Source organism: Abramis brama, assembly GCF_963993115.1.
Source record: "Abramis brama genome assembly, chromosome: 19".
NCBI lineage: Eukaryota > Metazoa > Chordata > Actinopteri > Cypriniformes > Leuciscidae > Abramis > Abramis brama.
In genome coordinates, this window is record NC_139981.1 from 24,175,960 (window position 1) to 24,245,846 (window position 69,887).

The following is a 69,887-nucleotide window of genomic DNA, read 5'->3' on the forward strand; positions in this document are numbered from 1 at the left end:
TGTTCACGGGCGGCATTATGCAAATTTGTTGTTACATACCTATGCAACAGGAAGTGAGACTGGAATTGCTGACGACTCATTTCGGCAAGTTCAGAATCAATTCTTTCATTTAGGAGACAATAATTTTGTTGTGCACTTTGATCTTTAAAACTTTTTTACATTCACAAACAGCTATATTACACACTGCATGAAAGCTAATATTCAAAAAAGCAAAATAATGGCACTTTAAAATTCTAATGAAAACGGAAAATGTAAAACAAAAAAACTGATTCAAAATATTAATGAAAACAATAAAAAATCTCTCATCACTGGTTAATTTCTAAGTTAGGCTCAAGTAGACAGCAATTATGTTTTCTGTCGCTAATGCTGCTGAAATGACCAATTCATGCCACACCAATAACATACAGTAAAACATAAAAAAATATGACCAACGTACAACACAGTCTGAATTCACCTTATTGTATATTGTAATGAGCAGCAGCAATGAAGTGAATATCTTCATATGCATGGTTACAGTATCAATGTTCTGTACAGATCACCAACAATCTAAAATGTATAAAGCAAGTGCAATCATGTAAACATACAAACAATTATTGCATTCTTAATGCTGGATCGTATAAACACTAAAAATGAAATTAAAACAATATTAGCAATTACATAAGAGGAAAACTTATCTTCCACTTTACATGGTCCCCATAATTTCTTAAATGTAGAGGTTTAGCAATTATCTTTGGTCAAAAAAAATGTATATGAATTAAAATGTACACAAGTCATCCAAGTTATCTGCTTATATATCATACTGAAAAACAAACAACAATACAGATTCCACAAAGAGAACTCAGATAAGTGATTTAATCCAGATTGAGCTGTTTGGGTATCCCTAAAAAAAATAAAAAACACACCCGTAAAAGACAGGAGGGAGATACATGCTATAAAAAGTATAATATATACAGTATATGACATAATTTCAGCTTTCAAGCACAGTCTAATTTCAGCGGCTTTTCGGACAAACTAATTATTGAAGTTCTTCGAAAGACATTCAAAGGTTTGTATCAGACACCTATTAGGAGGTAAACTAGATTCCACAAATATAACTTTATAGCCATGCTGTTTTATGAAATAATCTGTAGGTACATTAATAATTTTAGATCCTGATTACAAAGTACACACAAAAACATGCCCCTAAAAGGCACATTAAAACAAAAGTAATTTGATGCTTTTAATTCCGGTCAAAAAGATATTTCCCGTGGTTTTTGGTCAGAATATGTTGCAAGCTGCTGGGTGTCACTTCACCCAAATAATCTCTGTAATTAAATTTTTTTAAATCCTTTTTAGAAAATCTAAAAGATTTTGTGGGTTTTGAAGATATCATTAATGTGAAATTCATTCTAACGGTAGCCACTGATAGTCATGGCGTTGTCAATAGATGACAGCCATGTTGTGTATTGCAACTATTAGTGTTAGTGTTAATGTCTAAAATGTTCCTGGGGGGAAAAAAATGAAAAAAATAAAAGAAATTGTCCTGTAAAACAAATACAGTATATTGTGCATTTTAATGGATGCACAATAAATCACGTGTCCTGGCCAGCATTAATAGTTCAGATGTTGGTTTGTGGGTAAACAGCTACAGTCCAGTCACAGTCGAGTCTAAAGAGATGGAACACAAAGACAGAGAGCCTTTTTCCCTTCTGTTGGAGACGTATATTAAAGTGATGCAACAAGAGAGTCCAATTCCTTCTGTGCCTCCTCGTCCTTTTGAGAAAGTGCAAAAATAATTCAGTTACTGACACAGAATTACAATGACAAGAGACTCAAACTATAAATCTGATTAATCCGAATAAGAAAAACACCTCTTTAGTCACAATGCTCATCGCAGAGGCAGCGTCACACATCTGTCGGGCACGACTCCTCTGACCCAAGTCTTTGTAACACTGACAGGAGAAAAGTGATATACAGTAGGCGCAGTTACAGTCAATCATTTCAATGTTCATCATTTTATTTTAAGGGTTTACTGGCTCAGTTAAAAAACCTAGTGAGCTGCCTATGTAGACGGCATGTGTGTGTTGCCTATGTAAAAGTTGTTTCAAAAAAAAAAAAAAAAAAATCATCTAAGATGGAGGAAGATATTGGAGAGATGTCAATTATCTACTATAATGTTCAAAAGTTTGGAGCCAGTATTATTTTTAAATGTTTTGGAAAAAAAATCTTATGCTCACCATTGCAGAACTTATCAAAAATACAGTAAAAACAACACTAATGTAAATTATAACCATTTAATGACTGTTTTCAATTTCTATTTTTTACGTATTCATGTGATGGCAAAGGTGAATTTTCCTCATCATTACTATAGTCTTCAGTGTCACATGATCCTTCAGAAATCATTCTAATATGCTGATTTGGTGCTTAAGAAACATTTCTTATTATTATCAGTTGAAAAGTTGTGCTAGTTAATATTTTTGTGGAAACTGTGATCGTTTATGAATAGAAAGTTCTTTGAGTTGTTCTTGGTCTGTTCTCGTCTTAGGGTGCGTTTACACGACAATGATGTTCTAAAAACTGAAAGTACAGACGAAAATGCTCTCAAAACCATCTCCGTTCACACGGATCTGCGAAAACGACTAAAAACGCTCTATTATGCTGCCATACCAGTAGTTGGCGATGTCACTTTGTAGAGAAAAACTACACGCCTATAATGTAACTACACGACTGAACATGTAATATGCATGCGCATGACGTCACCGTTTTCACAAATTCAATTTTTGTAGTTTACATGGAGATTATAACGGTCTCTTATCTATGCACTTTGAAACCCCAAAATGCCATTGCTGTGTAAATGAACTGGATGCTCAAAATTTATCATGTGAATGTACACAAGTAAGTTACACAGCTTATTGTACAGGTAAGTTAATTGCGTTCGAAACTGCTGCTGCATTACGCACACAACACACAGACAGTAGCGCGCATATCACGTTAAGATTGAGCGCACAGAATCATTCAGTAGCGCAGAAATGTATTGTAAACTCTGTTCTGTGATTTAACAATTAAATAGCTTAGAAACGGAAAGTTCTAGCATATATTTCTTAGTGACTAAAACCCACAGCTTCACTATTAGTAGAGAGTACGCTGCCAGGTGCAAGTAAAACGCAATCGCTCACTCTCACACTAATGCATTCATATAAATGTAATCTTTACTGTGCTACTTTATCTATATCTGATTTAGCATGAGCAGAAATATCACCCAAAGACAAAAGAACTGATAAAAATAAGCTGTTATGTAGGAGCGCTGTGTCATATGCCATAGCTGTGCACAACCCGCGTTCAGTCTCAGCTCGAGGTTCAGGCTTAATTTGTTCATCACTGACGTCATCAGCGACTAGTCAACGTCGACTCGAATTTCATCACATAAATGTCGGCTTTAAAAAATCTGAAGTCGTTATCTATATATGTGGTAAACAGCAAGACAGCTCACTAGGTTTGGAACAGAGCCAACAAAATACCTAATGTCATTAACTTAATATTGATCATAAATAGTCAAAACCTCAAACAAGAGAGTCATTACCTTGGCTAAAAACACATAGTTGAATTTCGAGTACTTGGGATTGATCTCCTCTGCCTGTAGAATCAAACACAGGACAAAGTAAGCAAACTTTTTTTCACTCCTTTTTTTTTTCTTTCTTTTCTTTTTTTTTTTTTTTTTGCATTTCAGGTGGAGTTACTTAAATGTGATCATGAACAACACAATCTCTTTAAAGAAGGCTTGCAATGCTGCCAGGCAAACGTCTAGGGCGAATTCTCCAACATTTTGCATGTTAAATGAGATATTAAACAATTACAATGGAAGGCTGTTAAGTGTAAACCAATACTCTATAATCAGAGCAATAAATAACACTGTCAAAATGTAAGAGACTTACACAATCAAAAAAAATATAAACACTGCACTAGCCACATATATGAGCTTATGTTTTCTACAAAAGTAAACTCCAGGGTTCATACACCTTTTGAGAAACAGTTTTTCATGATTTTAGATTACGTTTTAGTTGTTCATGATCATTATTATAATAATGTATGATTTTTTAACTATTTATTTGTATGATACAGCTGCAAATAAGTATTTGAACACCTGAGAAAATCAATGTTAATATTTGGTACAGTAGCCTTTGTTTGCAATTACAGAGGTCAAACGTTTCCTGTAGTTTTTCACCAGGTTTGCACACACTGCAGGAGGGATTTTGGCCCACTCCTCCACACAGATCTTCTCTAGATCAGTCAGGTTTCTGGGCTGTCGCTGAGAAACACGGAGTTTGAGCTCCCTCCAAAGATTCTCAATTGGGTTTAGGTCTGGAGACTGGCTAGGCCACACCAGAACCTTGATATGCTTCTTACAGAGCCACTCCTTGGTTATCCTGGCTGTGTGCTTCGGGTCATTGTCATGTTGACAATGACCTAATGTCATGGTGCAATGAGCAGAAACTGCTCTTTGTAAATAATTGGAATCTGTTTTGGGAGCGTCCTAGGCTTTACCGTGCTGATGGCTTACACCCAAGCAGATTCGGATCGGATCTTCTGTCAGATAACATCTCCAAAATGTTAAATACCTTTTGACTAGTAACCAAAAGTTCAAATCATAGTCTCTGCTGCACCAAATTAACTGATATAAATAGTGTAGAACATTGCATAGAAACTGTGTCTATTCCTCGTTTAGTGAGATCAAATAATAAATCTACTGCAGGATCTAGAAAAAATCTAATTGTTATTAAACCAGAAAATGTTGCTATTAGTAACCAAAAACAATTTCTAAAGCTAGGTCTTCTAAACATTAGATCACTCACACCTAAGGCAGTTATTGTAAATGAAATAGTCACAGATAATAGCTTCAATGTACTTTGCCTTACTGAAACTTGGCTTAAACCTAATGATTATTTCGGTCTAAATGAGTCTACTCCATCAGGATACTCCTATAAGCACGAACCCCGTCTGATTGGTCGTGGCGGCGGTGTTGCAGCGGTCTATAGAGATATTCTCAATGTTACTCAGAAAACGGGTTATAAGTTTATTTCGTTTGAAATACTTGTACTAAATGTTACGCTCTTAGATGTTAGAAAAAAATCCATATTATCTCTAGCCTTGGCTACCGTATATAGACCGCCTGGGCCTTACGCTGATTTCCTAAAAGAGTTTGCAGATTTTCTCTCAGATCTATTGGTCAATGTAGATAAAGCATTAATTGTTGGAGATTTTAACATACACGTAGATAATCCAAATGATGCGTTAGGGGCTGCGTTTATAGATTTATTAAATTCCTTTGGGGTCAAACAAAACGTCACCGAACCAACTCATCGTCTTAATCACACACTCGATTTAATTATATCATATGGAACCGATCCAACCGATATAGATATCATTCCACAAAGTGATGATGTCACTGACCATTACTTGGTAACTTGCATATTACGTACTGCTGTAATATGTCATGCGGCGCCGCGTTTTCGACCAGGCAGAACAATCCTTCCATCCACCATAGATAATTTCTCGAGTTGCTTATCTAATCTGTCTCAGCTGCTGCCTGAACCCAAACAAACAGATGAACTAGAAGAACTAACTAGCACTATGAGCACCATTCTCTCTAGAACATTGGATGTTGTTGCACCCGTTAGATTAAAAAAGGTCACAGAGAAAATTAAAGCACCATGGTACAATAATACTACGCATGTTCTAAAGAGAGAAACCCGTAATTTAGAGCGTAAATGGACACAAACTAATTTAGAGGTCTTTAGAATCGCGTGGAAAGACAGTATGTCACGTTATAAAAAGGCCCTAAAAGCGGCCAGGGCTGAGCATCTCCGCAAACTAATAGAAAACAACCAAAACAATCCTAGGTTTTTATTTAACACCGTGGCTAGACTAACAAATAAACAGACGTCACCCGAACAAAATATCCCGTTACAGTTTAGTAGTAATGATTTCATGAACTTCTTCACTGAGAAAATAGAAAACATCAGAACCACAATTGTAAACGTTCAATCCTCAATCGCACCTTATAATTCAGCCTCAATTTTCCCCCCGCAAGAACAATTACAGTGCTTTACAACTATAGAACAAAAAGAGTTAAATAAACTTATCACTTCATCTAAAACAACAACATGTTTATTAGATCCTATACCAACTAAACTACTGAAGGAAGTGTTACCTGTAGTGGAAGAGCCTCTCCTCAATATTATTAACTCATCTTTATCTTTAGGTCATGTTCCTAGAACATTTAAACTGGCAGTGATAAAACCTCTCATTAAGAAACCACAATTAGACCCGCATAATCTAGCAAATTATAGACCCATTTCAAATCTACCTTTTATGTCTAAAATACTAGAAAAAGTTGTGTCCACTCAACTGGGCTCTTTCTTGCAAGAAAATGATATCTATGAAAAGTTTCAGTCTGGATTCAGACCGCATCATAGCACTGAAACTGCGCTCATTAAAATCACAAATGATTTACTCTTAGCTTCTGACCAAGGCTGCATCTCAATACTAGTTTTACTTGATCTAAGTGCTGCGTTCGATACTATAGATCATACAATACTCTTAGATCGACTACAAAATTATACTGGTGTTCAAGGACAAGCATTAAGCTGGTTTAGATCATACTTATCAGACCGCTACCATTTTGTCTATTTAAATGGAGAAAAATCGATCATAATTCCAGTAAACTATGGAGTGCCGCAGGGATCTGTGTTGGGCCCTCTGTTATTCTCAATATATATGCTGCCACTTGGAAATATTATAAGGAAACATGGAATTAGTTTCCATTGTTATGCTGATGACACTCAAATATATATTTCATCACGGCCGGATGAAAACGCTAAATTATCCAAATTGACAGAGTGTGTTAAAGATATAAAAGATTGGATGACGCGTAATTTTCTATTATTAAATCCAGACAAGACAGAGGTAATACTTATCGGTTCAAAAAACCGCCCACAGAACCTCTCACAATACAACTTTGACATCGTAGGATGTCCTGTTACTTTATCCTCTACAGTAAAAGACCTGGGTGTTATACTCGATTGTAACCTGTCTTTTGAAAATCATATTTCGTATGTTACAAAAACAGCCTTTTTCCACCTTAGAAACATTGCTAAGCTACGTAATATGCTATCAGTTTCTGATGCTGAAAAGTTAGTTCATGCATTCATGACCTCGAGACTAGATTACTGTAATGCTTTATTAGCCGGTTGTCCTGCATCCTCAATAAACAAGCTACAGTTAGTCCAAAATGCAGCCGCTAGAGTTCTTACTAGATCAAGAAAATATGATCATATAACACCGATTTTATCATCACTACATTGGCTACCTATAAAGTTCCGTATTAATTACAAGGTATTGCTACTGACTTATAAAGCCCTAAACGGCTTAGCTCCAGTCTATTTAGCGGATCTTCTATCACCCTATAATCCATCGCGCTCTTTAAGATCAATAAATTCAAGGCTTTTGGTCATACCTAGGATATCCAGATCAACCAAAGGAGGGAGAGCATTTTCACATTTGGCTCCAAAACTCTGGAATAGCCTTCCTGATACTGTTCGTTGCTCGGACTCACTCTCCCAGTTTAAAACTAGATTAAAGACGCATCTTTTCAGCCAGGCATTCATATAATATTGTTAATCTCACAGTTTCAAACTACAATCCGGCCTCTAGTTCATAAATGCCAGAGGAGAACTGGCCCCCGACTGAGCCTGGGTTCTCCCAAGTTTTTTTTTTTCTCCATTAGGTCACCTGATGGAGTTTTTTCGGTTCCTTGCCACTGTTGCCTTTGGCTTGCTCAGTTGGGGATATTTTGGGGATATTTAATTTTATTCTATCAATCAATAAATTCCACTAGAAACAAACTTTGTTGTATTATTTTATTTTAATACTGTGAAGCTGCTTTGATACAATCTGTATTGTGAAAAGCGCTATACAAATATACTTGATTTGATTAGATTTGATTTGATGTTGGAAGACCCAGCCTCGACCCATCTTCAGTGCTCTAACTGAGGGAAGGAGGTTGTTCCCCAAAATCTCGCAATACATGGCCCCGGTCATCCTCTCCTTAATACAGTGCAGTCGCCCTGTCCCATGTGCAGAAAAACACCCCCAAAGCATGATGCTACCACCCCCATGCTTCATAGTAGCGATGGTGTTCTTGGGATGGTACTCATCATTCTTCTTCCTCCAAACACGTTTAGTGGAATTATTTTGGTCTCATCTGACCACATGACTTTCTCCCATGACTCCTCTGGATCATCCAAATGGTCATTGGCAAACTTAAGACTGGCCTTGACATGTGCTGGTTTAAGCAGGGGAACCTTCCGTGCCATGCATGATTTCAAACCATGACGTCTTAGTGTATTACCAACAGTAACCTTGGAAACGGTGGTCCCAGCTCTTTTCAGGTCATTGACCAGCTCCTCCCGTGTAGTTCTGGGCTGATTTCTCACCTTTCTTAGGATCATTGAGACCCCACGAGGTGAGATCTTGCATGGAGCCCCAGTCCGAGGGAGATTGACAGTCATGTTTAGCTTCTTCCATTTTCTAATGATTGCTCCAACAGTGGACCTTTTTTCACCAAGCTGCTTGGCAATTTCCCCGTAGCCCTTTCCAGCCTTGTGGAGGTGTACAATTTTGTCTCTAGTGTCTTTGGACAGCTCTTTGGTCTTGGCCATGTTAGTAGTTGGATTCTTACTGATTGTATGGGGTGGACAGGTGTCTTTATGCAGCTAACGACCTCAAACAGGTGCATCTAATTTAGGATAATAAATGGAGTGGAGGTGGACATTTTAAAGGCAGACTAACAGGTCTTTGAGGGTCAGAATTCTAGCTGATAGACAGGTGTTAAAATACTTATTTGCAGCTGTATCATACAAATAAATTGTTAAAAAATCATATATTGTGATTTCTGGATTTTTTTTTTTAGATTATGTCTCTCACAGTGGACATGCACCTACGATGACAATTTCAGACCCCTCCATGATTTCCAAGTGGGAGAACTTGCAAAATAGCAGGGTGTTCAAATACTTATTTTCCTCACTTTATATATATACTTTTCCAACATTTTAGGACTGTTAATTTCCATGATTCCCAGCGCTGGAAATTAAGTTTTCCTTAGTTTTAACCCACCATAGCAACAAACAAACACACAAAAAAAGACTTCCATTTTAACATGGACATCTTATATTTTACAACAGGGTTCATCTAGGACTGAAAACATTTTCTCAAAATCACAAACATGGCTATAAACAGCATGGCCAAAAGTCCATGGACAAAAGTGTGTGAAAGAAAATTGAGGTTGATAAGATATTTTAAATGTTTCTTAGAAGCCCACTAAGGCTGCATTTATTTGATCAAAAATACAGTTAAACAGTAATATTATGAAATATTTTTTAGAATTCAAAATAATTGTTTTCTATTTCAATATATTTCCAAATGTAATTTATTCCAGTGGTACATACTGTGATACATTTTCAGGATTATTTGATGAACAGAAAGTTCAAAAGAACAGCATTTATTTAAAATAGAAATCTTTTGTAACAATTTAAATGTCTTTACTGTCACTTTTGATCAATTTAATGCACACTTGCTGAATAAATGTATTAATTTCATTTAGGAAAAAAAGTATCTGACCGACCCCAACTTTTGCATGTTCTTGCTGAATCAATAGAATATTCAGGCTTTCCTCTAGAAGACATTTCTGTATGAAACTTGCTTTGTGAATTACCATGCGTTACCAGGTATCTTAATTTCAACTAAGGAGATGCACGGCTGTATCGATGCTTGATTGTATGCACACTCTGCACTAGTAATAATAGCTGTAGCTGAAACCCATAACTGTGAAGGGGATTTCCACATACTTTTGGCCATGTAGCATATAATGCTGTATTCTGAGATATCATGTTATTTGGACATACACAGCTGCTCCATTTTTTTTCTCTATAATTATTGGATTATTAATGATTAATGATGAAGAACGATATATTTCTCTCCTTTAAACCAGTCATGCTGTTGTATAACTCTCCAGAATGTTGGCTTGGCAGGGTGCAACAAGTCTAAGCACAGACCCCTTAAATAAGAAGTGATGGGTGAGATACAAAGGACAGGAAAACATCAGAGGAGAGAGCAACGTTATGTAAAAACGGTGAATGTAGGAACACAGGTCATGCTCTTTCATAAATTAACATGGTTTGTCACTTAAACTGTGACCCCTTTGCAGAACATACTAAGGCTACGTTCAGACTGCAGACAAAAGAGGCCCAAATCTAAAAAAAATAAATAAATAAAAAAATGCCGAAATTTTTTTCGACTTATGTCGAACAGGCGGAAAACTCCAAGTGGTTCATCATGGAGGTGTGTTAATAGAAAGACAATAGTAGAAATATCAACTATAAAGGAAGCTAGCACATAGCAATTAAAAACATAACCCATGCTGACAGTGTGATGGTATTTAATGGAAATCATTATAATATAAAAAGAAAATTAATATAGCATATGCAATAGTCTCAGTCAATTTGGTCTTATTTTCATTCACTTTCAGTGAATGAAAAAAAAAAAACTTTGTGACCGAGAAAAACTCCCATACATGACTTGGCACATTCATCTGCCTGTCCATATGCAAAGTTTAAAAGTCCATAAAAAAGGATGGGTACAGTGAAAATGTTTAAAAATATGGATTTTTGTTAGAGTATTACATCTTTAAAGGACCCTTGAATCTTCAACGCACCCTTGAGTGTCCCCGACATGACTGATGCGACTGCATTGGCCCATTCGGGAAATTCACTGGTCCATAAAAAAATGGTAAAAAAAAAAAAAAGAAAAAGTTATACAATTAGGCTGTGTATCAACTCCCAGGGCTTTAAATCTAGTTTTATGGGAACACTATTCAGACATGTTAAGGAAACGACAGTACTTAAATATTTAAGTAGCCTAGTGAATGAAGGCCATAAACGTTAGCCTATACTGATGCCCTTATTTATTTATTTATTTATTTATTTTTCATAAAATGCGTAATTATAGACATTTAACCTTATTGAAAGCTATAATTTTTTACATTGTGTAGGCATAAACTGCAAATTATAAATTATCAGATTGTTTTTATTTATCATTTATTAACAAATACAGAAAAAAAATGCCAAAAATGTTAATGTAAGTGAACTTAAAAAACAATGTTCACATAAACCCATTATAATAGGCTAAATGTCAAATCCTGGAGAATGACATATTGAGGGAATTCCCAGTTTTGCAGCACAGCACCGCAATATAAAGTTAAGAAAACTAAACAACCGAGAGAAATATGTCTACTGCCTCAGATTTAACGTTTTATCTGTACATCAGCATCGGGGAATGACATTATGATCTCGTTCACGGTAGAGAAAGCTGCTTACATGTGCAAAACTAACTTTGACTTAAATGTAAACACAGCTTTTGTGTCTTTATCAGCTTTTCCATATATATACTGGCCCTGATAATCATCACAAATACTTATGCTTGCTCCATTTCTGTAAATCCGTTTTTATGAATGAATGACTCTCTCACCCGTTGCTCTATAGTTTTCTTCGTCAACAGCCGCTTGCACCCCCTGCTGGTGAGGCTGACTAAAAGCTAATGCCGTGTATATTTTTTCCCAAGTAGTGCAATTCAACAAGCTTTTTTGTTTCAAAAACATTTGTCATTATTTTACTTCCATATGAATCTCTGAGCTGGTGTAAGTGAGTAGAGGCGGGGCTCATTTGCATATTCATAGAACCACGTATACTAAATGAGGCAAGAGTGTAGAGTTACAGTCAAGCTATTTTAAGGCATGGAGAATTTTTTTACAGAAAGGAACAAATGTTTAAATATATCATATATCAAAGATGAGTTTTAAGGGATAAAATTATTGACTACAGTGGGACTTTAAGTATCACGGTGAGTGACAGCTCTATACAAACAAAACTTGAGGGAAAACTATGAAAACTAGAAACAAATCCACTCTCTTTCTCATCATCCTCGTCTTTGTCTTCCCTATCGCTTGCGCATAAATTTGCGGGCTTCGACGGCACACTAGCTCATAAGCAAAAGCATAAATGCTGACTTCAGATACCTCTGTGTTTACCTTTTATCTTGTTATTGTTCTTTTGTGTATGCTTGTCAGTTCACACTCAAATCTCATATTGGCCACATTTAAAAAAAAATAATGTGAACAGCCAAACAAAACAAAAAATAAGATCTGAGCAACAAATCAGAATTGAGCATTAAGGCTTGCAGTGTGAAAGTCTATGGTGGGAAAATCTGGAAATTGGACTGGTTGATTTCATTGAAGAGATTGCTGGAGCTACAGAAGCAAGAGGTGAAAATCTGTCTACCTCAAAAATGTAATGGCATATTGGTAAAAATGTAACAAATGAATGAAATAAATACAAGAAAAATTGGCTACAATTGCTTAAATTTCTGGCATCCAGAAAATTATGACAATTTAAGAAAAACATATGTTTTTTAATCTTATTTCTTTGAGGACAGTCATACCAGCCATCTAAATATTAATGACATACTGTTGAATAGAGAGGCTTGTTACACAGTCAATCACCGGTGTGCGCAGGTGATCAGAGACACGTCTTACCTTGAGGAAGTTCTGCAGGGCGTCCTGGACGGTGGCACTGGGTGGCTCTCCAAAAAGAGTAGCAGCGATTTTCCTCTCAATCCACGTACATTGGGACACCTGCACACACAACATGTTAATAAGACAATCATAAATAAGAACTCAGCTTATCAATGTGCAGATGGAAAATAAGGCCTATTCACTGCAATAACAGCAACAAAAAATAGATATATTAAGATACACCTAATTCAAGAAATTCGATTTATTTGAAAAGCTAATTACATAAGGCAATTAATTATCTTATTATTAAGGATGATTAACAAAATATATATGCTGAATTAAAAATTATTTTTGCAGCACTTAGTCAGGGTTCACACATTTTTGATCATCAACTTCCAAGATTTTTCTCTCTACATATTTTTTTTTTTTTTTTTTTTTTACAGATTATACTCACTATAAAAATTGCTCAAAAGTTTTAGGTCAGCATGACACTTTTATTCAGCAAGGAAGCATTGAATTGATCAAAAAATTAGCAAAGACATTTATAATTTAACAAAAGATTTATTTTTCAAATAAAGGCTGTTCTTTTGAACTTTAAATTCATCCAATAATCCTGACCAAATTAAACTTGATTTCAACAAAAAATGTTAAGCAGCACAACTGTTTTCAACATTGATGATACTAAGAAATGTTTCTTGAGCACCAAATCATCATATTAGAATGATTTCTGAAGGATCATGTGACACTGAAGACTGGAGTAATGATGCTGAAAATGACATTTTAAAATATATTAAAATATATACAAAAAGTTATTTTAAATTGTAATAATATTTCACAATATAGAGAACTCTTAACAAAATGTAAACAAATGTCTTACCAATCCCAAACTTTTGAACGGTAGTGTGTATTCACTACAGAAATGTTCCTTAATTAAATAGCAATATTATTAAATATTATATATATATATATATATATATATATATATATATATATATATATATATATATGAAAGGATATGGATAATTTGGTTATGTATGTTCCAGGATTTTTATGACTGTGGGAACCCTGATATAGACTTTAACTATGACAATATCACAAATATGCCAAATGTTCTGTCACTCACAGCATAACACCAGCGGCCCAGCAGGTAATACGACAGAGGATCTTCAGGTTTCAACTCAATCGCTTTATGCAGATGATCCTTGAGCCAGAGAGGGAGAGAGGGAGAGAGGGAGAGAGAGAGAGAGAGAGAGAGAGAGAGAGAGAGAGAGAGAGAGAGAGAGAGAGAGAGAGAGAGAGAGAGAGAGATTTCATCATTGTGACACGACTTGTCTTTTTTGCTGATCTCTACAGCTGAGATACCACAAATTTTTCTCCTGAACTATCTCGCACGAACATAGAGAAACCTACCACACGCATCTGTCATTCAGCTCCTCTCTCTCTCACTGCTAGCTCACCTGCCAGTGCTCTGCAGGTGTGTGCTGTTTGGAAATCTAGCTGACAGCTAAGATAAAATGCTACGTGCATCAGAGATTGATCTGCTCTTATGAAATATGTGTGTGTGTGTGTGGTACCCTCATTCCCTTTCCTCTTGTCTCAGATAAGATTATGAATACTAACTCTCACAGAAGCTAATGTTATGCTCCTATCAACACATACAACCACTGAAATCAACTCAAATGACCTTATGCTGAGATGCATTCACTGCTTTTAAAGCCTTCTCTACATGTCTGCATATTTGCAATCCAATTAAAACACAAGAACATCTAGAACACTGCCTAAAAAGCACATATTCACAAACCACAGACTCTTTACACTCACCTTAAAAAGGTAGCCATTTTTAATTTTATTCTGAATAGATTCATATTCAGTCAGGAGTCCACAAAGAATAGCATACCTACAAAGAGAAAACCAGAAAGAAAAGAGAACAATTACCAATACATGAATAGAATATTATGCTTAATTTCATTAATTAATTAATTATTATAAAACATTGTATGAAATCCTGTTTTCCCGCTCCGTTTATTTGCCTTGGTTACTCATTACTCTCTTGTTTGTTTCTATGGTTAGCAATTGATTTGTGCACCTGTGTCTTCAGTTAATCGCAAGAAAGTATCATCAAAAACAATGCAACAACTTTACAAGAACGTAAAGACAAAACCGAAGACAGAACTGAGGGCATATAGGATAATGGTTAACTGAATCAGAGCCAGGATAGAAAGTTTCTGTATATATGCACCAATTTCTGGTAAATATTAACGCATAATGTGCATTGATTACGACGTTGACTACGCTTTACAGTAGCATTTAATTCTGGGGAGAGATAAAGAGACAACATTATTATGTTTTTAAACCCGGAAATGGCAAAAAAGCAACAAAATTGTCAAAGACATCCAATGAACTATATTCAAATCCAATGTAAAATGCAAATTGTACACCCAAGCCAAGTTTCTTGGTAAACCACATGCAGTTACACTAATGTAATAAACTGCAGAAGAATTATTCTGATTAATATGAATATTTTTAAAAAGGCTATTTGATAAAGATTGGTGTCTTTTATCATGTAGAAAGAAAAAGAAAGTAGGTGAAAGGGCTGATGTGCGTGTGTACGTGTGCTGTAGTTAAAGTGTTTTGAGGGGCCGGTTGAGAGATGATCAAAGCTTTTCCACCATACCGATGTAAATCTTGCTGGTACTCACAGTCAGACAATGGAGCCAGGCACAAACACCTTTTATGTGCTCGATCAAGGGGTGAAGAGGTCGAATTACTGTCACAGAAGGTGAGAGTTTGTCTGAGTTTGAATCGGGGACAGAGCCTGTATCCAAAAGGCTTTGACCTTGAGCTCACCAGAGAGAAACTCAATACTAGCACAGATGTAACATGATAGATAGACTTACTGTACTCAGTTACACTGGTGTGTGTGTGTGTGTGTGTGTGTGTGTGTGTTAGTGTGTGTGTGTTAGTGTGTGTGTGTGTGTGTGTGTGTGTTAGTGTGTGTGTGTGTTAGTGTGTGTGTGTGTGTTAGTGTGTGTGTTAGTGTGTGTGTGTGTGTGTGTTAGTGTGTGTTAGTGTGTGTGTTAGTGTGTGTGTGTGTGTGTGTTAGTGTGTGTGTTAGTGTGTGTGTTAGTGTATGTGTTAGTGTGTGTGTGAGTGTGTTAGTGTGTGTGTTAGTGTATGTGTTAGTGTGTGTGTGAGTGTGTGTGAGTGTGTGTGTGTGTGTGTGTGTGTGTTAGTGTGTGTGTTAGTGTGTGTGTGAGTGTGTGTGTGAGTGTGTGTGTGTGTGTGTTAGTGTGTGTGTTAGTGTGTGTGTGAGTGTGTGTGTGAGTGTGTGTGTGTGTGTGTGTGTTAGTGTGTGTGTTAGTGTGTGTGTTAGTGTGTGTGTGTGTGTGTGTTAGTGTGTGTTAGTGTGTGTTAGTGTGTGTGTTAGTGTGTGTGTTAGTGTATGTGTTAGTGTGTGTGTGAGTGTGTGTGTGTGTGAGTGTGTGTGTGTGTGTGTGTGTGTGTGTTAGTGTGTGTGTGTGTTAGTGTGTGTGTGTGTGTGTGTGTGTGTGCGCGCACTGTGGGAACTAATCTGTACTGGCTGTTTAGACTGCAATTCCATGACAAAATAAAGGAAAATTAAATCCAAGTAACAAAAAGACTGCAAGAGCATTTATTTCAATATAAATTCCCTCTCAAGCATTTTAAATCATTGATGAAGTCAAGATTGTGCCGTACTGAATAGCTTTAGCCACAGGCCATGGACCACACACAGTCAGTTCACTGACCATCTGAACATCTCAATCTAGCAAGATTTAATCTGATTGGCTGACTTTGTGCAACTTTCAAGAGAAAGGCCATACAGTTTATTTTTTTATGTATAACTAGAAACCAAATCAGATTTACTAAGGCAGAATCAATGAGAAGAGAAATTTAAAGTTTGCAGGCTATTTGTGTACTTAACAGCAAGTAAACTAGATATGCACAAACAAAATAGCAAATTCTGCTTTGTTCTCCAAGTTATGTCTATGTCATCCAAATGTAAGAAGTATACATTATTATAGAAAGCCTATACACAGTTTCTGCTAAACGGCATGTAAAAAATGTAATGAACTCACTCTATGCGTTGCTCAAACAGTGAAAGTGGGCAGTTCTGGGACTGAAAAAGCTGAAATGTTTTGTTCAAATTTTTCTAATTCTTTCAAATTCTGACTGTGTACCATCAGTTTATCTGTTTAGGAAAGAGGATGACTGAGAATGAATATTGCATCACCTTGTTGAGGAGCTAGTTCTCTTAACTTGGCATCGCTGCAGGCCAGACAGTTTAAGAACATATTTCACAAACTTCCTCCCAAAGTAAACTAAAACTTGGGCAAGTCTTAGCAATTTCTCTGTCTGGCTATTGGCTACTGTGACACAATGGTGCAAAGAAGGACTGTTAAAGTAAACGGGAGGGGGGAGGGGGAGGGGGGGGGGGAACTTTAAGTATCACGGATAATGTAATCCCATTTACATTTTGAGATTAATATCAACTAAGATTAATAAATGCTGTAGAAGTACTGTGCATTCTTAGTCCATGTTAACTAACGTAGTTAACTAATGTTGACAAACTAAACCCTATTGTAAAGTGGTTTTACACTTTATCGTTTTCAACTAAAAATGGAAAACTTTTTTTTGCGTTTTGGCCGTTCATTTACACGATGACGGCGTTTTGGGGACCTGAAAACACAAACTTTTGAAAACGGGATTCAAAGTGTACGTTTTTTAAAACGTTACCGTTTCTGCGTAAACTACAAAAACATGAATTTGTGAAAACGGTGACGTCACTGTACTGGCCTGGAATGCATAATAAAGCGTATTTAGTTGTTTTCACGGACAATGTTGTCGTCTGTGCGTGGAAAACGCAAAGAAAAAAAACTTTCCGTTTTCAGTACACCGCTGTCATGTAAAAGTACCCTTTACTGTTGTAAAAATTACTGTGTAATTATAGATTTAAATGCTGAGTAATATAAAAAATGTGTACTTACTATAGGGTTAGGATTATTTATGTGTAATTATGCAAAATGTATAGTTATTACTATAGTAACTATGTGTAACATATAACAGGGGCACTGTAAAACTGTTACATATCCCTGGATCACAAATATTGTCTTATGTTGCACGGGTATATTTGTGGCAATAGCCAACAATACATTGTATGGGTCAAAATGATCGATTTTTCTTTTATGCCAAAAATCATTAGGATATTAAGTAAAGATTATGTTCCATGAAGATATTTAGTAAATTTCCTTCCGTAAATATATAAAGTATTTATTTTTGTGAGTGAATGCAGCACAATCGCGAACATAAATAGACAACTTTAAAGGTGATTTTCTCAATGTTTCGATTTTTTTGCACCCTCAGATTCCAGATTTTCAAATGGTTGTATCTCGGCCAAATATTGTCCTATCCTAACAAACCATACATCAATGGAAATCTTAGTTATTTCATAAAATTGACCCATGTGACTGGTTTTGTGGTCCAGGGTCAATTTATTTATAGTATCATGCTATTTGCATAACAACATGCCAACATCGAACTCTTTGTAGTTAGGATGTCGCCTATGTAGAAAGTACACAGTTGGTTTTGGAACAGAGCTAACATGGACATGAAGTTAGAGATCACAACAAATAACTTTTAATGTGTCTAAAGCATGATGAATTGCAAATAAATTTGAAATGAAACAACATAAAGACATACCAGAAGTGATTTATGGAGTTATTCTTGTGCCAATAAAAATGAACGTAGCTTTTCAAGAAACTAATGAAAATATAAATTGAAACTAAATAAATTATCTCTAAAACTGAAAAAGAATAAATCGCAGGCAATTTTTTTTACTTCGTTTTAAATACACTGCATGTTTTGCTAACTATTTCTCATATTTCAATTGCTGATCTGAGCTTACAAATGCGCTTCCAGAGTTTTCATTTACGCTTCTGAAGTTTTCGTTTACGCTCCCTGAGTTTTCGTTCGCCGTTCTGACACATTTCTCTCGTGGGGGCGGGGCTAGTAGCAGTGTGTTCTCATTGGTTACTGAGCTTTTGATTGACAGCTTCGTGACCTGGAAGTGAAGACGTCAGTGGTGTGTTTATGTGTGGATGTGAGCGTCTGTAATCGCAGCTTTCTATTTCATTTTAGTGATATTAAGTTTATATCTGTATTTATTTGCTGCTAGCCTACACTATATTGTTGAGATGATTTCTTATAGAAGGAACAGATGAATGATATTTATCATTAGTCATCGTCACTATATCAGGAGGATACTGGATAACGTTAGCCTACTCGTGGTACTCGTGGTTCATTAATACTATACTAATACTATTTATAATACTGGCTTTTTTTCCGGTGGAGAGGCATTTTAGAGCTCAGTGAGAGCCCATAACATTATACAGCTGTGTTGTCTTGATTTAACTGTTAGCCCAATCATTACATGACTTGTTTATCTACATTCGGTTACAGTCTTCGATTAGATCATATTTCCCCCCAGCCACCCCAAACAACATTGAGCTAGAGTACTGTACAGTATCTGTACTGTATCAGTCAATGACCGATGCCATAGGACCAGAGCGCTGTCAATCACTGCCTGATTCAACTTTGGCAATGTAAAGCCTTTTTACCATGCCAATAAAGCTATTTAAACCTGAATTTCTCTACTGCTGATTAATTTGCGATGCAAAGTTTTTGAAAGAGGAGAGACACGACTTGACCACAGACCACGTCTCTGTTCGTCTCAATTATTTTGAAGTATCGCCCTGGTTGCAATATTTATTCTGATTACTTTTGTGTGATAAAGATGACTGATAAAGCTATTATATGTATCTAGTATGAGTAACAAAATTATTTTTTCTGTGTCCATATTTGACTAATAATAATGAAAAAAAGTGCACTTCATATGAACATTTCTGAGAAAAATGTTTAATCTTTAATAGTCTTTAATAATAATATATGTCCAAATTAAAAACTTAATACATGCAAGTAATTATGACTGAAAATATCCAGCAACTAGGGAATACACATCCATATGTTTATATATAGGGCAATACAGCCATCTACTGGTTGCACAACAGTATTACAGATGATAAATGCTGCTTGACTCCGAGGTAAATTTTTAGTACTGTAAAATCCCTTAAATATATAAGCAGTTTGTATTGTTAGATTATAATACATTTCTTCTCTCATTTTCCAGGGAGTGGAGCAACTTTTCCATAAACAAAATTCTGATGCTGACACAGAGGATGGAATGATAGTACCAGAGATCCACTGTCCCTATCAGACAATAATCTTACTTTGTTCAGACACATCACCTTTGAATGACTGGGATCTTGATCTTCAGACACCTGATTTATTTTAATATAAACTAGCAAATATTTCAATTTCCTCTAGATTAAAACAAACATAGTTCACAAGTACACAAGAGGTTTCACTTTATTCTTATTAATCTATGCTGATCTTGGATTAGCATACCAACATAATACCAGCATATGAATGTTGAGGGGATAGTTCACCCAAAAATACAATTCTCTCTTATTTTGCTCACCCTCATGCTGTCCCAGATGCATTTTACTTTCTTTCTACAGATAAACACGAATTAAGATTGTAAGAAAAGTAATCCATCTCTGCGAGTCCTAAAGACGCTTTAAAAACCACACACAGTGAGCGTGACGGTAATCCATGCGACCTCAGTGGATGAACCAATGCCTTCTGAAGTCAAACAATAGGCCAGATAAGAAAAATACTAATAATATGACTGTTTTAACTATTAAAAATCACTTCTGACCAACTGTCTTACGTACATGGGTTACAATCCACTTGTATTATGGACTCACAGAGATGGATTATTTCCTTAAAAATCTTTGTCTATGTTTATGTCAAGAAGAAAGTCATATACACCTGGGATGGCATGAAGGAGAGTAAATGATGAGAGAATGCTCATGTTTTGGGTGGACTATCCTTGCACTGCTTGTGTCCAGTCACTGCTTTGTTACTTGTACTGCAACAGGAACTGCTCAAAGAATCATTGCAACATTTAAAATGTATATGAATTTTTAAAATGTATTCTGTATTTGTAATTGTGCATTTTGTATAGTAATGTATATCATGAGAATACTGTGCATTACATGTATATTATGCAGTTAATGTTTTGTGGATTCTGGTCTTTCCTGTCACAACATAATTGCATCCAAGACCTTCACTCTGATACTTGTGTATATGCTTTAGTGACAATAAATAATGTAAATTTATTTGAATTCATATTTTCAATTACATTCATTTAACTGGTTGTATAAGTCACAATTGAAATGGTTGATGATTGTTAAAATATATTTACAATTTTAAATGTTAGAAGATGGTGTTAATTAAATTAAATAACTAAATACAATTATCAATTAAAAAAATGGCAACAAGAACATTCTTTGTGTGATATATGTAATGAAATGCCCTTTGAGGTCTGTATCTGACAGCAGGCCACGACTGTAATTTTCATATTGTTTAAATTCCTCTTATTTAAGTGATCATTAATTTTGATGGTGTAAACGTAGGCTATATCATGCTAACAATGAGTAGTGTGATGGCCATGGTTGCCAACCTTGATTACCTGGTTGAAGTTTGACTTTCTTGACGGCTGAATATATCACACACGTTTGCTAATATTCTCTTTAAATTGTAACAGCTGAACCTAATCAGAGCCTAACATGCAAAAGAATCATCAGGAATAAACAAATATTCTCCGAAAACATCGGACACTACAATATTTTAAGTATACAGTACTTTAATTACACCTGAATAGACTGAATAGATCTCTTGTGCTCCTAAAAGCTTCTGCCAACTAAGTAGTAGCAGCAGGTAAATACAGATAAAATTAAAAAACAAACATAACTTAATATCACTAAAATGAAATAGAAAGCTGCGATTACAGACGCTCACATCCACACATAAACACACCACTGACGTCTTCACTTCCAGGTCACGAAGCTGTCAATGAAAAACTCAGTAACCAATGAGAACACACTGCTACTAGCCCCGCCCCCACGAGAGAAATGTGTCAGAACCGCGAACGAAAACTCAGGGAGCGTAAACGAAAACTTCAGAAGCGTAAATGAAAACTCTGGAAGCGCATTTGTAAGTTCAGATCAGTGATTGAAATATGAGAAATAGTTAGCAAAACATGCAGTGTATTAAAAACGAAGGCAAACAATTTGCCTGCGATTTAGGCTATTCTTTTTCAGTTTCAGAGATAATTTATTTAGTTTCAATTTATATTTTCATTAGTTTCTTGAAAAGTTACATTCATTTTTATTGGCACAATAATAATTCCATAGTGATTACTAATAACAACTGCTGGCAGAGAGAGTACAGGTGGGGAGAAGATTGCTCAATGTTCCCGGGGCTAATTCCTTCCCCCTCCTTTCACAGATTGGTTTGTGAAGTGTTTATATTAATTGCTGTCATGTTATGGCAATGTCTAGAGGCCTGAACATTTAACCACAGCTATGCAATAGAAGCCAGTGGCAGAATGTCTGCTGTCACACACCTGACACATTGCCCCAATCTAGGAATCTGGGATTTCCCTCCACAGAGGCATTAAGAATAAACATCCCCAATAATTTACCATAATACTTTGTGAACAAGAAAGTATAAAACAAAATACTGTATGAAATTAATACCAGTAGAAATAAACCAGCAACAGATGTGCTTGCAAGGCAGCGATGTATTGAAATTCTTATTATTTAATCTTCTCCAGAATTGCCCTGCAACAAATTCAGTTCAATTCTCTGAGGCTACTCAGAATGCCGCTGGGTAATACAGACACAAATATGACCAAATTTTGATTCTATCTTTATATCTGTAAATGCAGTCATTGTAAACTACTGCAATATGTAATATACAATACTGTTTAAAGGTTTAGGGTCAGTAAGATGTTTTTAAAAGAAATCAATACTTCTATTCAGCAATGATGCAAATAAATGTATAATTTGACAGTAAATACAGTACAGTCCAAAAGTTTGGAAACATTACTATTTTTAATGTTTTTGAAAGAAGTTTTTTTCTGCTCATCAAGCCTGCATTTATTTGATCAAAAATACGGAAAAAATATGTAATATTGTGATATATTATTACAATTTAAAATAATTGGTTTTCAATTTATTATACTTTAAATTATAATTTATTTCTGTGATGCAAAGCTGAATTTTCAGGATCATTACTCCAGTCTATCACATGATCCTTTAGAAATCATTCTATGATGATTCATTATCAAAGTTGGAAACAGTTCTGCTGCTTAATATTTTTTCATAACCTGTGATATTTTTTTAGGATACTTTGATGAATAAAAAGTAAAAAAAAAAAAAAAAAGCAGCAAATGTTTTAAAAATAGAAATCTTTTGTAACAACAATATACACTACTGGTCAGTAATTTGGGGTCAGTAATTTTTTTCTTTCTTTTTTTGAAATAAATCAATACTTTTATTCAGCAAGGATGTGTTAAATTGATAAAAAGTGATCGTAAAGAAGATTCATATTATTAGAAAATATTTTTTTTATTTTGAATAAATGCAGTTCTTTTTAACCTTTTATTCATCAAATATATTAGGCAGCAGAACTGTTTCCAACACTCATAATAAATCAGAATATTAGAATGATTTCTAAAGGATCATGTGATAGACTGGAGTAATGATGCTGTTTTAAATTATTTTAAATTGTAATAATGTATCACAATATTACATTTTTTTTCTGTATTTTTGATCAAATAAATGCAGGCTTGATGAGCAGAAGAAACTTCTTTCAAAAACATTAAAAATAGTAATGTTTCCAAACTTTTGGCCTGTACTGTACATTTATAAAGTTGCAGAAAAATCTCTATTTTCAAAATTTCCATTCATTAAAGAATCCTTGTAATGTTATTTTGCAAGATTACTTTTTTTTTTTTTTTATTACTATATATTTGATCTAATAAATGCAGCCTTGGTGAGCATAAGAGACTTATGAATCTTACCAACCTCAAACTTTTGAATGGCAGTGTATATTGAATTATGCATCATAAATTGCTTGTGATGTTCCTCATTTTTAAGTCGCTTTGGATATACATATTCTGGGGGTGCGACAATACACTTAGCTCACGAGACAAGACGATACACGATAATATTGGGGTCACGAGAACGAGTAAATATTTTTACATTATTTTTGAGAAATCTTAATTTACGAAATATATGACCAGAAAAATTGTAATTTATTCGAAAGAAAGTCACAAAAATGCAAAACAATGCAGCTGCATTTTTAAACGTTTTAACCACTAATCATCTCGTAAAGAATTCCACGTTTTACTTTCTGAGAATGAATGATCATGTGCAGTAAAAGACTTCTGCACACTCTCATGCTGATATCGCAAGCCATTTTTTAACCTTGAAGAGAAATATTGCCACGTTTTAATATTGCAAGATCTCATTACACTCCTAGCACATGCATTTTCGAACGCATTATTTGTAGCATTTATTTGCATACTAACATGTGAGTGGTACATTCATGCATCTATTTAACCCTTGATAACTTCCTTTGAAGTTCAAAGATGGTGTCACTGTGAACCAAAGTCTAAATCCCGGTACCTACAAATTTATTATTATGCTTTATTATTATTCGCAAGCACTGATATTTCCTTCAGGAAATGCAAATCTAGTTTCATTAAAAACAATTTAATCATTTAATTTCATCATTAGACAATTTAAAGCAGATGAGTTCGAGTTCACTGAAGGACAGAATGCGTCCATAAAATCCATAAAAAATGTTAAAGAAAACAAACAGATGTTTGTTACTCTAATGTAGTTACTCATGCTTAGAACAGGTCGGGGAGGTTTTTGACAGAGAGAATGACACTACAAAACAAAAATGACACTACAAATAAATGTGTGGTTTGGCCATAGGCTGTTTCTGACAGTTGCTTTGAGAACTTTCGGTGAGTTGAAATGTTATATAGACTCATACACACTCATGCATACACAAAAATGCACCACACAGAAAGAAAAAGAAAAAAAAATTCCGAAGAACAGTAAGACTTGTGGCAGCCAGAGGCTTATGTAAGTTTACCCAGCATTTTCCTCAAGGGCAGAGAAATCCCCTGAGCAACTGGCCACAAACAAAGAGGTCTAAAAGTTAAACTGATTCCTTTCACCTCTTGGCTCAGAACAGAATGTTCTCTCTCGTCACCTTGGGCTGAGCATTCAGTAAAGTCTCAATGACAAGAGCTGCCATTGCCATTCAAGGTCAAACTGCCACTCTGTGTACGAGGAAAACCAGCTATGACGTGAAATTGAAGGATACATTTCGCTTTTAAACCGTGAGATACTGACAGAAACCTTCAGCTCAGGGAATCTGACAAAATAAATGTCAAACCCCATAAACTGAACTAATTGCACATAAAAAGAAGAGCAAGACGGACACAAACTCTGCATTGCATCAGGACTTTCGTATACAGGTTAAAAAAAAATAGGAGGAATCATATTTATGGTTTTCGCCTAGTACTTAATAAAAACTATGAAAAAGGGACTTAAGCTATGTCTAGCTACTTAAATTTACTAATTTAAAATGCTCCCCCTTTTTATCATACTGAAATCAAAATAAATATGTAAAAAAGAAAAATAATAAGTTTCACCTTTTGAGGAATGATTTATTTTCACTGGATAATGTATGAACATTTAGTACTTGGGGTTAGTTGTTTGTTCAAATGTCTAATATACAATTGATTACCAGCGTAAATCATTCTGTTCAAAAGATTAGGGTCGATAAGGTTTTATTCAGCAAGAATACAGTAACTTGGTCAAAAAATGACAGTAAAGCCATTTATAATAAACTTTCTATTCATCAAAGAATACTGAAAAATCACACGTCACAATTTCAACAAGAATATTAAGCAGTTTTCAACATTGATACTAATAATAAATGTTTCTTGAGCAGCAAGTATATGAGAGTAATGATGCTGAAAATTCAGCCTCGCCATCACAGAAATAAATTACATTCTAAAATATAACAGAAAACAAATGATTATTTATGTTAAATTAATAATATTATACAATACTACTGTTTTTTTTATACTCTATTTAATTCAAATAAATGCAGCCTTGGTGAGAATAAGAATCTTCAAAAGCACTGAAAAAGCTTTTGAAGAGTAGTGTACAGTGCTATGCATAAGTTTAGACACCCATGCTAAAGTTGACTAAAAAGAGGAATAAAAAAATCATCTTTTGGAAATTGAACTTAATGCCTTAATTAAAAAAAATAGGAAAAATCCAACCTTTAAGGACACCAATTTTCTTTGTGAATGAATAATGTATCGTAAATAAATAAATGTTCTTCCTTAAAATACAGGGTGCATAAGTCTGGACACCCCTCTGTTAAATTCCCATAGAGGCAGGCAGATTTTTATTTTTAAAGGCCAGTTACTTCATGGATCCAGGATACTATGCATCCTGATAAAGTTCCCTTGGCCTTTGGAATTAAAATAGCCCCACATCATCACATAGCCTTCACCATACCTAGAGATTGGCATGGTTTTATTTCAGTTAGCCTAATAGCTGGTTTGATTTGCATTGAGAGATGATCTTATGGAAAGTACTCCATGCCAATCTCTAGGTATGGTGAATACCTATCTTAGAATCTTAGAGTTACACCTACCAATTACGTAATCGCCACGGACCAATGGTGGTATGAAGGCGTTTGCCAACCGGAGAAAACTTGTCCAGAAGCTCCCTAAACAAACTCCAAACGAACTTCGTTTTGGCTTGATTTTGTATGAAATTACATCACACCAGTTCGTTCTTCGATTACACTTGAAGTATATCGGGGCCTTTACTGCAGTCTTCAGGATCACATAATCCTTCTGTTTTATTTTTATTTGGTGCGCAAGACACATTTTTGATATCATCAATGTTGAAAAACAACCCCATACTTGAGTAGTGTGTAAACACTAATTATGGAATAAAAGCACAGAAATTTCAAGCAACTGCAATTAAGTAGGTGAGTGTGTCATGTCAGCTTGGGGCTGTCTTTGCACGTGTTTACATTCCTGGGGTGTGGTGATGCTATCAAGAGAGTTTTGTAAGATGAGTATATCCAGAGGGACAGGCCTGAAAATCACCTCCGGTGCAGGACACCCACATACAAGCACACCCACATATATATTCAGATACCCACAAACACACACAGGAGCCCAGGTGCTAAAAACAAGTATGTAAATATGTTTCACTTACGAGGGACAGATTTGCAAACCTCTCGAATCCAACGTGAGTACATTGAAATTGTTGAGGGGGGGAAAGGGCCATAGAATTGGCACAGTAAAGTCTACACTACGCAAAAAGTTGTCAGTAAGAGGTACGGGAAGCGCTGGGAATTAATACTTTTAAATAGGTGGATGAAAGCCCCAAAAAAACAAAAAACATATCAAACCACAGGCACTAGAGTCACAACAGATGGGAAAAAAACAAGTTTAAAGTTTAAAGTTTCTAGTACGGCTGCAACGATTACTCAATAAAACGCTATTATATTATCGATAAAGAAAATAATTTGACTAATGAAATGAATTTGATTAATGATTAGTCGCATCTCCGTGCAGTGCCCGGGAAACCATCAGCCAATCACGCCGCTTTACATGACTAAATTGCTATGGACAAAATGCATTATGGAAAATAGCGGAAGGCAGAGAGTGAGCTGCAGTGGTGAAGGTCCATGATCCAAGTTGTCTGAAACATGCTCACTGCAGAGCCAGTGGGTGGAGCTTGACGTCCAGCTCCCCTTCACTGGATGTAATAGGTCGATCTAGAGTCCAACCATATCCATATTGCTAAATATAACTCCACCCATTATGTCCAGAGAGGGGGAGATGGACGTCATTTGGCTATATAGTAAGCACCACTTAAAAAACAGTGCCACTGAGCAATTATGTCAACACCGGCATGAATTGCCTAATGACAATAAAGATTACCATTAATTGTTTTTCATACATACAGCTACATATTGTTCACCCTTCTCATTTTTTTTTCCAAAATGTTCTTGTTTGAGAATTCATAAATTGATAACTCATACCGCAAATTGAACACTCATACTGCTACAAAAATTCTTCAATCACCCAGTTGTAAAATTAGTATGAAAAAAATGCCTAATTGGACAACAAATGAATTCAATACATGAACTCACCACTGATGACCTTCTGCACACAGTGGATTGATGGATATTGCCTCTTCACCAACTTTTTTTCCTGAAATGAAAAAAATCAAACAAAATAAACACTCCAGCAGCATCCGATCTGTTATCACTCCTATAGCCTAAATAAAACTAAATTCAAAGGTTCCTTTTGCAGAAGATGATCACACACCTGCTCATAGATGGACTAACAAGACATACATACAGTACTTCCTCTAGAGCAGGGGTGTCCAAACTCAGTCCTGGAGGGCCACTGTCCTGCAGAGTTTAGCTCCAACCCCAGTTAAACACACCTGAACCAGATAATCAGACCTTGATTCGTAGGTCTGAAAAACGGGACAGACCTGGGTCGTAAAAAACGGCACTCTTTGTGTGATATTGATAAACTATATTATGACTGTAAAAGACATCCAGAGTTTATTTTGCCCCCTTATCTTGAATATTGGGGACATTCTAAATGCATTTTAGGTAAGTCATGAAATTACCAAAAAGTACCAATAAATTACGTAACTGGTATGTCGTGCTGGGAAGGATTTACATGTAGGTATGATGTTCATTCTATTCATTCGGATCAGTGTCCATATGTTCATTTACAGTTCATGTTAGTGTTGTGTGTTTACCATCATGGTAAATGTAGTTTCAGTAGTTTCCACAATACTACTTTGTTTTCATTTATTTTGTTATTTTCTATATTTTTGATGACTGTGGTCATCATATCAAATTATTAACTTTTTTGAATTAGCAAATACTTGTTTGGGGCTGCTAAAAATAGCCTTACCTTATACTGTTATTCATCATTCTTAGTGATATTCTAACAATTTATTAGACTGGGTAAACCCAGCAGTCTGCCGGCGATTTGATTTCGCCCTGCAGCTCAGGCTGGAAACCTGTACATTCTTCTATACTGCTTCCGTTACAAATCTGTGGGGACCAATCACAAACTGGCTTATCCACCTGGCACGCTATTGGCGGGTTTAATCCAATCCAATTCATTTAAACCTCTCGATGATGCTCAATGGATTCTTTAGTTTAGCAAACATATCACTCGAGTGGGTGTAAATACCACTCACTTTCATGTTTTTTTTTTTTTGCACAACCTGCAAAAATCGCCATTGCTGCTTCTGCAAACCGCTGATCAATGCTCCAAACCAACACGTTTGGTTACACATTTCCTGCCTGGAGTTTTCGCTGCAAAGTACGTCACCCGGACCATTGGTCTGATTGGTTGAAGGACTATCCAATTGCGTACAGAGTCATTTGAACTATGCCCGTTGATCACGCCTCTTGTGCAGTAGAAAATACAGAGCACACTCCCCAGACCAATGTTCAGTCTTAAAAGATTGAGCTTGGTCTGGTGATAGCCAGACTAACAATTTATGTTTATGTTAAGTAAAGTGGGATAGTACTTGTGTGTTTGTCACAATGGCCAAACCAGTGGAGAACCACTGTGTTATGCAACTGAGGACAGGCATCCGAATGCAAGATAACATGACAGCGTTTATTGCATTTCCTCATCAATGCAAGTCATTTATGATGTAGGATAAATAAGTCACAGTGGCTTTCTCTGATTGCAGGAACTTCCATTTTTAGTACAGATATTTTGCAGATTTTAGTACATGTTTTATGCGGTATTCCAAATGTGTGCACAAGTTAAATTCGCAACTTCGGATGGAAACATAGCTAATGAAGCTTTCATACAGAGAAGTGACTGGAGAACAGCAATTAAAGACACAATAGAAAAGAAGGATCAGAAACTGAACTAGTTCATCCTGTCCCTCCATACACACATGGACTGAGTTGATATTGTGTTACATTTAATTAGCAAGGAGAGAAGGACAAACAGGAACAGAAAGCGAATGCAGAGATGGAGAGTGCACCCAAGAGCGTTTTCATGAATAAGTCAAGATGGGTTATAAATTAATTAGTTAATTATTTAACTATTTTAATCTACTTCAATCAAATTATATGCCAAATAATTAATTTACTTAATGAATCAATATTTGCTGAGAAAAGCCACCAAATGTCTCATTTTAATTTTAATTTCAAGTCAACGTTATGTCATATGATTCAGTTCTCAATTCTCAATTCAAACGTCTACAGTGTATATATACATATCAACCCGTAATCATGAAAGCGGTGATTACCGTTTTCAGCGTAGCTCTTCTTCTCTGCAAGGTCCATGGCAAAATCATGTGCATCTGCATAGGCTCTGGACAACCGCCAAAGGTACTGCCACTTCTGATCAAACTGTAAGCACATACATGACGTGTGCGTAACTTTTATTACTAAACCAGAACACTATATTAAAAAGTTTGGTGTCAGTAAGACTTTTTAATGTTTTTGAAAGAAGTCTCTTATGCTCTCCAAGACTGTATTTATTTGTTAAAAAATACAGTAAAAACAGTAATATTGTGGAAATATTTTTTCAAATTAAAAATATAACCGCAAGCAGCGATGACGGGTCTAAGCCCCGGCGCCACCTCCACCCTGCTGGCTTTAGGACAACTGTGCATGGCGGACAATGTGCATTTAAAGCGTGAAAATGTAAAAGAACTACGTCAAAATTGTTTTCAATACACCATATGTACTGCAGCAGCTGGTACCACTACCATGAACCATAACAGCCACATCCATGAGATCATTTAAATGTAGATGCATTTTTATGTTATAGGATGTTAAAGGTCACTTTCAAATGAATGTGAAGTTATCATTTGCAGCTCAAGTCCATAGGTATTTATCTTAAAGTATTTTATATATTTTTTTATTAATTTTATTATTAAACTAATTATATAAAACTATGTTGTCAGTGCACTTCAAATAAACTGGTTATATCTGGTTCTAAGAAATCTTAGGACTTATCCTGTAATGCAGGCAAAACCACACAGCAATAAAAGGGTTAAACTATAAACCATCAAGAGTGTAAAATAGACTCAACCAATATATACTATATATACTATAGTATATAGTGTATATCAAAATGCAGTAGCTAATAAATGTAATTAATTATGTCTGAAAACAATCGCTGTGTTTACATGAACCCTATCCGAATGTAATCGGACAACTAGCAGAGTTTTAAAAAAAGTCTCATTTAACCTCATCAGAATCAGAATGAATTGGCCAAATACGTTTAAAGCCCCGTATTATGCCCCTTTTCACAAGATGTAAAATAAGTCTCTGATGTCCCCAGAGTGTGTATGTGAAGTTTCAGCTCAAAATACCCAACAGATCATTTTTTACAGCATGTTTAAATTGTCATTTTTTGGGGCACAGAAAAACGCGCTGTTTTAGTGTGTGCCCTTTAAATGCAAATAAGCTGCTGCTGGACGACCCAGGGGGCGGAGCTTCATGAGCTCGCGCTCAGTCTCTCAGGACAATTTCATCTCACGGAATGATGATAATATCAGAAACTCTCAGTAACGGTGTTCATTTCGAGTCGGACAATAATGCCTACAGAGTCAGAGTGCTGTATAGAGATGAAACAGGTATAGTTTAGTAGTTTAATTACGGTTATTATAACGTATTTGTCATCTGCTTGTATGTATCCATTATTTATTAATAGCCTACAAGTCTGCTGTCCGAATGATGATCAAACATATACTGATGAGTTTAATAAAGTTTATTGTACATCACACAAAAGATGAAGCGTCAGTTTTACTTCAGAAAATCACAGTAAGAGCTGAGTAAACACAGTAAGTTATAAGAAGTGCGCAAGTACATAAACGTATTTCGGTAGAGTTGAGGGAGCATTCCTGTGGGCGGAGGTTAGTCAAAAAACGGTTCTAGTGACGTCATTAAAGAAGGAAGTAGAGGGATGTAGTCCAAACGAGCCGTTCGATGTAGGCGACTTCTGTTAAATAAAATATCTCGCTTGGCATTGAACTTTGAGCTTTATAATTTTACAGATATTATTTATGCTCTAACAGCAACATTACACACTAACTAAAGTTTGAAACATGGGATCACGAAGAACGGGACCTTTAAAATTTCATTCGGATTGTAAGCGGTGGTTTAAACCTTTAGTAATCCGATCAAGATTATGTAAACACTTGATAGGATTGGATCTGAAACTGGGAAAGTACTGTGCATGTGCAATGACGTAGAAATGGTGTAATGATGTATGATGCAAGGAACGAGCTGTTGTTGTTGAATGAAGTGTTATAAATAGGGATGTCCCGATCCGATCACGTGATCGGAAATCGGGCCCGATCGCGTGTTTTCAGACTCGATCGGAATCGGACGTTACCTCCCGATCAGGACTCGGATATATATGTATTTATATTCTCATTATTTTTTAACACCTCTATTATGCTGTGACACAGAGTTACGGCGGTTTCACACTGCACGCGTTATTAGAGCGTAAGCAGCGCAGGAGCAGTGCATATGGTGAGCAGGAGCAGGACACGCGCGTTTTGCTTTCACACTGGCAGCGTTTGTCACGCGCGGCTGAACCGCGGGTTGTGGACAGACAGAGTCTATAATGGATAAGTTGGCATTGCTTTTTTTCGTTGTCAAATACATTTAAGAGAAAAGACTTGTCAAGAAGCTTATTTTATTAATAATTTCATTTATATAACTTTTGGTTCATCTTTGTTTTTATTGTTATGGCAACAAGTTTGTTTTTGGACATTTGTTTTCTTTTTAAATTGCTGTTGGTCATTTGATTGACTGTTTAAAACACAATAGATATCAGCAATGCACTTTTTGGATAAAACTGCGGTGTATTTTGGCCATGATCAATGTATTGTCACTTTAATTCAGCAAAAGCGGCGCAGCAAAAATAGACTCGGCGCCGAAACGATCGCGGCACTGCTGCTCCTGCTCTGCTCCTGCTGCCGCGCCGCCTCTGCGTGCGGTGTGAATGCTCTTATCTGTTAACATGGGTGGCGAAAAAAATACGCGCTGCACGCTCTGCTAACAGTGCAGTGTGAAACCGGCGTAAGAGTTAGGAGTGCAGTTCCTAAAAGCACATTACTGGCTTTGCAAACACTGTGGCACTTTTATTTTTTTATTGTTTACATGCCTACCGGATATTTTAAGTTGAGGTGCTATTTGTTTATATATTAGACTTTTTTTTAATATTTACTGTTGCACTAAAGTCCAAAAGTGAAGAATTTATTTATTACTTGATTGTTCAAGCTACCTCACAGAAGTGCTCTGTTTGTTAACAGAGTTGTTGAATGTTAAAATAAGGTGGATTAAATAAAAAATAAGGAACATCCTGGATCTGTTTTTTTCGCTCTTCTTTATTCTTTTTTTTTTTGCATTATAGAAGTATCGGATCGGGACTCGGTATCGGCAGATACTTAAAATCAAATGACTCGGACTCAGACTCGAGGGCAAAAAAACCTGATCGGGACATCCCTAGTTATAAATGATTGTTGTGTCATTCTAAAATTCTCCTTCTATTCGTCATCTCCATCCCGAAATCAAAGAAAATGAGTAATTTAGGAGAATAGTATGTGCAAACAGTGGGGAAACTGTATGTTCATGCAATGTGCGCATTTCATAAAAATCAATTTCGATTTGAAGCTTGTGACATATAAACGGCCACATCAATCCGATCACTTTATTTAGAGTTCATGTCAACCGAATCCTATGTTCGGATTCATAAATCGGAATGAATTCATTCCTATCGAAACAGAAGGTGTCCATGTAAACGAAGCTACTGTTCTCAACCCTGTGTAAAAATAGACCTATGCTGCCATCCAGTTCTTATAGCATGCATTTCATTTGATTTTCTTTCTTTCAACCAGATAGCATGAATTCACTTTTTAATTATATTATATTATATAGAAATAAATGGTGTAAAATGTATAATTTAGAAGATATCCAATACCCGTTTGCAATTAAGCATCTTCACTATATTGAAATGTTGACATCATGTTGTGAAAGTTTGGCGTGAATCGTATGAAGCCCTTTGGAGCGGTAGTTAAAAATTCATGTCTGGATTCAAGAAATCCACATTCAAACAAAAATAGCTAACTTTCTGATGGTCGGAGCTACTGACTGTAAATTAGAAAGTTGTCCGGCTTGATGAGAACAATATATGTATGTACCGAGTTTGATGAATGTAGGTAAAACTAACCCCCCACTTTAGTCAAGCTCTTCCTACATGCCCATTTCTTAAGGCTTTACCCGTGTCTACTGGCTGACAACTCTGGTGTGTGTGTTGAGATTCATGCAATTTAAACCATGCTAAGAGTCTCAAAAAAAACCACAAATAATATTAAAAGTCTAATGTGTTGACATGACAAAAATATTCAAGATATCAAGAATCATTTCACAGGTGTACATCAGCCATGTCTTGGCCTTATTGTGACAAAATGTTATTCCTGTGATGCAAAGCTGAATTTTCAGCATCATTACTCCAGTCTTCAGTGTCATATGATCCTTCAGAAATCATTCTAATATGCTGATCTGGTGCTCAAGAAACATTTCCTATTATGTTCAATGTTGAAAACATTTATGCTGCTTAATATTTGGTGGAAACCGTGATGTATGATTTATTTGAAATTGAAATCTTTTGTAACATTATAAATGTCTTTACTGTCACTTGTGATCAATTCAATGCACCTTTACTGAATAAAAGCATTTTTTCCCTCCAAAAAACAAACCCTGACACCCAACTTTCAAAAGGAAGTTTACATACCTCTTCTTTCCTCTCTAGCAGAGTATTCAGGCCTTGTGCTTTCTCTGCCCCGTTACAGCTGTGCAGTCGGTCTGCTTTCTGCAACAGAGCCATGAGTTCATCCACCGGTTCCTGCAGTGGTTTTCGTTCATCGTCACTTTCCTCTTCCTCAGAGTCCGTCAGTGCGGTTATATATCTGTAGCACACAGTAAAGAGGACAGTGATCATGCACCTGTTGTGATGACATTGGCTTCTTATGAGACTGAATACCTTTAGCTATGTTTTAAAGGAATGCCAATTCTTGACAACAAGGATGTAACTTACATGGTAACTGCGTTAAATGTATTTTGGAGCTGAATTGAAACTGAAGTGAGACTGTAAGTCAAAGAAAATAACTTACATTCACAATACAGAGGTAAAGTGGGTTTCAAAAATGCTTTTAATGTATCTTTAACCTAAAAGATACATTTAGGAAACAACATGCTTAAAAACAAGTAGTTAAAGATTTTGCTTTTGACTATGCTTTCAACCTCTGTTTTTATTTTTCCTTCTCAAGTGACAGAAGGTGAAGGAATTCCCTTTTGGAGGCCGAGCATAAATTTGGTAATAAACGTAAAAAAAAAGGGATTTTTTGTTGGTCACTAATGCAGTCAGTAATGGGTATGCATTCATAAAGTGTCTACATGCTAAATATCACACAAGGTTGTGTTCATGTGAAGCAGGGTAATTAACCGTTTATTGGGATTGCTGCTTGCAGTACTGACACCTAAAGGCTTTTATGTAAAAGCACTGTGAGAGTTGTTTATTTTTCTTAAAACAAGGCATGCGATACCTGCCTAACTTTTACAGCTTTTGAAAAAACGTCCCTTTTCAATTACTGTAGGTGTGCACTAACACTTTCAGCAGCTGACATGAGTGCGTAAAAAACATGAATTACAGGTTAAGGTACAAATGAAAGGCTTGACAAAAAGTGAAAACATAAAAGGCTTCCATTAAGAGCTGGCACCTACAGCATTTGCATCATATGCTGTTCGTGAGAACATTTGAGACTGCGAGCGATAGTTCTGCAGGGATGTGTTGGAGCTGGAACCTCCCTGGGCACTTCAATGTTACATACGCGAAGGTCGCTCATGACATTCAAAGGAGATCACAGCCCCAGGAATCAAAGATACACTTAGTGATAGAACTTTCTTCTAAAACCAGGATGTTTTTGATTTCAGGGGCTATAGTTACATGTTAACAGCCAGAGATCTGAGTCGTTTTAGCCATTCTTATCTGTCTGTCTGAAGTGATGTCTTTCTCAGACCCTCATTATTGCTAAACGTATACTGGAAACTCTACCTCTGCAGTGTCTTTCTTCACTTCTTCTGCAGTGTCATACAGACATAATTGTGAGTCACATCCCAAAACTAACAAAATCACTTTTGATTAATTTACTGAACTTTTTGTTAAAAATCGTATTTCCCCCAACTTTTAAGCAGTAGTGCATCACGGTTTCCACAAAAATAATATGCAGCAAAAGCTGTTTTCAACATTGATGATAATAATAAGAAATGTTTCTTTAGCAGCAAATCAGTATATTAGAATGATTTCTGAAGGATCATGTGACACTGAAGACTGGAGTAATGATGCTGAAAATGGAGCTTTGTTTCACAGGAATAAATTACATTTTAAAATACAAAACAGTTATTTTAAATTGTAATAATATTTCACAATATTAGTGTTTGTTATGTTAATTATTCTAAACTAAACTAGATTTTTTCATGACCTTTATAAGACCAAGTAAAGAAAATTTAAGAAATAAAGTGAAAGGAACACAAGTCAATATGTAGGCCTGTGTAAATGTAAATGTCTAGGGAGCAAACAATGAGTTGTATTAGTAACAGTTTCGAAAACCTCCTTCTGATCTCCATTACTTTTAATTCACTTCATAAACAATTAAATTGTCTTGTATTGTTGGGTTTATGTATTTATGTTGTGTTGTAGTATTGTTTATATTCATATAGTAGGCTAACTGCAAATATTTCAACAATGATTTTGTTAACATCATGCATTTCGAAGCGGTTAATGATTTAAACGATGGTTAAGTTAATAATTAATTCAACAACATATAGCCTACATAACACTTTACTCATATGGAAACTGTAATTCTAGTAATTCTTTAGGAGTCTGAAATAGATTTTGCTCAATTAGGAAATACATGCATTATAACTTATTCAGAGAATTATTTACAAGATGATGTGTGGTAAACTTTGAATTGTAACGTATAATACACAAACCTCCCACGTACCCCACACCACTAATCCAACCCAAGGGGTTTACAGTGCGTATCATATGCACGTAAAAACTAATTTTAGTGTATAAATTGTACGATAAATACAATGTGTGCTATAGAGATGCATTTCATAAGACTGGGTTGATTTCAATATATGACTTATCCTCTCCAAAAAAACACATAAACATTACAGATAACATCTGAAGTAACAATTAATTTATAATCCTGTGAGACTGAGACACTGAAAATCGGGTGATTTTAGGTCAACGTTTTTGTTGTAAGTCAATGAGTCCCTCTGTCAGCATAGGGAATAATAAGTTGTCCGTTCGAACACTTTCGGTAGCTTCACTGCCTGACGACAATGAGCAATCCAGTCATTCATATAGATCAGTGGTCTATGTGGTGTTTTTGATTGTTTTAAGACAAACTCGAACTCATCAACAAACAAAAAAAAAGTGCAAATTTGTGAATTTGTTTCCTACCATGACAAACATGTAACTAATCCCATCAACGTGTGGGGCGGTGCTTTTCTCCACTGACTTTCTATGTGATGTTCAAAACGTTTCTAAAGATACTGATCTTTATAAGGCAGCTGTCTGACTCGGAGATGGCGAACGAGGACATAGTTTGTGTAACATAAGCGACACATTATTATCCGTTTGATAATGTAGTCAGTCCAAAGGCTAATCATATCTTATCCCGTTATGTGTCCGACGCTGTAGAAAGCGATACATAAAACGCATTCCCATTCTGATACGTCGACTTGTGGACGACCCTGTATAATTCTGATAATAGGTCTTCCTCTTCTTCTCAAACAGCTTCTAGTTCAAACATTTATGACTGAATTAAACCAATATTTCCACTTGCCATTGTGTAGCAGCGTTTACTAAAGTTGACCAGGATCAGGTAGTCCGAGCTGGTGTGAGTGAGTGGAGGCGGGGACTAATTTGCATATTAATGGTTCCGCGTATACTAAATGAGGCAAGAATGTAGAGTTACATTCAAGCTACTTCAAGGCATGAAGAAATTATTTTCACAGGAACAAAACATTTTAAATCACTTTGATTATCAAAGATGAGTTAATGGGTTAATGCTCTGATTTAAGACCTTTTTAAGGCCTTTATATGTGGAACAGAGAATTAAGACTTTATATAAAAAAAAATTAAGACCAGCAAAAACATTGCGAATATCGCCAAAACGTCTGAAAAATGTTGAGTTAATTTTTTTGCTATAACGCACAGCCAGAATCTGAATGAAGTTGTTTTTCCTCTGGATTGAAGGATGCAGCCACACCCAGGAAACACAGAATCTTCAACAAGGATTATTCCGATGCCAATCTTTTATCTCCCTCTTTGTGTTTTGTGTGGCCACCATGAGTAGAACGGTGGGTTCAAGAGCACAATGTTTGTTTGAGAGCAATCACATCTGTCCTCAGCAAAGATCAACAACTGTCAAGGATCTGGCAGTACATTCAGTTCTGACGCATCATCTGGATAAACATTAACCCACATCATTAGCGTTTGCCTTTGCATTTGCATTACTTCTCTGCTTCTCAGGGATGCACAGAATATTTGGCAACAGAAATTATTCGGCCGAATATAGCACAAAAAAAAAAGCAATTTCGGACGAATAATTTCGTTTGCCAAACATTCGGCGCAATCCTGAATTCACTTCTCTTTGCATGTGAATGGTCAAATACAGACACAGTTGTCAAAATGCAAATCATGTGGAGTATCTCACAAAAACAGTCAATTATCGCTCTGTGAAAACCGGATATATGTGTCAGTATTACCAGTAGATCCAAGCATTCAGTCTTAAAGTGTCAGCAGCCTTAAATACCTGTCTGTGTCACTAATGTTTATCAAGCAACAAAATATGTTAAATAAATGTATGCATGTTAAATAAACCTACTGTACCTGATTGGTTGGAACACTATTTGTTTTGGTTTTGAGTGGTTGGTGAAACCAACTGTTTTTGTGTGCAGATCTCAGAGCCTAGGCTGCCTACAGAGACGCGTTATTTTGACGACATGCTTATGGGGCGGGCAGCTAGCGGATCGTTAGGAAAGATTAGATGAATGTGATCATTTTTTTTTAGCCTGAATTCACTGATACAACCTTTAAACTAAACAGTTGAGAGAAAATCAGATGTTTATCAATGGATCAGTGCTTTAGTTTTTAAAGTGACAGCAGCCTAAACCTGCTGCTGCTGTCAATGTTAAAGGGGTCCTTGATTTTGATTTCACTTTTTAACTTTAGTTAGTATAATGTTGCTATTTGAGCATAGACAACATCTGCAAAGTTACAAGTTACAGAACCAAAACAATATTCTTCTACACAATGCATGTAGTTTTGTTTTTTAACTGCTAGAGGTCCAAAAGCTACATAGTGTACCTTAAAAAATAAAGGTTATTTATTGGCATCTATGGTTTTGTGAAAAATCTTTTCAAATGTTATCATATTATTCAAATGTTCTTCACAGTAAGAAATAAATGGTTCTAAGTTGATTATAAGAACTGTTTACTGAAAGGTTCATTGGGGAACCAAAAATGATTATTTTATGGCATCGGGCAAACCCACTTTTGTATCCTTTATTTTTAAGAGTGTATAAAATTAACTGATTCAGATGAAATGTTTCAACAAATGGAACAACATATTTTAATGTAAGAAAAAAAAAACATTATAAAAGGTAAAAAATGTTTAGCAAATTCTCTAGGGGGCACATATTGCCCCTAAAAATAGGCATATTAATAATAATAATAAAAGATCTGACACTGTAGTGCACAAAAGTTATATTTGGACTTTAAAATCATGTTTTAGATCAGGGGTGTCCAAACTTGTTTTGAAAGGGGGCCAGATTCGATGTTGTGGACAAGTAGCATGAGTTGACAGTAGCAGTAGCTTGAGTGTACATTTATTTTTACTAACAAAAACAGTAACATCTGTTAAAAAAGTAAGAACTTTTACAGTTTTACAATTGTAAGACAATTACAGTTGGTCTTCCATATCATTTAGATCATGATAAACACAGTCAGAAACCAAGCATAGTACGTCACTACCATGGTAAAAAGTAACAGTATGTTTTTTATGGTATCTATAATGGTTTTAGATAGACCAAACAGTGAAAGAGTGATGGTTTTTACTGTGGTTATGCTGAACACATCCATTTAACTGATTAAAACTCAAGCCTTTAAAATGCAAGACAAAGGCAAACCCTTTCAAAAGAAGAGCTGTTCAGGGGGAACACGGTTTCCATCCCAACACTCACTGGCTGTGCACACATTCAGATGACTTCATCCACTCCCCCGAGAGTCTGAACCCACAAACAGTTCTTTATTCCTCTAAAGTTTGAGGTCGGTAAAACTTTTTTTTTTTTTTGTAAATATATTAATTCTTTTATTCAGCAAGGACACATTAAATTGGTCAAAAGTGACAGTAAAGATATTTATAATGTTACAAAACATTTCTATTTCAAATAAATGGTGTTCATTTGAACTTTCTATTCAAGGAATCCTGTTTTTTTTTATCACAGTTTGCACAAACATGTTAAGCAGCACGACTACTTTCAACATTGATGATAATAAGAAATATTTCTTGAGCACCAAATCAACATATTATAATATTTTCTGAAGGATCATGTGACACTGAAGACTGGAGTAATGATGCTGAAAATTCAGCTTTGCCATCACAGGAATAAATTACATTCTAAAACATATTCAAATAGAAAACAGTTATTTTAAATTGTAATAATATTTCAAAATATTAGTGTTTTTACTGTATTTTTGATCAAATAAATGCAGCCTTGGTGGGCATAAGAGACTTCTTTTGAGCATCAAAAAATATTACCGACCCCAAACCAAGTCGGCAAGTGAGACGCCACATTAAGTTACAAATAAACTATTATTTCAGTACAAATACAAGAAAGTTATAGGTCTGAGCATCTGCATGTCACACCTCAATAAAATGATTAAACTCCAAACACAATGATGTGATGTCTGCATCTTCAAAAACATTTCCTTTCTAGCAATACTATACAGTCATAGATAAACGTCACAGTCCATTTAGCAGAACAGTTCATTAAAGAGCATTCATTCATTTCCATCTTATAAGAGCTGGAGTGATCTGACGTCTGCCTCTATGTAAACAATAACTTTTTCTAAATCTACGGCAATCAAACATAATAAATGGTATCGTTTAAAACACTCAAGTATTAAGATACTTCAACAACTAAGGCGAGCTGTGACGTGATTTCATTCTAGCAATGTGGGAACGTTGACAGAATTGCAAGTTCTTACACGAGACAGTCAAAATCAGGCTGTGATAACTCATCAGCAGTCACTCTTTTAGACTGGTCGGCCAGTGCTTTAAAGAGAGACAGAAAGGAGGAAACTGTTTTGACAGATGAACGGTCCTTTGAAGCCCAAACTACACACACACGCTCTTGAATCAATTTTCTGCACTGCACTGTGGTGTTAAAACACATCCTAGCTGCTCAAAACCATGATAACCGAGCATTGAATAACACAAAACACAGTCATGGTCTAGAAATGCTCAAAACAGACATAAAAACAACTTATGCAAACCGATCGCAGAGACGTTTCTTTAGACGCCTCCAGGGCTTCCTTTATTTTTACACTTCGAGTATGTGGAGGCGAAATTGCACAAACCAAGCGGCTTAAAATAACAAATCATTTTTTGGATATTTAAGGCGTTGAAGAACATAACGTGTTAAAAATGACAAGAACTAAAGTTTAATGCTATGGAAAACAAAACAGATTATTTCTGAATGGCTTCAGGAGCAGAATGTAGTGAGACTGGAACGGACTTGTAAAGTGCTTAATGCTGAATTTAGTGAACAATCGTTCAAATGAATGACTGGAGGCAGCGGAGTTCACCTCGTCGCTCTCGTCTCTCTCCCTGAATCATGCCCCAGCTATGTGCACACTACTAATCCTCCTAAAACTCAAAATTACGTTACATTTGTCCAGTGCAGAGATGTCAAAAACCAATCAAAATCCAAAATGTTTTTAATTAAGAATGAACAATGCTCTACTAAAATCAGCAGAGGGCATTTTCCAAAACTAGGGGCATGTCTAAATACAGTTTAAAAACCTGATTTTGTTTATTTTCTAGGAATGCATTAGTTATGTTTTTTGTTTTAAATGTGCAGTAAGCGATTTCTGAGAAACGCTGTTGAATGTGGATCAGACCGAGCACCACAACACGCTTGTAGGTTGTAGGCAACCGAGGTTGCGTTGTTTCTGCTCCATACGCGAGCAACATTGGTTTTCACAGAACCAAGATATGCTGTTGTTGTAATGTTTTCTCTAATAACAGGATAGTTTTGAGTGTTTTTCTGGAGCTGGTGTGCTTCTGGCGACTAACAACAAACTCTTGCTTGTATATTTACTGTATGTTCGATCGTCATTTTCGTGAAGCACTATTTTGCTTTCGCTTCAGCTATTATAAAGAGACATCCACTCTTGAACTGCGTGTTGGTGCATTTTGGGGGCGGAGCAATGACGGGAGGGGTGTGTTTGGGTCGATTTCAAATATCAACAGTGTTTCTAAGAAATTGCTTACTGCCCCTTTAATTACTAGTTGATTAGCTTTTACTTTAAAAAAACAAACAGAATTAGTCAAAATAATATTTAATCAAAAACAGTTATTTCTAGGCATAATCATTCCATTCATACTATTATTATTTTTACCATATTTGTAGGCTTTAACATTTCCTCTAATATCCAAAATGTCTGTTCTCAACAACTATACTTTCTACACAATAATTTGCAGGTTGTGAGTAAATCATAAGCGTAATTTGCTCTAAAAAAAAAAATAAAAAAATGCAATTCCCAACCTTAAATGTTCTGGAACTTAGCCACTGATGTCAACTATTTTCAAAACCCTGTTCAACAAAAATACCATCATACCAGTAAGATGGTTGGACAGTACCAAAGTGGTACCAAACTGGTGCTCTGTCAAGACAAACTAACAACTGACACACTGCTTATGAATTTGAATGTTTTGAACGCTCTCAGCTTCCTGCTTGCACATTTGTGAAGCCCTGTTAATGCGTAAAATGATTGATAGACAGAAGGTGCATCGGTTAACCAAAGAATCTGACTGCGAGTCTAGGGCTGTCATAGAAACAAATGTGATATCATTAAATATAATTAAAGGGCATAGGTTTTCTGTCCCTCCATTGAAAGCCTATTCATCCAAAACTCTGACGCTCCAAAGCATTGATAAAGAGTTGTAAAATAAATCCATATGAATCGAGTGGTTTAATCCAATGATTGCTTTATGATGAACAGATAATTGAGTGAATGTATTAATGCAAATGTACTAAATCCATATGGATTTATTTTGTAATCACATTATGAATGTTTGAACAGAAAAATATCTTAATTTGTGTTTCGAAGACAAATTAAAGCCTTATGGGTTTGGAACAACATAAGAGAAGGGGTTACGGTGACACTGCATAAGAGTGAGTAATTAAATGACAGTATTTCATTTTTGGGTGAACTATCCCTTTAATAAATATGTGTCAGTTAGAAGAATTTCTATGGGGGGAAAAACGCACAATTGAAACACCTGCCAAGTTGGGATCTCAGTAAACTCACCCTCCTTCACTCTCTGCCTCTTCCGAGCTTTGTCCTTCAGTTCTATCTGGGACACCTGCTCTTTTTCTCCTGGCGGGAGTTCGATGAAGTGGACTTGCCTTGCGAGCACCAATTTCTTCCCTGCTTCGGCCCCTAAGCTGATCTCTGACGTTGTCCTGCAGGTGTGGAAGTGCCTCCTTCAGGGCTTTCACCTCCTCTTTGAGCTCAGACACACAATGGATCAGAGCACCCAGCCGATCCAGCACTTCGGCCTGGCCCGTCTGCAGACCCAGACTGGCTCCCGTGTGATCTGCATTGCTGCTCAGGTGTACGACTCTGCCATCACCTGCTCCAACTTTCCGGAAGTAGGCGATCGCCAAGCTGATCCCAGCAGCCCCTGCCAGAACTCCCAAAGCCAGAGCCCTGCTGTCCGCTTGAGCCATCCTACACTGCAGAGACAAGAAAGAAAGAAAAAACCCACTGATTAAACATAAGTATTCTGCTAACAAACAAACACATGATCCTAAGGGACAGCTAATTACACAAGAAGATCATTTCATGGCTTGTTGAATAAATAATCAAAACTTTAGGTTAAAAATAATAGGAATCACTGAGGGAAAGTTTGTATCTTATTTCAACATTTTATTTCACCAAAATTACACTTTTTTGCAGTTCAATTTAATAGCCCTGCACTATGTCAAATAGGCTACATTTTTAATATTGTAAAGAGAGGAACAAACTGTATTTGTGTATTTGTATAGTTTTGAGTGAATAAATATATGTACAGGGTGAAAATAAATAAATAAATAAATAACTACTAATACGGTAAGATTTTTTTGTTTTTAAAAGAAGTCTCGTCTCTTATGCCCACCAAGGCTGCATTTATTTGATTAAAATACCAAAAAAAAAAAAAAAAAAAAACATATACATATATATATATATATATATATATATATATATATATATATATATATATAAAATGTGGAATATTATTACAATTTAAAATTACTTTTTTTTCTATTTAAATATATTTTAAAATGTAGGCCTAATTTATTCCTGTGATGGCAAAGCTGAATTTTTAGCATCATTAGTCCAGTCTTCAGTGTCACCTGATCCTTTAGAAATCATTCTAATATGCTAATTTGATGCTAAAAAACATTAATAATAATAAAAATAAATAAATAAATAATAATACTAATAATATATATATATTATTATATATATATATATATATATATATATATATATATATATATATATATATATATATATATACACCTGTGAGAAACGCTGATGGCGTTCACATGCGCATTAAGAACAATATAAGATGTTAAATACATCAAAATGAACAAGTTGAACTTGAAACCCTCAAAAGCTGTCAGTCAATGAGAAGTGTCTTATTTTAAGTCAGAACTCTAAATCAAGTTAGGTGTTTAATAACGTTTAGGCTAGGTGTTTGGGCTTGACCAGAGCATACGTTTAGTTACCTTTCCATATAACGTTACATTTTCCCAGGCAAGTGGTACATTATTTTCACATGAGAGCAAAACAAGAGCAGCAATAAAAGCAGCAGTAATAATGAAAGCACATAATTATTCTGATACAGGCTCTCAATTCAACTTAAAGATAAGTTTCAAAGTTCAGGGGGAAAAAAGAGAGAGAGCAAAAAACATTTTAAATAGCAGCAGTGGTCATATTAATCAGCTGTCAAGGTCTTTACGGGCAGCATGCGATCTGTGTTATATATATAACGTTACACATGTAGCGGAGAAAAAAAGAAAAAAAACTTCTACCATCCTCAGAACAGAGTACATCCGTTCAGAACCATCAACAAAGCATAATACAGCGATATTCTAATAAAAACAGCAGATTTTACCTGTTTAAATTCCCTTGAGCGCTGCGGTTCGTCTGCAAAAACAGTCCGTATCGCTCCAGTGCTCGATAGTGAAGGTTCCGCCCAGATACTGCAAGCATTTACAGTACAACTTAAGTCGAACCTAAATGTTTAAAAAATCCTTTGCAATAACAACGAAAGATGGTACCATGGTATCATATCGTGTTATTTATTTTTTAAATTACACTCTCAAAAAGCAATTTTGATGCAATATTAAGTTTTTACATGGGAACTTGAAACACGGTAGTAACATGGTCTTGTTTGTTCTTATAGTTATTACTGTATACATCTTTGTACTTTAAACTATATTGAACTATATATAAATAGGCACCATCACCATCAATGTTAATGACCTGCCAAAAACAGATGAAGCAAAGAATCAAAGTTCATTAAAATCACTCATTGACAGAGTCACACTTGCACTGCTAATATGATTTACAAAAACAGACTCTAAAACAGACCTGCAGAAAATGTACAACTAAGCTAAAAAAACAAGCTGTTCTTGTCTTGCATTTAAATAATCTGTACGACATATGCGCACAAAGAATCTCTTGAGCACAATCCTGTAATCATATTCCAAAAAATAAGACAGAGAAAACCCTGACTCACCATCAAAGCAGTGTTAGAAGTTGACTTCAGTTTGGAAAACTTACTGTAATGGAGCAGGTCTGTGGCCTTCACTGCCGTGGAGTTCAGTGCTATGGTGTGTTTCTCTCTATAAACACATGTAGGCTATCTGATCAACCTTGAACTGTGGTCCAACTGTTTCATCTGCTCTGATTGTCTTTTAGTATCTTCGTTCAGACATTTAGCCTATTTTAATGACACTGCACTCAATAACAGTATACATTACAATGTATATAGCCTATGTTAAAATGCGTTTGAAAGAAGTATCCTGTGCCCACCAAAGCTGCATTTAGTTGACAAAAGATACAGTGAAAATATAAATATGTTGTGTGTGTGTGTGTGTGGGTGTGTGTGTGTGTGTGTGGGGGGGGGGGTTATTTCTTGCCTGTGATTTTGGCTATGTAAAGCAACCTTTAGTTTTGGAGAAAGTTGTTATATAAATACGAATTATTGATAGACTTGAATGGGGAAAGATGCTTTTGGGTTCAGATGGTGTAGTTACAGCATCTACCAGAAGGGGTCCAATGGGGTCATGTTAACTGATCAAACTTTGACCCACTGGTCAGACCTTGCAATATTTTAATGTGTTCACACTCTTGAACTGTCCAGATTTGTTATGTCTGTGCCCACTAGTTCTTCTCTGCTGTATCCCATCCACTTCAATGATCCAAACTTCAATGTGTTCAGAAATGCTCTTCCTCATAGATTTGTTGTAATATTGTGAAATTTCAGCTGCTGTGAGACTGAAAAGTCTTGTCATTCTCCTCTGACCTTTATGCCCACAGAACTGCAACCAACTTTTGCACCATTCTCTGTAAACACTTAGACACTGTGATGCATGAAAATACTCAGACCCTTTCTTGTTCACACCACAACCTCAAAAGAACTCAGATCCCAGTGCATTTTGCATGTAAACACTTCCACCTTCAACAACATCTGTCAAACGGGCACAAGTCCTTGCACCCAACATTTCATTGAGGTTGTCGTAGAAGGAACAGAACAGCAATCCATTCATCCATTCGCTGCGGTACCTTTAACTTTTTAAACGCTGCATTACTTAATTTTACATGTTTCGAATGCCTTGTACTTAGTGAAACTGCTCCTCCTGTTGCTGCTATTGCTACGATCTATAGACCTCTAAAACAAATGCAGAATTTATGTCAGAGTTTTTATTTTTTTTTGCTGACAATGTTTGTTAAATTTAAAGGCCCACTGAAGTGCCTTGGAGCGCGCAGCTTTGTATGATGCGTTGACGTAATTTCCACTGAAACAGGAAGCTAAGGCGGGACATATTGAATGGCTCCTCCCCCTTTTCAAATAGCCAATAGGGTTTAGTTTACCTCACAGACTGAAAGTCGTACTTGACAGCACCATAGAAGCGAATATGAGCGCTGATGATACGTTGGATTCAATAGTAGAGGTGTGAATAAATTCTGGCCATTTCATTCTTAACCAACGTACAGTTGGAAAACGGAATAAAACTCGAGTGTTTGAGCAACCGAACACACATCTCCAACCCATATTGCTCTGTAACGTGTCAACGGTCGCTTTGGTCAGGTGGTATTTATAGCATGGGGGCGGAGCTTTAGATTCTAGAGAGCATTTGATTGGACAGAAGCTGTGGCAAGTTTTGGTTCCTTGTTGCCTTGGCTTTTGGCTTGCTTAGTTGGGGACATTTAATATTCAACAATATTATTGATCTGCCTTACTTAAGATGGACGATGACACAATTTTCTTCTAGAAACAAACTTTGATGTATTATTTTCATGTTATCACTGTGGAGCTGCTTTGATGCAATCTGTATTGTAAAAAGCGCTATATAAATAAAGGTGACTTGACTTGACTTGACATGAGAAGCTGAAGTCTGTTTTCTGTTTTAGAGGAAGTGAGAGACTGTAAGTTTGAATGCTTATATCTCCTAAATGCAAATTGTGTCATTGTTTTGTAACACACCAGCTTATTCATAACCTTAAGTCTACCATATTCATACTAAAAGTAAAAAACAAACTTGAGAGTAAAGGACTGTGCTGTCCCCGTATCTCGCAGGAAGGATACAGGTCGGCCAGGTAAGCCAGCTGAAAGAGACACAGAGCCAGTTAACAGGAAGGGTTGGTAGTCAGAGTTCTGGAGCTGTGGAAATGAATGGTCAGAGAAAGAACCAGCTTGAGGAAAAGCTACACTCTTGGATTTTTCAGCAGCAGTCTTTTGTTTCCATGTTTTGCAGTGAGTTATTATGTGACCTCGATCTAAGCAATAAAAACAGACACGTTTGCAGTCTGAGCGTTTCAGCAGAGGCTTCTCTTTCTCTGTTTTCTCAGAGGAAGGAACAGGTGACATCATTCTCTCTGTCTGGTCATTCCTAAAATTCCGGCGTCTAAACTGTCGTGTAAAAGAAAATACAGAACTGTGTGTAAGTGCAAACTCATCAGCTACCACTGCAGCTTCAGAGAGTGAACTTGTTTTTTGCTCATTCAGATGAACTAATGATTTCAGGGGGCCTTTAAGAGAATGAATCTGGGTGATTTTAACATACATGTTGATCAGAAAGCCTGTGCTATGGCCAATGACTTTTTATTGGACTGTTTGACCTTACTAAATTTGTGAATTTGTTTCTACACATTGCAAAGGTCATATGCTAGACTTTTGTATGTAATTTTTTTTTAACTTGCAACCATGCATTTATTTAAATTGTGGTAACAGGTCCCCTGAATTCTTTTTTTAAGAGTGCCGGAAAAGAGTGCCGAAGAGTTTAAAAAAAGAGTTATTTTTTTTAAAAACCTCATCACTGAAAAACGCCTCTCTCCGGTGACAGCTGGTCTCCCAGACCGGTTGAATATGAAACGAATCACTGCACATGTAAAAGTTATTTTATGTAGCCTGTAGAGGCTCTTTCCTAGTTCTTGACCCGACTTGCTTCAGGTGAAAGGGACCCTTTTTTCATTCAGAAATTGTTTGTAAGTTTTGTATGAAATACATAAATATTGAATAATCATTTAATAATAATTTAATTATTCAACTGGAGTCATGTTATATAATATCTACATAACAGAATGCCAATTCGTTCAATTTAAAATTTATATGAAAAATACATGGTTATTATTATTATTGTTTAAGATAATAATAAATAATAATATACATTGATGTAAATAAAATAAAATAAATTTATATATAGAATTGGCCTTTTGTAAAGAGTTACTGTCTACATAAACTGATGATGTAAATACTTCAATAGCTTTAATGGATAACCCTTAACTACTTTATGGAGTCATATTACATAATAATATCTTGCTTAATAGAATGCCAATTCTACACTTAATTCATTTTTATTTTAATTAATTCATATTTATATTTATACATAATTGTTAAAATGATATACAATGTCTATTTTTAGGTTAAACTATTATGTACAGTCGTAACATCTGCTTATCATCAGTACAATCTTGTCTCTATGCCTTATGATCTGAAAGGACTTTCAATGGCAGCCTTTTTAAAAGCAGAAGCATTGATGGCCGTGTCTAAGCATGATTGATTTTAAACTGCCATTTCTCAAGAATGCTCTGTGATTTTCTTTCAGACAAGCAAGAGCATAGTTTTTAAGAATTATTCACTCATAAACAACAATTCTGTCACTTTTTCTCGTCGTCCAATAAAAAAATAAAATAAAATAAACAGACATGTATATTGAATATGTGGAGCAGAGGGAATAATTTCCACTTTATTGGATAACTCCATTGAATTCAGCCTTTTCCTCACACAAAGCAACCGACAGAAGGCACACAATAAAGTGCAATAGAAGCTGTGTTCACTGCAAACTATCATTGTATGGAAAAGCTGCATTAAATTTCCTCCTTTTGTGTTTCAAAGAAAATATAAAGCTTATGGGTTTATTACAACATAAGGAAGCTCTGGAGATGCTGAATCAAAGAAGGAAGCAGATCAAATCTTCATGGAAAAGCAAGAACCTCAAGTTCAAATAGCTAAAACTGAAGAAGAAGAAGAAGGACAAACTCAACAGGTCATCTACATACAAAAAATGGCTAAAAAACTAAAAGAACAGGACTTTGTGGCGAGGAACACCACTCTCATCGTTGAGGAGGAAAACCTGTTTCAATATGGGTTTAAACTGATCATTGAAACAGCCAAGAAGGCAGGGAGAAACACCTACGGTACCCGCTCCTGTCCATGAAGAGTGGGGTGTTCAGATTCCCAATTATGTGAGAACCACTCAAAACATATAAGAGCTGAATGAGACCTCTGACATTCAACAGTCCAATAAAAGTCTAGGATTCACCTGGTAATACTTTACAACATCTGGTTGTTATAATGACTCTCTCGACTCTTCTATTGCATATGGAAGCTTGTTTCAGACACGGAATTTAAAAAAAAATGAATAAGTAATTGCACAATTATATATCTATTTTTTTCCCTAAAAATTGTGTTTATATCTCACAATTCAGATCTTATAATTCGCAATTGTGAGTTTATATCTCACAATTGTTTATATCTTCACAATTTAAAGATATAAACTTTTTCTCAGCATTGTGACTTTATATTCTGACTTTTCTTAGAATTGCGAGATTTCAATTGTGAGTTATAAAGTCAGAATTGTGAGTTTATATATTGCAATTCTGTCTTCATTTCTCAGAATTGCGACTTCACATTCTGACTTTTCTCAGAATTGCAAGATATAAACTACAAGAAAAAAACTGAAAAGTAAAGAACTGTGAGATAAAAGTTTCTTAAAAGTGGCTCTTGGATGCATCTTTGCCAGTTGAAATCAATGGAGGATGCAACACACAGTCTAATTTCTTTATGTAACATAGGCTATTTATGCATTTTTATTTAAAACGTGCAGTCAACCATGAGCCTAGCCTGCACCGCCCCATTTAAACACAGTGTAGTGATGGTGAAGCCCACATGAAGGTGTGTGAGGTGGAGCCTGCATGCATGGCTTCGATTGCTACGTGCAGTCTCACGGACGTGCTTCTTTTCATGAAAACACTTCATTGTTCCAAACCAACCTGTATTCGCTCAACCTATAAACACACAAACCAACCCCAAAGCAGAAGAAGGTGCTGCTTCACATGAGATTGAATGATAGGTGTCATCCACCAAAGAACTCATTCTGATCCAGATTAATCACCAATGTCACGGCATGTTATTCAAAGACACACATGCTGAAACTGTACTGAAGTTATATATAAAGATCAATGGCTATCTAAGCATCAGACGCCCGTGGTATGAATGGAAGACTGATAGATACAGTAGATAAAAACTCTTACATAAAGTCATCCAAGATATTTGATATAACTGGAATCTCTCATGGTGGTTTTGAAAGATGTTAGATATACAACCACAGCATAAAAGCCAACTTATGCAACTCCAAATTTAGATTCTGTCACTATTAATATTTTATTGAGGTCATCAGAATTGTTTGCATGTTAATTCCCCTTTAGATAGCAGCACATTTTAAAATGTGCTGAAAATAGCTTGATATCTTAGCTCATAAATATTAAATAGGTTATGCAGACATGTTTAAACCATCAATCTGCAAAAACTAATTTCTAATCAGAGATGTCATAACTGTCATTGCAACACAATTAAATTATGATTCGCAAATAAATATACAAATTTAAAGGGAAATTCCACTCAAGAATTAAAATTCTGTCATTCAGTCATTGTTTGAAATCTTTGTCCATGCAATGAAAGTCAGTTGGATCCAATGAAAAGGGTTCGCAAATAAAGGCGAAAGCCACATCCCATCAGGTTCTAAGAACAGAACGGGCTCTAATTAACAGCCCGGGCAGTGGGGAAGGAACACTCGAACCCTAAAAACTTGCAATCCAGGGGGAGCTGGCAAAGAGCTAGCTCCAACCATTCACTTTCCTACGAGATCTCAAGATACCAGGACTCCCAAAGTTGCCCAGTAACAAAAAGGGCTTTTAATTCCAGGCGAAAAAAACAATTTTCATCAGGTTCTCGGAGATCCGACCGAGCGTACCCACAAGGGATTGGAGGACCCTACTTTAAGACCCTCAGCAGTGGAGGAGGGTTCAAGTCTACACTCAACCCTGAAGACTCGCTTACCAAGGGGAGCTAGCAGAGTGCTAGCTACAACCACCTGAAATGCTGTCTTTATTCCAGACTGAAAGAGATAAAGGGGAGAAGAGGACCCTACTTTGAGACCCCAAAACCATGGGGGAGGGTTCTACTCTATACTCAACCTGGATTGCTCACTTACTTACCAAGGGGAGCCTGCCAAGCACTATAGCTGCAACCTATCGATAATGCTGTCCCCAGGATACGTACCGGACTTCAGACTCCTACAACAAGAAAGGTTTCAAACATTCAAGACAAAAGACCATTCTTCTTTGGGTCCTAAAGATCAGTAGAGAAAGCTCCAGTGGGGAGCAGAGGACGGGAGGGTTCTACTCTACACTCACTTACCAAGGGGAGCCTGCTACGTGCTAGCTACAACCACTTGATACTGCTGTCCTATAAGCAGCATCAACATGAACACTCACCTAGTCAACTGGCGCAATTTTGGTTTTAGGCACCAGCTAAAGTTGTGATGTTACATACTCATAAGAGTTTTTGAAGGTTTTTGTATTCTTTGCACTGTTCTGAACATTGATATTTTGTTATGTATTAAGTGTTTATTAAGGCCTAACAACTGATTTTAAATCTTTTTTTTTCCCATTCATTATTATTTAAATGGTGACTGAAAATAACTTTTTCATCTCTTCATCTCTGTAATAGACTTTCCATGTTGTTTTAGTGTATTTTAAAAAGCTAAAACTGTTAGATGATAGATATTCTTCATTCTTTCTATTCTTTCAAATAGTTTTCTACATTTTTAAAACGCAGTGTACACAGTAAATTCCCTGGTGTTAAATTAACACCGCTCGGTGTTCATATGGGAACCACCAGCAGGGTGTTAAAAGTAACACTGAGGCAGTGTTAGAGTTAATTAGATAATTAAGTGATTAATTGAGTGATGATTGTTCGATTATTGAAGACACCTGATGATAACAAGCAGAATCACTGAAGAAAAGAGAAACAAAAGAACTGACTTCCGGACACAGTCTTAGATGAAATCAACTGAAAAGACATGAAATTCTCTTTTTACAAACCAGTTTGACCTTATTTCTGTCATTCATCTACAGAAGTTCTTCTTGAGAATGAACAAATTTTTAGATGTTGAAGTTTTATTGAAAATGTTTGGTCACCATCAGTGTTTCCTCTAGTTGGGTGGTTTGACAATTTATATATATTTTTCTTATGTTAGTTGTTGTCTTTGTAACAGTGTTTACCAAACCATCTCTCTCTCTCTCTCTCTCTCTCTCTCTCTCTCTCTCGCCCTCTCGCCCTCTCTCTCTCTCTCTCTCTCTCTCTCTCTCTCTCTCTCTCTCTCTCTCTCTCTCTCTCTCTCTCTCTCTCTCTCTCTCTCTCTCTCTCTCTCTCTCTCTCTCTCTCTCTCTCTCTCTCTCTCTCTCTCTCTCTCTCTCGCCTGAAATGTGTGCGAGAGTAGGCGGCTGCAGTGAGGGGAGGAGTGAAAAAAGCGCAGGCAAGACGGACAGTTCTCTCTTCTCGCAATGGATCTGACACCTGTGAGATCAAAGATGGATATCGCGGGATTCACGATATTCACGCTCGTGCACGGTGTTGCTAATAAACTGGATGTAATTTAAGTTCTGTTGCTTTTATATTAAAATAAATAAAATGAACAAGACACCCAAAGTACTTGTTATTTAATTCCATTCCAAATACATGTTTATCAATATTTTTTTATTTAATACAGACATATGTGTTTTTATTTATTTATTTATTTATTTTAAATTAAACTGCATAACCCAAAGAGATTGCACTGTCAGATAGTTTGGGAATATTCACACATAAAATATACACATAAAACATGATATTAGAGTTTTAAAATCAAACATTTTAAAAGAGAACAATACATCACAGTTGTTTAAATCAATGAGCATTAAGCTGTGTCGTCAGCAAGTCGTTTCCATCATGCTTTTGATCAGCGCAGTCAGTGGAGAGCAACTGCGCTCGCCTGCAGAATCCGACACATCCGCCTTGCGATTGCGAGAGATTTTTGACATACGTCAGCATGACATCAGAGCAAGGCGGACCGCACTCGGACACATTTCTAACCGGCATGCATCTCGCGCTGATCACCGGTGATCGATTCTGCGCAGATTTTGCTCATCTCAAACAAGCCTAATATGGGGGCTCCCAGCATGCATTGCTGCAGGAAGCATGTCACCATTGTTGAGATTCATATGCTAATTCTTGATGTCTATGTGTGTCTTAAATAATTTGCTCCACAATGTTCACAAAAAAACAAAAAAAATCATAATTCAGAATGTCGGTTCAGTGGCAAGAAATTATCATTGGTGAAAAAATTATCTTTTAATAACAAATAACCATTTTTGGTAATTTATGAGATTAGTGAATCATTCTACTTCATGATGGTTAAAACTACATCGCTTGATCATCTTGGTTTCTGGCATACTTTGTAACAAAAATATGTGTTTTGGTAAACACTGTTACAAAGGCCACAAACTTGCATAGCAAAGCCAAGAGTCAAACTGTCCAACTAAAGCAAACACTGATCACCATAATGGCGGATTTACTAAAACATATTATTTCCAATAAAACATCAACATCTACACCTCTATTAATTCTCAATAACTAGTTTGTAATAAGTGAAGCTGGTAATGCTGTTTGTGGAGTTGTTTAATCCTCTGAGTCTTGAGAGATTTAATGTCGTCTTTTATCTTCAGTTGATTTCATCTCCGGAAGTCAGTTGTAGTTCTTGTGTTTCTCTTTTCTTCAGTGATTCTGCTTGTTATCATCAGGTGTCTTCAATGCTCAGTCATCACTCAATTAATCACTTAAATGGTTAGTTCACCCAAAAATGAAAATTCTGTCAGTAATTACTCACCCTCATGTTGTTCCAACCGCGTAAGACCTTCGTTCATCTTCGGAACACAAATTAAGATATTTTTGATTAAATCTGAGAGCTGGATCACTTCTCCATAGGCTGCTAGGTGACTGAAACTTGCTGGCCCAGAAAAGTTATTAAAGAGATCGTTAATATAGTCCAAGTGACTACAGTGGCTCAATCTTAAGTATATCAAGCGACGAGAATACTTTTTCTGCGCAAAAACAAACAAAAATAACGACTTTATTCCACTATTCATTTCCTTCTCTCTGGGCCTCGTAGTGTTTTTGCGCTGCGCGTCTGTGTTGCACGTCAACACGCATCACACACATGACCAGCGTCGGCCAATTGTGAGCCTACGTGGTGACGTGTAACACAGACGCGCTGCGCAAAAACACTACGTGAACCAACTAGAGGCCCAGAGAGAAGGAAATGAATAGTGGAATAAAGTCGTTATTTTTGTTTGTTTTTGCGCACAAAAAGTATTTTCGTCGCTTGATATACTTAAGATTGAGCCACTGTAGTCACTTGGACTATATTAACGATCTCTTTAATAACTTTTCTGGGCCAGCAAGTTTCGGTCACCTAGCAGCCTATGGAGAAGTGATCCAGCTCTCAGATTTCATCAAAAATATCTTAATTTGTGTTCCGAAGATGAACGAAGGTCTTACGCGGTTGGAACAACATGAGGGTGAGTAATTACTGACAGAATTTTCATTTTTGGGTGAACTAACCCTTTAATTATCTCATTACCTTTAACACTGCTTCAGTGTTACTTTTAACACCCTGCTGGTGGTTCCCATATGAACACAGAGCGGTGTTAAATTTAACACTGGGGAATTTACTGTGTACAGTGTTTATTATGGGGGGAGGGGGATTTTTACTCTATTTGAGTGTAAGGTTTCCAAGTAATTTTTACTCTACTGACTCTACATTTTTTGGAAAAGAATGATACATTTAATTGAGTATATTTTTCAGTACTATTTCCACTACCACTCATCTGCACTTGCATGTTCACCCAGATATCATTGAAAAACTGAATATACAGGTCTTGATTAAAGCATTCAGTGGCATTACTCCTGAGTGCCAAAACTACATTTGAGTATCATGATCAAATAAAATATGTTCCTGAGGCTATGCATTTACCTGCTATTAAGTTACTGACACAAGCTGCATGTAGAATGATCACATTTACAGTAGCCTCCTGTTTGTGTAACGGGATTTTGAAAGGTACATATAATCTGATGGTCTGTGCATACATGTAAGGGCAGTTAAATGCTTATCAGAACCATCAGATTTTACTTGAACTTCACTGAACTTCCTGAGGATATTTCCAAAACAAAACAACAACAAAAAATGCTGCTTAGATGTATCCAGGTCCAGGAAAATGTTTCACATTCCAAAGCTGCACGTTTTGAGATACAGTAAAATAACTGCCAGACATACGTGTGCATAAAGTGATTTTAGAAAAAGAAAAAAAGAAAAAAAAACATGCTATTTTCCTCACCATGACCCTGTTCCATTACTCAGTGCCCCCATGAATTCATAACTCACTATAGGCTATAAAAAGGATTCCCGTTGGCAGTGGGCCCATACGGGAGTGAGAGAGAGATGAATCGATTGCTTCCTTTTCTCCTCTCCATCTAAAGTCTGTACGTGCTTCAGCTACATGTCAGTGGCCTCACACACCAGCAGAAGAAGATACACATCAGTGCAGCGTCTGTAAGGCTGGAACATGCTGTCTCAAACTATTTAAGTTTACTCTTTTAGTCAGGAAACTCTATGGCGTTCATAGAGTTCAATTATCAGAGTTCATATTCAGTTGAGATTAAATTAATTTTTTCATGTCGTCTTGATATTTTTCCTAACATTCATTGGGAGCAATACAAATATACATAAGACAATTTTTGATATAAAGTAAGAGCAGAACTTTTGCAAACGAGCATTTAAATAAGTGTGATCTCAATTTGATCTCCATTTAATGTCTAAAAACTCATTAACGGCAGAATGTTTAGAATTTTGTGGTTGAAACATTGGTTTCAAAATAAATAAATAAATAAAAATTGTAATTGCATGTAAGCGTATGATAAAAGATACCAGTTTTCTGTAAATAGTTACACATATTATTAAAATGTCTATTCAGAAATCTAGTTGAATATGAATATGAATGTTTACGGTTGTAAAGCAACTTGCACAGTAATATAGAATTTATCTATTGCAACTCAACCAATCAGAATACAGATTCAGAATTCCTCATTTTAGCCATTAGCACTTCATCTGCGAACATATGTTCATTTATATTCAGTGATTTTTACCACAGATTCTATACGGTGTATATAACTGACAGTAAAATCACATTTTAAATTACAGACTGTAAAAAACTTGGGAGTGAAGGTGTGCACATGCAGACATATCCCAGCAGGGGGCGCTTGCATTACTGTCACCGACTATCATCTCTGTTAAACCGGCTGCCAAGGGATCCTACTGTGGTGTTTTTGTGGTGTGTGTATTTTGTGACTTTTGACTGCATGCTCTTTCCTGTGGTCAGCTCAGTTTAGCATTAAATGCTTCATTTGCCCACAAACAAGACAGAGATTCATCCAGCATGAGTGCGTATTTCTGTGTTAATGAGTATGACAAACTTTTTCCAGCAGGAATTTGGTTAAAAACAGATGCTGACATTGTAGAGGGTGTTTGTTCATATTTTTTTAAGTTTGTCTACAGTTGTAGGAGGGACAGAGTCTATTAATAGAGATGTTATGACCAGCCCTGTGTTAGTTTTAATGTAGCCTAATTTGGATTTCCAAGTCCAAACAACTCCAACGGTCAAGAAGAGCCAAGCTTTTGGTCCATCAGTGGGTGGTGTTTTCACCTAAAATACCTCCTAAAGAGTAAAATCATGTTTACTAAAAAAAATTGGCAACACTTCATTTGTCATTAATCTACACATCATTAGTTAACATTAGTTAATGTATTAACCAACATGAACTAACAATCGTTTCGCTAGATAAGACACTTATTTCTCGACTGGGATCGTGTAGAGACTTTGAAGCTGCACTGAGACGGACATTTGAACCTTCTTTGAACATTGGAATAGTTGGTTGCCATTGAAGTCCATTCTGTAGTAGAAAAATACTGGAATGTTTTCTTCAAAAACCTTAAAGGGTTAGTTCACCCAAAAATGAAAATTCTGTCAGTAATTACTCACCCTCATGTTGTTCCAGCCGCGTAAGACCTTCGTTCATCTTCGGAACATAAATTAAGATATTTTTGATGAAATCTGAGTGCTGGATCACTTCTCCATAGGCTGCTAGGTGACCGAAACTTGCTGGCCCAGAAAAGTTATTAAAGAGATCGTTAATATAGTCCAAGTGACTACAGTGGCTTAATCTTAAGTATATCAAGCGACGAGAATACTTTTTGTGCGCAAAAACAAACAAAAATAACGACTTTATTCCACTTTTCATTTCCTTCTCTCTGGGCCTCGTAGTGTTTTTGCGCTGCGCGTCTGTGTTGCACGTCAACACGCATCACACACATGACCAGCGTCGGCCAATAGTGAGCCTACGTGGTGACGTGTAACACAGACGCGCTGCGCAAAAACATTACGTGAACCAACTAGAGGCCCAGAGAGAAGGAAATGAATAGTGGAATAAAGTCGTTATTTTTGTTTGTTTTTGCGCACAAAAAGTATTTTCGGCGCTTGATATACTTAATATATATATACTTGAGCCACTGTAGTCACTTGGACTATATTAACGATCTCTTCTGGGCCAGCAAGTTTCGGTCACCTAGCAGCCTATGGAGAAGTGATCCAGCACTCAGATTTCATCAAAAATATCTTAATTTGTGTTCCGAAGATGAACGAAGGTCTTACGCGGTTGGAACAACATGAGGGTGAGTAATTACTGACAGAATTTTCATTTTTGGGTGAACTAACCCTTTAATTTCTTTTCAACTGAAGAAAGAAAGACATGATATCTTGGATGACATCGGGGTAAGTAAATTATCAGCAAAACATTTTTTGAAAGTGAACTAATCCTTTAACTAACTGATGAACCTTATTGTAAAGTGTTACCAAAAAACAGTTGAAATAAACCGTTCAAAGCATTTGTTGCATTTCCTGGTATTTTCTTATTTAATGTTTTACTCACCAGCAGTAATAGTGCCAGTATACTAAATTAAATGCACAAATTTCATTGGCGTATCTGAAATAAAGTAGCTTTTCCAGTAGGTTAACAAGTCACTTTTGCCTCTGTCCCAACTTTTTTTGGAGTGTGTTACAGCCAATCATTTACAAAATACAATTATTTTGGTCATCTTTTCTTTGTACTTTTGTCAGTTAAACAAAGATTTAAGATTCTTGAATTTATGGCATTTTACAAAATATCCCAAAATTTCTGGAAGTGGGGTTATATATAGTAGTGTAAAAGCACGAGGTTTCTGTTGCAGTTACACTGTTGTGACATGCTATGTGCAACTGTACAGTATGTGACCGGAAGGTAGTTGACAACAGAAAAGATGTATGACCGTGTCTTTTATGAATCTTATGAGTAATCACAACCATCTCTCTTTCTGTCAGGGAAGCAAACATATCCTCCTGCTGGAGAGAAGCCTGTTTCCTGCTGCATGCCAGTGGTTAGACCTTGGCTTACACACCCTCAGATATTTCTGTCTCTCCCTCACTTTGCTCCTCTCCAGCCTCACAGAGGGAAGTAACAGCAAGATCAGTGAGACACAAGATACAAAGTCATGTTCGAAAGCCACATGATATTCTTCTACACAAACCTTTTTTTGTATCTGAGGCTGAGCTTTCAGTCATGGTCAATACGGAAGTCATCTTTGTTTACATATGGCAGCATGAATTTTACACAGTCAGCTATGATAATTTTTGTGAGTAAAAGCATCATAGTATTCAGCAGTGGATTACAGGGAATTGTTATCAGTTTCTGATTGTTGACTACAGAGACAAAATTTTGTAGTCAGTAACAATCTCTTAGATTACACATTTTTAATAATGTAATCTGACTACTTGTTGATTAAATTTAGATTACTTTTGACATATGTTTCTTTGATGTCACATTTAAAGGGATAGTTCACCCAAAAATTTAAATTCGTCATTAATTACTCACTCTCATGTCGTTCCAAACACGTAAAACTTTCATTCATCTTCGGAACACAAATTAAGATATTTTTGATTACAAAAATATTTTTGATCACCCTCATTAATATAACTTTTTTTACAATACAGATTGTTTCAAAGCAGCTTTACAGTGATAATAGGAAATGAATGCAACAAAGATTGTTTTGGTTGACATTTAAGGGCTGCATAGTGCTCACGTGCAGGAGCAGGTCCTTCATCTGATCTGGATACGGCCCGGATCCGGCTGAGTATGGTAAACCTCAGGATAAGCAGAGAGACTAATGTTAGCGTAGATGCCATTCTTCTTATGATGTAAGTACATCAGGTGTTATGGGAAGTGTTCCCTGTTCTGGCTGACCTAATTTATGTAGCCTAAATAATTTTACATGATTTGAATTATAGAAATTGATAAAGTGGTATGTGTATGCCTGGTTAAAGATATGTGTTTTTAGTCTAGATTTAAACTGACAGAGTGTGTCTGTTTCCCGAACAACAGGAAGTCTGTTCCAGAGTTTAGGTGCTAAATAGGAAAAGGATTTACTGTCTGCAGTTGATTTTTATATTCTGGTATTATCAACTGGCCAGAATTTTGAGATCGCAATAGACATGAAGGACTTTAATGCGTTTAGAGCTCGCTCAACTACTGGGGAGCTAAACCATTTAGTGCTTTGTAAGTAATTAGCAATATTTTAAAATGTATACAATGTTTACAAGGGTGCCAATGCAGTGTTGACAGAACCGGGCTAATATGGTCATACGTCCTGGTTCTGGTAAGAACTCGAGCTGCTGCATTTTGGACCAGCTGTAGTTTGTTTATTAAGCATGCAGGGCAACCACCCATGAGAGCATTACAATAATCTAGCCTTGAAGTCATGAACACATGAACTAACTGTTCCATATTTGTCATTGTGAGCATATGTCGTAATTTAGATATATTTTTAAGATGGAAGAATGCGGTTTTACAGATGCTAGAAACGTGGTATTCAAATGAAAGATTGGTATCAAAGAGCACACCCAGTGTCCTAACTAACGACGAAGACTTGACAGAGCAGCCATCAAGTGTTAGACAGTATTCTAGGTTATTACATGCGGGGGGTTTTGTTCTAATAAATAGAATCTCTGTTTTTTTCAGAATTAAGTGGCAGGAAATTACTAGTCATCAATTTTTTTATATCAGCTATGCATTCCGTTAATTTTGTGAATTGGTAAGTTTTGTCAGGGTGCAAAGAAATATAGAGCTGTGTATCATCAGCATAACAGTGAAAGCTAATGCCATGCTTCCTAATGATATCTCCCAAGGGAAGCATGTACAGAGTGAAAAGCAATGGTCCTAGTACTGAGCCTTGAGGTACTCCATACTGAACTTGTGATTGATATGACATCTCTTAATTTACTGCTACAAACTGATAACAGTCAGATAAGTATGATTTGAACCATGCCAATGCAATTCCACTAATGCAAACATAATTTTCGAGTCTATTCAAAAATAATGTTGTGGTCGATAGCATCAAATGCAGCACTAAGATCCAGTAACACTAAAAGAGAGATACAACCACGATCTAATGAATCATTTGTGATTGAGAGCAGTCTCAGTACAATGATACAGTCTAAATCCTGATTGGAAATCCTTGCAGCTACCAGGAACATAGTTGTGAGGATACTGTCTTTTCTAGTATCTTTTGAAAGAAAGGGTAGATTCGAGATCGGCCTGTAATTGACTAATTCTGTAGGATCAAGTTGGGTTTTCTTTAGTAAGCGGTTTAATAATAGCCAGCTTAAAAGTTTTCGGTATGTATCCTAATGAAAGAGGAATTAATGATATTAAGGAGAGGATCTATGAAATCATCTCTTTCAGTAGCTAGTCGGTACAGGGTCTAACATACATGTTGTTGATTTAGATGATTTAATGAGTTTAGACAATTCTTCCTCTCCTATAGCAATGAATGAATTTATTTTTTTCTCTGGGACACTACAATGCACTGTCTGATGCGGTACTGTAGTAGACGGTTGTATGGTTATAATTTTCTCTCTAATATTATCAATCTTGCAAGCAAAGAAGTTCATAAAGTCATTACTGCTGTGCTGTTTGGAAACGTCTGAGGTTGAAGGTTTATTTCTCCTTAATTTAGCCATTGTATCAAATAAATACCTATGGATGTATTTGTTTTCTTCAAAGAGGGTCGAAAAAAGCAGATCTTGCAGAAAGGCTTTTCTGTATGCAATAATGCTGTCTTTCCACGAAATGCGAAAAACCATTTTTTCGACTGCTCTCTTAAGGGCTCGAGTGTGCTCGTTGTACCACGGCATTGGACTATTTTCTTTAATCTTCAAAGGTCAATAATTTGATCCCTTAAAACTCACCTTCGATCACCAAAATGACATATTTAAACATATTTAAAAATGGATATCTTGTAAATATTTAGACATATTTAAAAATTATTCATGCCTTAAAATAGCTTGAATGTAACTCTACAAGCTTGCTTCATTTAGCATATGCCAATCCATGAAAATGCTAATTAGCTCCACTCCTCCTCTCACTCACACCAGCTCAGAGATCGGGAGAGATCCACTCACTCAACTTACTGAGGTAAACGCTGCATAATGGTATCGCTCTTTACAACGTCGGACACATAACGGTAATTAATATCATTAGCCTTTTGCTTGACTACGTTATCCAACAGCTAATAATGTTTTCCTAATGTTACACAAACCATTTTCCCGTTCGCCATCTCAGATACAGACATCGGCCTTCTAACAATCAGCATCCTTAGAAACGCTCAGAATGTCAGTGGAGAAAGGCATGTAGTTCATCATAACATATACATCATACACCGCTTGCTAAATCTACCCCGATTTTTCACATCAACAGAAAAATATACCGGGATAACCTAGCTTCTCTAGAGACTCCACTGCTTCAGAGCAGTCATAGTTAGTGATATGCTAAAGCCAGCCGGCACGTTGACGTGGTTGGTTACAAGGTAGTTTGTCACGTCAGAAACACCAGCGATTTCAAACCGTGCTTCTGAGACTCTGTTTTAAAGAGAACATACTCAGCAATGGTGTAGCTTTAAAGCATATTAAAAACACCACATATACATATAAACAACATTAAAAAAAAAAAAATTACCACAGGGGGACTTTAATATTGTCTCTCTATAATGTCTCTTATGCTCACCAAAGCTGCATTTATTATATCAATAATACAGTAAAAATAGTAATATTGTAAAATATTATTACAATTTAAAAGAACTGTTTTCTATTTTAATATATTTTAAAATGTAATTTATTCCTGTGATCAAAGCTGAGTTTTCAGCATCATTCCTCAGTCTACAGGGTCACATGATCCTTCAGAAAACATTCTAATATTCTGATCTGGTGCTCAGGAAACATTTCTCATTATTATCAATTTTGAAAACATTGTGCTGCTAAATATTTTTGTGGAAACCAACATATATTTTGTCAGTATTCTTTGATAAATGAAAAACAAAACAAAACAAAAACACCCCAGCATTTATTTAAAATAGAAATCATTATGAACGTCTTTACTGAAACTTTTGATCAATTGAACGTGCCTGAATAAAAACATTAATAAAACATTAATATAAACTTAGTATATTTATAATGTAGATATCATTAAAGGCATTTCCATCTTTTACAACCTTCAATCACATGATTATCCAAAGATTTATATCCAGCACTTTGACAGAATTCCGTACAGATCTGTGTTTTGGCATTGCATTGATAAAAGTTGCTACAGCAACATTTCCTTTATAAGGTTGCCCTGCTCTGAAAGAGCTGCATGGATTTGCACATAGTAAAGCATCTGTTTTCTTTTACATGGGCACTGAATAACAGATCAGACGGAATGTGCTCCACACGCACTTAACAGCTGCAGACAAGACTCGACGCCATCTAGAATGCAGCTTCCTGATGATGTAACAGATGCAAAACAAAGCAAAAATGATGAAAAATCCTGGCTGAGCCATAGGAGACTCAGACTGACCCTCTGGGGCTTTTGTGGGTAGATTGCAAGATAACACGGCAAGAGTTTTGAGACAGTACGTCACAACTATCTTCCCGTCCAATCATAAACAACAGTCAAACCTTAAGTCAAAACTAACAGGATTTTTTTTTTTTTTTTTCGAGGAGGCCACTATGGAGCCTCAGTTATGACTAACTGAAATCGCATGGAAATGCAACATGGTAGTGAGTAATTGATGATAGACTTTTCATTTTGGGCCAAGCTATCCCTGTATATCCCTGAACTATAAAGCACTGCTTTGTGAGTGCCCTTTTACAAAGTCTTGATTTTGTTTTCAGCATCTACTAGAATCGATTTTCATGCTTGAATGTTCAAAAAACACATTATTTTTCAAATATTTTACATAGGAATGCGCCTGAAAGCTTAGGCAGCTGACGTATTGCCTCGTGTTGCGCATTGCCTCTGCCCTATCAAGCAGTGACTTTGCATACAGCATTTGCGCAAAAAGATACCTCAACAAACTGATTTCGGACAGACTTCTGAGGCAGCATAACGATTTAATGATCTACAACAAACTAGATAGAGCTTTGGTGATAACTAAGCAAATATTTAACTTCTACAATACTAATTTCTTGCTAGAAATGACATCAAAAGTGGAAAACGTTGACCAAAAATAGACATTTACTCACAAACTGACCACTAACCGCAACTTTCAGATGCCATCTTTATTTTTTGCCTTTTTACTTTTGTAACAGAATGGAATGAGTTTAAAAAAGTTTGCACAAGCTTTTTAAAAGTGTCCCCAAAATCCACAGATCTTAGATCCAAAGGAAGAGCATTCCAACGTTTAGAAGTAACAACCTCAAAGGCACAGTCACCTTTAGTCTTTAATCTGGACCTCTAATCTGGACCTCAAGACCTGTTTGGAGGATCTCAGATTCCTACTTGAGGAGTTCTAAGGTTGGTCAACCTTTTTTTGCATATGCCTTGGACGGGAATTATTTAAATGTGGGATATTGTGACATATGACACATTGCAGTATGTCAGATTACAGGAATGCAATTTGTGTAAAACCATAAACAAAATGCTAGACTCCTTTGGATCTTATTTGGTTCATTTCGCATCATCCAACAGATAAGCACGTACTTGCTTTCACGCAAATGTAGTTCCCTTTCAAAAGCTACTCTCAATGCTGAGCTGCTTAGCGCTATGGGAAAACATCTTTGTTTGACCGGTTATGAACAATAATTTGTCTTAAATAACCTCTGATGATGACGTCATCAGAATGCGCACGTCAGAGGCTATATATAGATGTGTGATAGGTGCGCTCATCCGGTGCTTTTGTCTTCAGAACCGCATTGTGTGCTGTGTGTGCTGCTGCTTCTACTTCTGAAAACTATCCCTTTTGTTAGGAGTTTGTTTTGTACGGCAGGAATAAAGCCTTTCTCTCTTCCTTGTACTCTACAACGAAAAGTAAAGAGAGAATAATTTTGAGACAAAGTGCTTCGCACTCGTCTCGCATTTCACGAGTCGATCTGGCTGAAGAGCGGGAGCCGGGTTCTTCCCTTTCTCTCGTTCTCTCTTTAGATCGCGTTGTTCTCCCGTCTGCTGCTGAAGCACACCTCTGCGCTTCTTCAGAGCGGGCCGAGGACGTAGGTTCTCTTGTCAATGAAGAATCTAGTGGCTCGGATCTCACGTCTGCTGAGGCAACGAGCAGAGTACGGGTCCGCTTTATATGTGCATCATGCGAGGGCACAGAGCAGACGGGAGAATCCCTTTCTCTCTTGTTCCTATGATCGCGTGCAAATTAATTGTGTGTGTTTGCAAGCTATTATTTTAGGATTCTTCGTTGAAAATGACTATATTCAGCCTTTCATCCAGGCTGTTTTTACTTGTCTGGCAGATATTTGGCTGCATTTAATTCTGAGAAATGATTTAATACTCATCTGATTTGAGAAGTTAGGTGCTTGTATTAATATCTTGTCTGGCTGTTCTTTAGCTACCATTTAATTCTGAGGAATTAAATGGCAAAATAGTCATCTGGAGATGGACTATATGAGAACGCCGCCTTTGAGCGCTCCTTCCGCAATGATAAAGTGCATGAGGAGTTACTCGAGGTGGTCACTCGTGCAGTGGCCAGATTGCAGATAGACTGGCCACAGGAGAAAGAGAAAATGCTCAGAGTTGGAGCAGATTTATGTCCGGTGTCCAGGAGGAAGGGGCCTCAGTGACTATCTCTTCCCTTCTTCATGACGACTAAACTCATTTGTGTAGGAAACCTTTTTCTTCATGTGTCTTTGTGCCCTCGACGTCGACTTATTCAACTATCGTGGGTGCAAGGGCACATGGTTATGCGATGATGCCCCAGTTGGAAGAGATGCTCGTGGGCTATCTCTCCTGGGAGCTCATCGTCACTTAAAAAGTCAGCACTCCCCACCAAGCCGTGCAGAACAACATTCACGCTGGTAGGGAATGCATTTCAGTCAGAGGGGTCATGCTGGGGCTGCTCTGCACACTATGGCAGGCGTACCAGGCTGACCTGCTGGAAAAAAGAAAGAAAAAAGCCCCTCGTGACAAGGCACTAAAAATATATTAAGTAGCTCCTTCCCGACACCCTCATGACACCGCTGTTTCGGGGGACATTGGTTTCCAGCGAAATGTTAAATATTTAATTGCTTCCTACCGTTCCCCAGGACACGGTATATTTAGCATTCCCCCATCAAGATGTAGTGTCACAACACATTGCGTCACAAGATGTAGCGTCACAAGGCGTTGCATCACAAGACGTTGCGCCACAAGACGTTGCATCAAAAGACATTGCGTCACCAGACTCTGCATCAAAATGGAGACTTTTGGAGAAGTTGGCAGTGTGGAAACTACTGCCAAACCTATCTCCTTGGGCTTTGAGAACCATAGAAAATGGCTACAGAATACAGTTTGTGCAGGTGTAGTTGCAGCACACAATAACTGAAGCATATGCGCAGACTGCAATGATGGCCCATTTCGTCCTCCTCTGCCTCAAAATCTTGGTGATGTTTGGCAAACTTCGCATATATCGCAAAGCTATCAAGCATATTTTGCGTTTGTCCATCAGTGCAAGAACCTCCTTTAAGCATGTGCAATGTTTCAGATGTCAAGTATAAACACATGAATCGGATATTGGTTACAATTGAAAGACCGTGTAAACGGACGATAAAAAAAATCGGATATAGGCAACCAATCAGAATTGGGCATCAAGACCTGCAGTGTAAACGAGGCCTATAATCCATATTTATGGTAAAGGTTATGCGCTGCAGGCTTCGTACCCTTTCTATGTGGCTCAGACACCGGTTCATAGAGATTAGATTGATGCTGAGGCTTTTTAGGTGTGGTAGAATCTGAGATCTTTGACCCAGTTTATTTGCTGGCTTCCATGGCTGCAATACGCTGTGTTTTCTGCCAACTGGCAACCCGGGGTGTCGAAATACTATTGGGTAAATTGGCAGTGGGCAGAATCACACAGAATAAAACAAAAACAGACATTCCGACACGGAACACACATTTCAAAGTAAAATAACAGGGAAACAAATATGTGAACTTATGCTTATATAAGACATATGATAACTTTTACAAACAGTGAAGGAATGTTAATGACGTCCTAGCCAGGCATATTTATTTACTTTCCACACAATGTTGGGGCAAAATGCCAGACTATGTGCTATTTCAGTCAATGTAGAAACTCTCTCCCATAATTTTGGACTTTTGGAGAATAAATCAGTATGTCATGCTGAGGCTGGAAGTACTTTAAATGATCTAACAATATCCCTATATGTAACAACAATTCAGTCATCAAAAGTTCTTAGCACTTGACTAAAGTACACATTGTGATGCAAAAGTCTCTCACAAGTCTTTTAGGGTTTTGAAATGTTAAACAAAGAAGCGTTATGACGTACAATAAAGACTAAATATTTAAGATATTTCACTATTTTCAGGTCTCTGAACAAATAAGCATTTTTGTGACATTGACCATGTGACTCCTTGTACAAATGGCCAGATGTTCTTATTCTATTGATGCACAAGATGCTTCAGTATCCAGTGGTTGTGTGCAGTCACATGCTCAGTGCAACTGCACACGTTCCAAAGCAGCTGTCTTGCACGAGCTCCATAGCTCTGCGTGTGCTCCTGACAATCGCTCAGTGACCGCTGATACAGAGAATGTTCAAGTATCTGCGGCATGCAGCCTGCTCTCGGCCCCTCAGCCATTCACACACACACATACACAGAGAGAGAGAGAACACATACACAAACGTTGGGTTTTCATGTTTCATGGGGTTTCAATGTCCCCACAAAGACAAGGATTTTGGATATTGCCATTTTTGTGGGGAAATTTTGTCCCCATAACATAGGGTATACCTGACCCACACAAACACACTCTGACACACACATTTTACAAGTTTACAGTGCTTTCATTAACTTACAAAGATTAATAAATACTGTAACAAATCTATTGCTCGTTGTTAAGTTAGGTCATGCATTATAATGTTAACTAAAGGGACCTCATTGTAAAGTGTTACCAGCATCTGTACTATTATTCCTCAAGCTTACGGTTATAGTTCTTTGAACTAATCTCTGATAACTCTGACATAAATAGTCCTGGACTGTTTGTAAACATGAATGATACTTCAAACTGTGTTTTGCATGGGTATGCACCATTTATATTGACTCTAATTTTAACTTAATCTAATACCTATTTAATCAAGCATTTTATTGAATTAGATTTTCTTTCTTTTTAGGACTGGGATGCTTGGTTCTAAGGCGTGTTGACATGGATATGACTAATCACTCAACAAATCCTAAGAGCTTTAATATAAGTATGAAATCAGCAGAATGGGAGTTTTCTGATGGTCATCTGTTCGTCTTTGGAATGTTATTTACTGACTGTACTGATAAAGAGTGACTTTCCGGATATTCTGAAGGGAGTGACATGCAGTTGTCCTAAGGGACTAGGAAAAAGAGGTTTGGAATTTACAGATAAGGACTGCAAAATAATTATGGGAAACTAATTATCTTTCTCAGCATACAAAGACAAGAAGAGCATCCCAAAATCAGCCTCTTATCTGGCATCATCATATAATATAATTTTAAATAAATGATAGTAGGTGGAAGTAATGCATTATGAAATATTTTACATAAACATAGCTGCAATTCCATGGCCTCTGACCATAACCTGAACCCAGACCTGATCTAATGAAAACCAGACTATACAACCAACAGGGCATTTAATCTATGTGTCATTCCTAAGCAGTACATTTTCCCGTCCCCATCATATTCGATAAAATATTAGATTCACTATTTCTATTTGAAGGATGGATTATTGTGTCTTTCACAGTATAACAATTAAGTGAACATAATTATGACTTTTATATAATTGTACTAATTTAATTTGAGTTGATGTGGAAATTTTGGCAAATTATTAAGAGTTATTTTTTTTTTCTGTTCTCTGTTGTCTATTTTTTTCTATTCCATTCTATTTCCTTTTGAATATTGTTTTAATTATTGTAATTATATTGTTTTAATATTATTGTGAATACTTTCAATTCTATTTTTTTTTCTGTGTCCTCAATTTCACTTTCCATTTGGTCTTTTTTGTAATGTTTCATAAAATTGCAGAAATCGGTATGTTTTTTTTAAGTAAAAAAAAAATCTAGATTCACACCAAATAGTAAGCTGCACTAAATCTACTAAATAAATGTATATTTATACGTTATTTTATAACGTTATACATTTATATTTGAGGCATCATATTAATAATAAGTAATCAACAATTCATTAATAATGAAGTTATAATAAATTAATTTTACATGTCGGAGCATTAAAATAGCATATTTATTTGACTGAAATTCCTGCTTAAATTACAACATGACGTTTTTTTACAGAGTTCAAAAGGCACCACATTACAGGAATGACCCCAAAACACAAAGATGCAGAACAAAAATAAAT

The 69,887-nt window shown here is 36.3% G+C and overlaps 1 protein-coding gene across 2 annotated transcripts; it reads right to left on the reverse strand.

Moving 5' to 3' along the window:
* Positions 1 to 445: 445 nt before the first annotated feature.
* On the reverse strand, positions 446 to 45,953 carry rmdn2 (regulator of microtubule dynamics 2). Of its 2 annotated transcripts, none has more exons than XM_084093836.1 (12): positions 45,854 to 45,953; positions 45,183 to 45,270; positions 43,328 to 43,755; positions 34,452 to 34,626; positions 29,947 to 30,049; positions 27,797 to 27,857; positions 14,423 to 14,498; positions 13,725 to 13,802; positions 12,623 to 12,721; positions 3,560 to 3,613; positions 1,851 to 1,931; positions 446 to 1,752 (listed from the first exon to the last, which is right to left on the reverse strand). In XM_084093836.1, exons 3-12 carry the CDS (start codon positions 43,747 to 43,749, stop codon positions 1,705 to 1,707), a joined length of 1,197 nt encoding a protein of 398 aa, XP_083949962.1. In that variant the 5' UTR covers positions 43,750 to 43,755; positions 45,183 to 45,270; positions 45,854 to 45,953; the 3' UTR covers positions 446 to 1,704. The 2 variants fall into 2 exon arrangements, with proteins under 2 accessions (XP_083949962.1, XP_083949961.1); XM_084093835.1 differs by having other exon boundaries at positions 45,810 to 45,902.
* Positions 45,954 to 69,887: the final 23,934 nt, after the last annotated feature.

Excerpts from the sequence above, each read along its gene's own strand:
- rmdn2 (XM_084093836.1), bottom strand. The coding sequence starts at position 43,749 with ATGGCTCAAGCGGACAGCAGGGCTCTGGCTTTGGGAGTTCTGGCAGGG. Across the intron at positions 14,499-27,796 it reads TGTGCAGAAGGTCATCAGTG|GTATGCTATTCTTTGTGGAC; the intron begins GTGAGTTCATGT and ends TTCTCTTTGTAG. Across the intron at positions 3,614-12,622 it reads CCCTGCAGAACTTCCTCAAG|GCAGAGGAGATCAATCCCAA; the intron begins GTAAGACGTGTC and ends TTGATTCTACAG.